This window comes from Haemorhous mexicanus, chromosome 3, assembly GCF_027477595.1.
Source record: "Haemorhous mexicanus isolate bHaeMex1 chromosome 3, bHaeMex1.pri, whole genome shotgun sequence".
In the NCBI taxonomy this organism is placed as follows: Eukaryota; Metazoa; Chordata; class Aves; order Passeriformes; family Fringillidae; genus Haemorhous; species Haemorhous mexicanus.
In genome coordinates this window covers 62,285,340-62,357,428 of record NC_082343.1, presented here as the reverse complement: position 1 = coordinate 62,357,428, position 72,089 = coordinate 62,285,340, and the positions used below count along the sequence as shown (strand labels likewise).

General features: G+C 38.9%; 1 protein-coding gene across 2 annotated transcripts; it reads right to left on the bottom strand.

The window, feature by feature from the left end:
• Positions 1-33,025: 33,025 nt before the first annotated feature.
• MED23 (mediator complex subunit 23) lies at positions 33,026-70,788 on the bottom strand. Of its 2 annotated transcripts, XM_059842084.1 has the most exons (30): positions 70,642-70,788; positions 67,896-67,927; positions 67,705-67,792; positions 66,794-66,918; positions 66,544-66,655; positions 65,683-65,781; positions 65,033-65,134; positions 64,016-64,085; positions 62,329-62,441; positions 61,080-61,175; positions 60,524-60,541; positions 53,871-54,071; positions 52,339-52,482; positions 50,882-51,027; positions 50,065-50,310; positions 49,743-49,885; positions 49,054-49,228; positions 47,222-47,385; positions 45,999-46,123; positions 45,279-45,484; positions 44,175-44,355; positions 42,434-42,604; positions 40,972-41,188; positions 39,921-40,157; positions 38,664-38,829; positions 37,620-37,692; positions 36,283-36,497; positions 35,638-35,758; positions 34,831-34,962; positions 33,026-34,137 (listed from the first exon to the last, which is right to left on the bottom strand). In XM_059842084.1, the coding sequence occupies exons 1-30, from the start codon at positions 70,699-70,701 to the stop codon at positions 33,964-33,966; spliced, it is 4,152 nt and encodes a 1,383-aa protein (XP_059698067.1). In that variant the 5' UTR covers positions 70,702-70,788; the 3' UTR covers positions 33,026-33,963. The 2 variants fall into 2 exon arrangements, with proteins under 2 accessions (XP_059698067.1, XP_059698068.1); XM_059842085.1 differs by lacking the exon at positions 60,524-60,541.
• Between the last annotated feature and the right edge of the window lie 1,301 nt (positions 70,789-72,089).

Sequence of the window (72,089 nt, the reverse complement as noted above, 5' to 3'; positions counted from 1 at the left end):
ATCCAAGAGCCTTCCTGTTGCCAAGGTTGAGGTTATTAATCCCTTCAGTGTGCACAGGACATGTGCATGCCAGCCCACCTGGTGATGGGACAGCTTGCTAGCCACCCTCAAATCCCTCAGCTATATCAGCTCTCCCTGTCTGGGGCAGGGAGGGAAATAGGAGATGAAAGCCAGAGACCTGTGGGTGAATGACCTTCAGGGACCATGTAGGTGGTCCTAGTGCAGCCCTCAACAAAGGCTCTGCCTGAGGGGGCACCCAGCTGGCAGAATATACGCACTGGGAAAATTGTTGTTTCCAATGACTGGTCTTCTGAGATGGTTTATGGTGTTTGATTTTTGAACATTTCCATGAAAAGACAAGGGAAGGGAAGAAAAACAAGGAAAAACATTTCAATGTCAAGGCTTTTTGATAACACAGATGACACGAGGCCTTGCTGAGTATTAAGCTCAGGATCAAGAAAATTATTGGTTGCTTGAGTTTTCCTGCTAGAAGGACCAGAACCTTGCAGTGCACAGGGAGCCCTCCCCCAGCTGCTGGCTTGGCAGGAGAGTGAACAACAACACAGCAGCATACATACACTTCTCAAAAGGTTTGTAATTTAAAAAAAAAAAAATTAAACAAAAGGGATTGTATATTTCATCCACATGACACCAACACATTCATATGTGTCATATTATATGACACATACTTGGAATATTTACATGACTGATGAGCATAATTATAAGCCAGGCTTTGACAGGAAAATATATTTTAAGGGTTAGATTTTTTGACATAAGAGTTCTTCTGTGCTAGAGATAATTAATGCTGCCTGCTTTCCCCTTGTTCACAGTAGAATTTTTTCCCATATACAGAGATTAGTCAGAGCTTATAAAAATCCTGTTCAGTTAAATCTAACTAGTAAAGAATGGTAGACCACACGTCAAATAGGAGGCGAAGAGAAAATCAAAATAAAAGCTGATTCTCTTAAATAATCACTTGAAAATCAATTCTGCATTTTGTTCTCAGTATGAAATAGTACATAATGAATATTGATTTAGATGACTACTTTTACTATTTTTGCTAGACTAGGAACTGTATTAAATGTTTACCTCTGAATAGGGATGAGCAAACCAGCTTGGTAAAAAATGTGTTTGCTGCTCTGAGCATTCTCTGAATCCCTACTCATTTAGAGGATGAACCCTGACTGCATCCAGCCTGAGAGTCTGAACTTCAGCATCCATGGGATCTTCTGGTTTAGTCCTCATATAAACTAGATCCACACCTCTTCTTGCATGGTGGCCTTTCCACTAGGAGTGTGCTGTGCTACAAGAAAGCCAGACCCACTGTCTGTCATCTTCAGGGAGTGATAAGTGTGTAAACATGTTTTTAGAGACTGAGATGGGATAGTTCCAGTTTCAGCTGCAGTAGTGATGGAGGCATCCCTCCTTCAGCATTATTTTTCTATATTGCAGTGTTGTGCAGTGCCTCAAAGACAGAAGAGTCCAAATGTCTCATCCCATCTTTACTTTTTCAATGCTATCACTCCCAAATTGTTGCAGTAGATTTTCTAGCTTGTTTCCTTCTGTGCAGACTGGAGGGGCCTGCTTTGGGTTGTTCTGCAAACCTCAAAGAGATTGTGACAGAAGATAGGTGTGTGTCAGGAGCATTTCTGCAGGTCCAGATGGGAGTAGGTACTGCTAGCAGAAACTCTGTGGCAGAGATCAGCAGCAAGATGGGAAATCCAGTGGGAAGGAAAAAAATATGTTATTTCTTAGTAATTTTAAATACAGTTGACTTTATGTATATTTAACTTTTATGAGTATGAGAACCAGTTTAATTTGCCAGCAACACCATTAAAACACGTAGTTAGTACTTATTAAACCATCCGTCTCTCTTTATGGTGTACATCATCATATGTCATGGAGCAGTACCCTTTACTCTGCCAAAGCAGTTCATATTAATCTATATTATACTGACAGGAAGATATTTAGAAGTATATTTGGGGTTTTTTAAAATCAGACTTTATTCTTCAGACTTTATAAACTTTACTTGAAATTTGAACATGAGGAATGCCTTCCTTATAACATGGTAAGGCCATTTTAAATTTTTAAATGAACAGCCAGCAGTATTTGCTCACAGCTGAAGTGTTTTGTTAGCATTTTATATATTTACAGCTAATTTCAATTTCTATGGCAGGATCTTCTTCCAGCTACATCCGATCCAATGTCTTCTTGAAGGAAAAACCAAGGTCTACTACTGAAGTTGGCATCAGCCCAGACTGATCTTTCTCCTTTCCCTGATGCACAACAGTTCCGACTTCATGGAATTCACTGGTGGATCTCATTATATCTATGCGTAGGAAAACCAAGTAAATGAAGCCAGGCCCAACCTGCAAACAAGCAAAGTAATTCAGGTTCACTCTTCTCCATGTAGGGCTCATCCCCAGCCCAAATGCAAGTCTCCAAGCTCTTCCTGCCCCAGAGGGGAGCAAATGAACACATCACCCACGTACACATTTCTCTGAGCATCTCCTGACTCTTCAAAGCAGACTGAAATAAAATCCTGCCTTAGGCCAGTAATAACCACAGTAATTTTTAATCTTTCAGGATTGCTTCTGCTTTTAAAGCAAACTGTAATGTAACAGGGAATTGTGCTACCACAGGACAATTGGGCTGGAAGGGACTGCAGGAGGTCTTTGGCCCGTGCTCTCTGAGCAACCTGCACCCCTGCATAACTGTCCTCATGGTGAAAACTGTTTCCAGCAAATATCCATTTTCTCTCAAGCTTCTTAAACCTCATCACTCAGATTGTCTCCAGCTTGAGCAGAAGATGCATGCTCCTGTATGCCTTCAGCATTTCTACCAAATCCAAATCAAAGACGTGACAGGAACACCTATTGTTATTTTTTCTGTCACACGAACCAAGGTGCAGCATGCCAGGTGGAGGCTGGATCATGCCCAGTTCTTTCTCCAGTACAGGTAAGGAATAAGGTTGGTCAGGCTGGGTGCCTCAGTACCTGTGCACTCTTTGGAGTCCACCAGAGTAGATGTAGGTCCTGAAAAACCAGAGAGCTGAGAAAAGTCTGTGTTGGTGTCTGAGTGGGAGAGATATTTCAGAACGATGCTGCACCCAAATGGAAAACCAGTAGGTCCAGTTTTGGAGAGATACCAAGTCCATTCACCAGGCACATACTGTTTCTTTCCTGGGGACTGACAGTAAAATGCTGGTAGACACAAGCCTCATATATTGTCAACTCATCCTTGTCAGGTGAGAAAATAAATGAAGTAAAGAGAATAAAATCTGACTTGGCCCAGGCACAGGGGTTACCAGTCTTGGCAAACATACAGCAAGCAGTGGTGGCATAAAAGACAGAAGAACCGTAGACCTAAATCACAGCTCTAGTGAGACACCTAATTCATCAGCAACGTCAGCCCTAACTCCAGGTGAAGGGAAGAGCACCATCTACTGAATAACAAAGGCAGTTATTGCTTTTCTAACTCTTTCATGGGATCATTGGAAAAGACCACTAAGACCACTGAGATCAGCCATTAACCCAGCACTGCCAGCCCACCACTAAACCCCATGTCCCCAAATGCTACATCCATTCTTCTTTTAAATACCACCAGGGATGGTGACTCAACCTTCCTGGGCAGCATTTTCCAATGCCGGACAATGCTTTCAAGACACCTTTCCTTATATCCAATCAAAGCCTCCCCCAGTGCAATTTGACACCTTTTCCTCTTGTCCCCTCACTTGTCACCTGGGAGAGGAGACTGGCCCACAACACATTACACCCTTCTTTCAGACAGTTGTAGAGAATGATAAGACCTCCCCTGAGGCTCCTTTTCTCCAAGCTAAACAACTCCAGCTCCCTCAGTGACTCCTCATCAGAGTTGTCCTCCAGATTTTTTACCAGCTCCATTGCCCTTGTCTGGACTTGCTCCAGCACCTGTCTTGTATTGAGGGGCGCAAAACTGGACACTTTCAGTAGAGGTTTCTCGTTCACAGACAAACCAGCAGGTACTGGAGTCTGTATGGGGAAATTACTTAATCTGTATTAAAAATTGGCTGGATTATATTAAGAAGAAGAAAGGATTACATCCCTCTCAAATCTTTGAGACATTCCTAGAACTCTGACACTCTCAGTAGCTATAGTGTCTGGATCCTGTCTTCCCTCTGCTGCCTTTCACCAAAATCACAGAATATTCTGTGTTGAAAGGGACCCAGAAGGATTATCAAGTCCTGCTCTTAAGTGAATGGCCCATACAGGGGTCCAACCTGGTGTTAGTAGCACCATGCTCTAACCAATTGAGCTAATCTCTAGCTAAGCTAACTCATTAAACTTTTAAAATATTTTAAAATAAGAAAAGGCCAAAAGGGGATTTAGTTAAAGATTAATCAATAATACTATTAATGTAATGGATTGTGAGTCAGCCAAGAAATCACTCATCCGGGTTGACCTTTCCTACTATTGTAGTAGTGTGCTCTTCCACCTATCATCAGTCCTTTGCTCTCCACTTCAATATTCTCTTAGAATAAAATAAGCCTCAAATTTATAATTCTAGACTTTTTTTTTGATCATGAGTTTAGGTTATTTCATAGTTTGGCTTTTTAAAGCACTTGCTAAATTTGCTTGTAATATGAAGCTACAGTAATCCACCATCCTCCCACACTGCAGTCTGTTCTAGCCTACACCACATAAAGACTCCTTTGCTGTCACAGGGTGGGAACTGTGCACTGAAGCACCTAAAATAGATTCAAGAGGAAAAGAAGAGCTAGAAAGAAAAATGGGAAGACACTCTGAGTGTTCTGTTCTGTATGCAGCACAAACTGCATGTTCACATCACCATGTCCTTTGAAAAAATTGCCCCTTTTCAAGGAAATTCAGGATAATCTCACCATTTTGATTCAATTTTTGAAAGACACAACCTTATTAAAGATTAACTTCTAAACTCTGGTCAGCTCAACAAGCACAGTATTACCAGCTCTGTAAAAAGAAATAGCAGGTCTTGAGCCTGCATGTATGAAGCCATTGTATTTAAAAAATCTGGCCTGTATGTGTCAATTGCACAGAGGAAAGGACCAATCTCCACAACACAACCATTGCTAAAGACAGCATAATCACATAAACCCCCTCACCTACATGCTTCCTTAGCTTCTGGTACTTCACTAAACATTTCAACAAAATTATTTTGTGACATCTGATTCACTCACACCATGATCCAAACAAAATCAATACATTACATGGTAACATCATTTTTCTTCTTTTACTTGGAAGCAATTTTTAAACGACACTAAAGACTTGCCAAAGAGATGGTTTTGTTAGACTTGCAAATATAAGACACACCAGGAATGAGCAGTAGGATTGTATCGGTGTTCTGTCTTTCAGAAACATAATTCATGCAATTTTGTAAGAAGTACAGAAACTCTCAGTTTAAGCTTTATAGGCAAATCAGGAACAAAGCCTGATCAGCCGGTCAGTTCAACAATGTACTGTAAATTAATTTCCCATTTCAAAAAGGCTGACACACAAAAAAAAATCATTCTGAAAAAAAATCATAATGAAAAATCATTAATTCAAAAAACTCATAATGTTATCAGTGATTATGTTTTGTTTTCAACAAAGTATTCCAATTTTAATTTGTCTAACAAGTACACAATATTTTATAAATGATACCAAAATGATGCCAAATGCTCATTTTGAAAGGGGGGAAAAAATGTGGAGAATCATTTCTATTCTTTCTGTTGAAATTAATGCAGTGCAAGATACTTTCGAGAAATGATTGACTTCTGACAGAGGAGCAACCTTCTTCAGAGGCATCTGGCTGCTCTTGCCTGTGATCTCCCTGCTCATGTCCTGCTGGGTAAGATGTGTTTCTCACGCACAGCAATTCCACTGTCAGTGCACTGACTGTTAGGGAAAGTGTTTGTGTGGGCTCAATGCAGTGATGCACAAAATCCTTACTTACAAACTTCTGCCAATGGCGCTGGTGGCACACTTTTCTCTATATTGGACTGACACAATCTCTGCAGCATGACACTCCAAGCATGCCCAGCAGGACCTCTGGACACAACAAACCCCTGCAGCTGTAGGTGCCTTTGGGCACTTGTGCCAGCTGGTGTTGCTGGCTCCCAACTGAGCTCATACCATTTTATTTTTGAAAGACTGAAATATCAGGTCAGGCTTCTGAATTCCTTGGAAGGAAGTTGAGGGATTCTTATGGACTATGATCTGCAGAAGGCCATGGTGCAGATGTAGACACCTCTTCTGACACCTTCTGTAAAACTGATGAACTGCATTAGACCAGTAGCGCTCCAAGTATCTAATGTGGCAGTTTGGTGGTTTTCAGTAATAACATGTGGAGGCAGGAGAATGTATAACCTATGCTTTGTAACCTATCATGCTGAAAGAGGATTGCATTCTATCTGTGGTAAAGCCTCTTAGTCCCTCTGAATTTAACCATTTCCTTAGCCACACTGAACTCTTGCTGGTGTTACTGGTGGTATTCGTGGCTAGAAATGACACCCAGCTCACAATGTGGGACTTGGCAAGTAGTTCAGTTCCATCTCAGAGAAGGTAATGGCCCATGGCCTTGATGGCTTCACTCAGAGGACAGGGACAAACACTTGTGGTATTCTGGTTTCCCCAGCTTGGGAAAGGAGAGTGATAAACTTTGTCCTGTTGAAGCTGACCTTTCTGTGTAGGTATCTGCACCAATTTTCTTCACTTGTGGAAAGCTAAACAGACCTCTTCCCAGAAAACTCATCTGCATGTGTATCTTCCAGATACCTGCAAGGTGCTCACATGCTCTCGATCCTCACAGGAAGCTTGAGGTGAGTAGAAGTCCTGATTCTGTGATTGGATAGAGGTAGCAACCCCAGCACAGGGAGAGCTGAAACATCCTGGTCTACAAAAGGAGAACAGAAAAAAACTCTACAAATGTAAGATAACTTCTAGAAAAACAGAGCAAAGTGCAATTTAATAAGTGAAAAATTGTACACAAGAAAGCAATTGCCCAAATACAGAGCAGGGGACAATGGTTAGCAGTTGCCCTGCAGAAAACAGTTGATTACAGCCTGAGAGCAAGTTAAAAAATAATCATCATCCTTAGGAAGAAAAAGGAATCTCATCCCAGAATGTAAAAAAGGGAGTATCTGTTACCTATAGTAATAAATAATTCCTTTGTTTTACTCAGTACTGGTGAGACCTGACTGTAGAACTAACCCAAGTTTTGGTATTTCAGGGAAGCAACTGATCAATGGAAGAAAGTCAGCCAAAGAGCAGCATTCAAGAATTACCAACAGTCTAGAAAGCACAAGCTACAAAGAAAGTTGGAAGCCACACAAATTGCTTGTCCTAGATAGTAAAAGAAGCAGAAATGATCTGACACAAGTCATGCTAAGAGAAACGCAGTAATTTGCTCACAACACTCCCTACAGAGAAGGCAAGTAGCAAACTGTCTCAAGGAGACAAAAGATCAACATCAGAACATCAAAAGAGAATGGTGAAGCTCTGAAATTTCTATGTTAATATTTCTCACTCATATCTATACTGTGTGCCCTTATTTACAGGCACAGAAGGTCTCTGTTGAAATTTCTTTTGCAAGATTACTTCCCATCCATTCCGCTGGCAGGTGCACTGAAAGATTGATCATGAAGCTAAAGCAAATGGTCATCTCTTTCTGAGGAGTTAGTGCTGCTCTTCACTATGTTACAGGGTGAAGCTTCATCACAGCAAAAAAAAAACCTTACAGGAAGATGTTTTTCTTACTGTGCACTGCCAGTGCAGATTTTGTTAAATGTGCATCCAAAGACCAGGCAGACACAGACACATATGGCACCTAACTGCTAATGTTGCCACTCTTCTTAAAGGTGATTGCCAAAAACAAGTCAGTGAAGGGAATAAATTGGTTACTGAGTAATGAAAATTAACACCTTTGGAGCCAAAGTCTGGAAAATGAGGGAATGCCTTCACTATTATACTTCTGTGGAAGAGACAGAAATTAATCCATGTGGGCAGAAGTGTATACTAGGTGAGAAAAGGCTTATTAAGAGCATCTATTACCCTCTGTTACCACTAAGAGGATGGTAATTGATAGGTACAACAGATACTTTGCTTTAGCATCTTCCCTTTGTCACATGGTCAGTTTAAAATAAAATAAAATAAAATAAAATAAAATAAAATAAAATAAAATAAAATAAAACCATATAGAAATACACATTTCAAAATGAGATTGCTTACAACTGAAGTTGGTAGTTCAGTTGCCCAGGAACTTGACATTAATCTGTTTTCTAGTGCAGTATTGAGATCTACCTTTTATTGTTCATGAAACAATTCATTATGGGTGAGCTGGATGCTACTATTCAGTGAGGAATACTTGCTCTAAAGCACTGATTCCTTCTTCTTCTTGTGCTCCATCAAGTGTAAAATTCAAGCTGCTTTTTCAGAACAAAAGTCTTAACCAAATGGAATGATTTGCTCCTTTAAATGTCCATTGACATGAGTGGAAGTCTTTTGCACCTTCCATAGTATGGCCCTCAGCAGGTCTTCGCTTTCCTTTCTGCCAGTCCGTCTAACTAAGGTGTCAAATCCCAGAATATGGATCCAAAAACCTATTGTAGAGCAGATTTTGAACAGCAGCTCTTTCATACAAACTGTTAACAGACAGGGGTGATTGAATAGCAATCTTCACCCAGCAGCAGAAGAGTCAAAGCTGCAACAGAATTTGTGACCTCTGAATAAGTCATCACCAAATGATTAAACAAACATTCCCCCTTTCCTTCTATATTGGGAGCATTACCTTCTGATGGAATAATGATCCTAATTGTGATAGCAGCTGTGACAGTTACAGAAAATGGAGGTCACAATGCATCATTGCTAATTCTACTCCAGTGTCTGTACTCTCAGTTGGAGGTTTCCCTTCATTTCAGAAGCTGAGCATCATCCAATGAATAATTACGGCTTTACTACTATTCCCTGCACAGCGAAATGATTTAAACTGAAATCCCTGTGATCATTGTTTCATTTCAGGCTTTTGAACAAAAGCCATCTGAAAGGGCTAGGCAAAAATCCTGGTTACCAAAGGTAACATCTGAATGAAGTAAAATGTCAATGTATATACAGAGGAGTTCGTTCAGATTGTCAGCTAACTACATTTTAAATAATGTCCTCAGAGCACTTACAGTCAAGCTGCTTTTTGAAAACTCCCTTTGCTATTCTATCAAATGAATTTTGCATCTTGGAAATGAGTCAGATTTCTGCTTATCTGGAAATAATGTAGCAGAGGTCAACATACTTGAATTAATGTATAACTTATTGCCTCTGACCTCTGAAGCCCTTTTCAGTTCCTTTTGGTGCACCCACCCAATCAGATTATTTTCAGTCACTGGGTTTTTGTCCAAGCATCAGCCTGGCTGGATCTGGGCTGTCCCTGCAGGTGTCTCTGTGGGCTTCTGGGAAGGCTCAGGCCACTTGATTTTTTCACAGCTGCACAGACTAGTGCAGAACATGTTCCTTTGGCTCATGCAGTCTGTTGTAAGAGATTTTCGACCCCACTCTTTACTGCCAAGATTTCTGCTGAGAAATACATGCTGCCTCTCTTCCATTCTCTGTGAGCATCACTATTTTTGGAAACACAGCGCTGGAGAAGAAGCTCAGATCTCCATGCTGTGTGCTGCAGCCCACATAAAATAGTGTTGTTGTTGGGGGAAGGAAATGTCTGTCTCCAGAGCACACCATTTTGAACTGTCATCTAATTGGATGCATTCTCAGCCATAGAGCACTGGACTTGAAAACACTGGGAAATCTTGAGGACAGTAGGATAATAAAATTAATTAGACACTTAGACATTAACTTGTACTTCAGCTAAATCCCTCTGGTCTTGACTCCTCTCTCTCTTACCACTACACTTGTTTGGCTGTCCGACAATACGTGAGATCTGATTATGGGATCATTGTTCACACCACCAGCAACACAGATTTACTTGTGTCACATCTGGGGACTTTTCTCTTAAGCAGGACAATAAATACCCCATGAACCCTCAGCAGATTGGAGCTCAAAAGTGCAACTCATGCTAATGTGACTCCACACATCTCTCTCCTTGCCTGTAAGATGTCTGTGAGTGGCATCCTTGCTGCAATGAGAATAGCCCAAAATCCTAACTCTACTTGAAGCAGGTGATGTCAGGAAATATTTTTTTGTACCTAGAAAATTACAGTCCAAGAGTCAGAAAATGTTTTGTAGAATGTAAGAAAGCTCATGGTGGCTGCAGTCAGAAACAGGGATAGGAGATATTTCAGCTGATGCCAAGGGATGAAAACATGGTTTGTTTGGGCAGGGACTATTGGCTGCACAGTGGGGAAGACAAGAACCCTTGCTCAAAGAATCATCACAGCTGTGTGCCACATATATCTATTTATCTGTCTATCTATCTATCTATCTATCTATCTATCTATCTATCTATCTATCTATCTGCTGCTGTTCTTGGATCTGCCTCTAGGTTTTGGCCTTTTGGCAAGATGGATCCCACTGGGAAAAGAAAGTAGCCAGCAGCTGAGGAGGAGGGAAAGGGATGGGAATGAGAAGTGTCTTTTCCATCATTTCTCCACTGCTGGTTTTGAGCTGTACAAATGAATTTATCATTAAGCTAGTGGTTCCCCACAGAAGTCCCATAGCAGAAATGTCTGTATTGCAGATTTCAGGGGTCTCTGGTTGAGCAACAGCTGTTTCACAGACATAAAGAGGAGAACAGGCTGAAATACCTGAAGCTAAATGCACTGACATTTCTGTGAAGTGTGGTCTTGGAGTTATTGGCCAGTCAACATAAAAAGGCTTTAAATGTCACTAAATCTATACAGAAAAGCAAAACAAGGTGTTTGTTGGGCATTTGCATTGACAGCAGAAGTCTGGGTTCCCTTATCACAAGACTGACTTGTATCTCTAATTTAAATCAGAAAAACACTGAATCATAAAATAACTTAATTTGAGAGTAATTTGTTCCTAATTTCCACTCAGAGAAAGGCTATCTTTAAAGCTAGAGTAGATATCTCAGGGCTGCATCCATCTGAGTTTCAGTACCTCTGAGGATGCACAGCCTCACTGGCATCTGTCCCAGGGACTGACCAAACTTGCTGTGAAACTTCTTTCCTCCTATGTTCAACAATGGTTTTTCTTGTTGCAGCTTGTGTTGGTTATCTCTGTCTTTTCAGAGTGCACATCTAAGAGGAGTATGGCTGTGGGGCTCCTAACACTACCCATAAGGTGGCTGGTGGAAGGGCACAGCTCCCTCCAAAACCATCTCTTCTCCTGGCTGAACAAGCCCATCTCTCTCAGCCTCCCCTCCTATGTCACGTGCTTGTGTATTCCTGACCCAAACCAAAAACATATATTCCTGTTCCAAACCAAGAACATGCATCAAGCTCGTGTGTGAGAGCATCTCTCTATGGTGTGAGCACAAGGACAATATCAAGAAGGTACTAAATATATGGACAAAGGCAGAACAGAAAGAGAAGAATGGCTTCAATATATTCATTCTTGTTAAAGACCCTGATCACTGCCACTGCTCCCCTGCAGCAGTAAGGAACACTTCAGTAAGGTCAAGCCTGCTTTTTAAAATGCTACTCATTACATTTTACACTATATGTTGGCAATTCCTATGTGAACTTCTATTTTTCCTCCACATTTTGGTTAAATAAATTATAATTTTAATTCTAATTTAATTCTGAAATACCTTTAGAAGCTTTACCAAGAGTAACACTCCATTTACCGAATGACAAACACAGCCATCTAAAAATGGTCCTTATTAAATTTACAGGTACTTTGAGCAGCTGCAGGACCTCAGTCTTAGGACAGTTTTGTCTCTGTGCAAAAAGGAAACTAATGGATTTGTTTCACATCAATACCTTACTAATGGCCATATCCACAGTCTGCTGAAACCAGAACCCTGAGGGTTGCTGGGTGTGGTGGTCTCTGTGGTGGATTGGGCCTCCAGCTACTGAAGTCTGAGTAATCTGTTGGAAGAGAGAACATCTGAGCCCTCTGAAAGCTGCTTTGATCAAGTCTTTTAATAATCAAACCATCAATATCACCACTTTTTGCTTTCTACTTGACATCTGCTCTTCTCATCACCATGACAACATAGCAATGTGACCTATTGTAGACCCTTCTCAAAATTTAGAGCAAAATATTTTGCTCTATCTCAGCTTGCCAATGCTGATCTAAACCTTTCTAAACAAAGGGAACAGCAAGGCTTCTGTTTGCTAAACTAAACTGCAAATACACAGGGTTTCCAGGGATCCTGGTAACCAGAAGTCTGCAACACTTTCAGAAAAAGAATGTTAATCAATATGAACTGCTCTCCTGTTCAGTGTAGAACATCAGAGAAGTGATGATGTTTCTTTTACTTTCACTCTTTAAAATCACTGCTTTTAGTATTTGAGATTGAGGGGTTTGGTATAAAAAATATTATGAAGCGACTACATTTTGGAAAATATCCATCATTTTAAAAGACAAGCTGGAAGTGACATGATTAATGGATTTTAAATATGATCCAAGTAAAATTATGCAAGATATAAAGACTGTTAAATAGATTACTTTCTTCCCTGAAGTCCTATGTGCTATGTTGTATAATTTAAGAAAAAGATTCTGTTTATTTATCTATATATTTATATAATAAACAGGATCAATTCCAAGCAAGGAGACTGATTTCATGGATGTAATAACTGCCTGCTAAAATGTATATGACCTTCAAAACCTTGATCACTGCAACCTTCCAAGCATCAGCCATTCCTGGGTTTTGACACTCCCTCTAAAAATCTCCTTGGATTCCTGCCTGAGGAATCGAAGCCACACAAATCCCCCTTCTCAGGAAGATCCCTTCCCTCCTTGCTCCTGCTGTGGCACCTGCTGGGATTTGTATAATCACTCTGTCACATTTGGTGAACAAGAGCAATTGCACAGCTGGAATCCTGTCCTATTTTTTGCCTTAATCACTTATTAGAAGTCTCACCTGAGAGGGGAAGAACAAGATTATTCTCTTTGGTGTTTACACCATGTTAGAGCCACATCTTCTATGCAAGTGTGGATAACAGTTGTGAGATACTCTGCAGTTTACCAGAGAGCCCCTCAAGCCTCCTGGTTTGAACTGCACCATTTTGCATGGAGAGAGGAATTGTAAATATCACTCATTAGCTATTTTACATCTCCCTTTCTGTACTATCTTGACCCAAATCTTAGATATTCAATCACCCCAGTGAATTCAATCAGGACTTTAATGGCCTAGAGAGAGACATGACTAAAAATTAGATATTGCAATGTCCTGTTGTCCAGGGATATTGTAGGTGCCAACTTCCACCTGGGTTCTTACCCAGAGCTGCTCTTTAAAGCATGATATTGCTTCTTTCTAAAAGGCCCCATGAGAGCCATGTGAACCTGGATGTTGGATCAGACATAAAAGCCTCAAAAACTTCAGGGAAGATTAGACCTAAAACATTCTTTCAACATCCTTGAATCATCAGCCTTTGCAATACCAAGTTATGGAAAACCTCAGAGGCAAGGGAAAAGTCTTAACATTTAATCTGGCACTTCACAGAATCACAGTAAAATTTAGGGTGGAAGTCACCTAGTCCAATCTCTTACACTAAGTTTAGCTAGTTGTCATGCAACTGCAACACCTGCGCTGAGAACAAGATCCTAAGGCAAACTTTTTTCTCTCATTTTTATTTTGTATTGTATTCTCAAATAATATTGTAATATTTCAGTGCTGAGATTTCAGCATGTCTGGATTCACATAGTATGGTAGTCAACATACAGAGACTTTTGGCTTCTTAAATCTGGACTAGTGCTGGCTCAAATCCCACTTCTGTTCAGGTGGACCTTTCTGCAGATGTCAACCCTGTGTGCACAGGAGTGGAACACCTTCTCACAGGTGGATGCAGGGTGAGAATGGCAGGCACAGCTTTTCTGTGCCTCAGTGGCTGCTGTGCTTTCCTGTGGGTAGAGTGAGGTATGTCAGCAACTAGATTAAAAGTCATGATTCCCTTAAATTAGCAGTTTTGAGAGAGACAGGGTACCTGGTACAAACAGAGGAGAAAAGTGGGTAGAAATGAGTAATGCCATAGTCTGGCTATCCACAGCCAGGAACTCTGCCTGATATTAGGAAGCAGTGCAGATCTGTAGGAGTCAAGTGCACTGCACTTCTTTAAGAGCCTATGAAGAAGAGAAGGCTCAAGGGAGGTGTTCTGGCTGTCTGCCACTGCCTGATCTGAGAGGACAGAAGACATGAGAAATTCCTGTTAGATACTAGTAAAACATTTTTTTGGCATGAGGATGGTCCAATACTAGAACAGGGCCCAGGGACAATGGAGAACCTCCATCCTTGGATGACCTGACTGGACACAACCCTTGGAAAAGTTATTCTGACTAGACCTCAAGCAGAAGGTCAGAGTAGAAGGGACATTGGGAGATGCCTTTCCACCTAAATTATTCTGTGACTTTTCTGAATCTTTGTTCCAAGACACACAGAGCATATCAGGGATAAACCTTCATTCTTTGGTCATTAATTGTTTTGATCCCTTTCCAAGTAACCTGGTCTAGTTGGTGTCTCTACCCATGGCTGGGGAATTGAAACTAGGTGATCTTCAAGGTCCTGTCCAACCCCAACCATTCCATGATTCTATGATTCCTTGATGTGTTGAACACACTCCACTTTCAGTTTCCACACATACAAGTGGACAATCTAGACAAGCTTATGCTTTATTTTAATAGGTTCAGTGGGATCAATCAGAAAAATTTTAATTTCTGAATGTCTGTGCATTACTCATGCAGATAATAGGGGAATGTTGATCCAGATTTTTTGAAGGTTAAAAAAATTATATTAGATTCCAAGAATGGATTTCCAAGATGAGACTTGGACCTCAATAACTCTAAAATATGAGTTTATTGTAGTTTTCAATGGCTTTTTGACTGAGGAATTTGTGGAGGTAATTTCCACACAGATATGCTAAATTTGTTGTTGGAACATTGGAACATTATGGATGAACTCCTGGTTATACTCCAATGCCCATTGCCATTTACATGCAGAGGCGTAGGATTTGCCTCTTTTGCATGTTACTTGTGGGTTCTTATTGGAGGCCTACAGAAAATAAATTATATTGAACATGACTTAACAGTCACACTTTTGAAGTCTGTCCATTGTTCATTTGGGCATGCTGCAAAAATCTGATACAGGAGTAGACATCAGTTCAGAGGAGGCTGATATTCACTTCTCCCACAGCCTGTACCATGAAGGAACCTTTGCCCCTGAAAGCTTGTGGTGCCTGGTGGTCTCTCTTCAAGCTTATGAGCTGTGCCTGAGCTGATGCAGACACACAAAGCTTCATGTTCTCATCTGTTCCCATTCTAAATTAATGAAGCCTTAATTATACCAGCAGAGGAACAGAAACTATTTTTGAACAAATTAAAATACTCCATCATGTGCTTTGTGCTTTTTTCTAAGCAATTGGGGTTTTCTTCCCTCCTCATTAATGCTTTTCACTGACGATGCTAATGACTCACTCAGCAACAATGCCATTGCTTTGAGTTAATCAGCGAGTTAGCAGCCACTGCCGGTGTCAAAAGGAAACCAACCTCCCCGTCTCCCATTGAGAACAATTCACACTGTGAATGTTAAGCAGTGGAAATATCCACAAAGAAAACGTGTGTTGTAAGGTAGCTTTTGCGAGATACTTTTCTCTTGCAATCATCAAGCCAAACTCATCCCGAACTATTAATATTTGTTCTCAGTAAGAATAAATTCTTCCGCATTTTCTTCTCATCTGTAGAGGGAAACATTTACACAAATAGAAAGGAGTCAACCCCTCTATAAAATGGAAAAAAAAAAGTTCTCAGTTGAATAATTTCTCTAAAAATTATTTAACGCATGCAAGGAAACAGGCAACAGTAGAAACTTTTGAAGAATTGTGCATTTACATATTGGTATTGTCAAATTTTGACAGCTGGAACTAGGGATAGAGAACTTCACAGAATGGCAGAATCACAGAATGACAGAATCACAGAATGACTAGGTTGGAGGAGACCTTTAAGATCATCTAGTCCAACCCATGCCCTAACCAACTAAACCATGGCGCTGAGTGCCACACCCAAATTTGGAGTCTTTGTGCTGGACTTCTCATATGTGTCTTCTTCCATTAAAATCCCCATCTCTGACCCAGGCTGAGGCAGCCAGACAGATTGCCCATGAGTAAGGACTATACTGGAGGGTACCGAATCTTTTGAGGATGTTTTTAATTCCAATCTTTGTTTCCTCCCAGAGCCAGTGGAAAGACTTCTATGAACCAGAGACAAGAGACAACTAAAGTTCATTAGTAAAGAAGGCAATTTACAACTGATCTCAAGGGTACTGAGTAAACAAATATATTTGTAATTATTGTTTGTAAGACAGCCCTATTTAGTACTCAGTTCTGTCTGAACTTCCACAGAACATCTTTTTCACTGCTAGCTTTTGTTCTTAATGAAACTTGCAAAACAAAAAAGTAAAGCAACCAAGGGGATTGTTGACAGAGCATTCACTTGAACAAGCAGTGCCTTTTGAATGGTCTTTAAAAATACATACATGCTTCTTGGGACAAAGCAAGTCTTATACATTATTGGGTACCGATAGAATGGTCAAAAGTATCTGTTTAGAAAGAAGAGCTATTTTGAGGATTGTGTGGGACACATCTGTTATCAATTCCTTTATCTTTATTGAGATGCAGTGTCTATGGGAGCATTTGGGCCAGAAAGCTTTATCTCCCTACATGTATCATGTTTCCACACTCACACTTTCAAAGCTACTTGCCTTCGTTGGACCTTATAAACAAATAGGTGGAATTCTGCCCCTCTGTAGCTTTGCATGAAATGATTGCATGTTCCAGCTCAAACAGGAGCTACACCCTCAGAGCATTTGTTGTTATCTCCCAAGGAGCCATAAAAGCCTGGTAGCTTTCCTCCACCATCAGACTGTGGTGCAGCTGGTCAGTCAGGCAACCTCTCTCTCTCTCTCTCTGTCACTCAAGGCACAAGCTGTGAGTATTAGAACAATAACATAAAAGGTTTCTTCCTGACTTTGGCTTCTGGTGATATGGCTGCTGATGAATACAAACTAGAAAATTCACTGCTAATTAACTCACTGAGTAGCTGCTTGTTACATAACTTGCTGTGTTTGTGATCAAAATATTTAAGGATAAAAATAAGGCTGTTTTTTTAATATAATTTTTTTAAGCTGGATTGGCAGCAGTGCTGCTGTTGTTCTACTTCTCCATGTCAAAAGCCAAACAAAGGCCCCCACTGAAAAAATGTTTAATCACAGAGGACATTGTTTGGTGAAATGATCTCACCAGGCAGGTTTAGGAGGGGTTGGTCCTGATGGGGTAAAGTGCACAGAAACCACTGCTAAAGAATGAGTCTTGTGCAAACAAATGTGTTCAGATAAACTCTTTAGTGTGCTCTCCAGCTGCATAGCTAGTAACCATCGATTAGTCCAAGGACACTTGACTTGTTTTCAATGGTCCATTAGTTAAAGGCTGGTGAGAGGAAAGGCTCGTGGGGAAGCACGGCAGAGTCAAAGCGCAGGGAGGTATTGAGATCCAGAGGGCCTGGAGACCCAAACCAGATTTTTTTAGAATTTTTCAGGAAGGACAAGGAATAAGGGTGGGTCAGGTGTATAAATGCAATGGTTTAGGTTCACACGTGAACTGTAGAGACTACTGTCCTCCCCACTCTTTGTAACAAACACCTTTAAATACACCAAAACAAATATTTCCCTCTCAGATGAAAACAACTAAAACAAGTCGACAATTCATTCAAATAAAACAAAATATGTTTTGCACAATTAAACTCCTTTCAATTTTGTTTTTAATTTTGCTTCCTTTCTATATCAAAAACCGTTGCTTTGAATGAATCATCAAACCATTGTAGTCCAACATCACTAACATTAAACACTTTGAAAATTTCATACCAATATTTTGTTTCCATGTCCCCCTTTTTTATGTTAAAGGATTTTGCAGGTCTGTGTTGTGAGTAGAGCAAGTACAAGCAGAACTGACCTATATATATTCATATACATATACACATATATTTATGTATTTATTTATTTTTATATATATAAATATTTATATATAAATATATACATGACTTTTCTGAGGTACTAGTATGCTATAGCACTGAGGGCTATATAAAATTGTATGTGTGTGATGTACAAATAGATTTAGAGGAATTAGACAAAAATTCATTAATCATTACTGTACAGGACCCTATAAACACCACTTCCAGCAGCAAATTCTTAAATTGCAGGTTATGTTTTTATAGATTTATTATTACATGCATAGAGGTATTAAATAGTGCACATTAAATATCCAATTATAGAATTATTTAAATACAGATATAAAATATTTTACCAGGATTTCAGTTCTACTAAGTTAATGATTTTTTCCCCATTCTGATAGAAGCCTACATTAAAAACCCTGACTTTGGCCCATCTGTTGGTAGAGGAAACAAAATCCTTACAGAAATAACTTTCATGATTCTGGCACTGACCTGCTCTATTACCACATGGTCCAGAAATTTCTCTTGCTCTCAAATAGCTTTTCCATAATCTGCCTTCCACAGCTTTTCTATTGACAAGGGAAGTGTTTACAGAAATGGGAAAAGTGCAGTGGTATGTAGCAGAAAAGGCTGCTGGTGAAGCCACATCGCATTTGTCAGAGCAAAAGGCGGATGCTCCTTGTTTGTATGAGGAAGATGTAAGGTGTGCTGGTTAAGCTCACACAGTTTGACCACTCTGAGCATGGCCCTGTGACCTCACAGTGCCATGGGCAGGACTGGGCAATGTGCTCTGTGGTCTCAGACCAGCCTGAAGTGCGGCAGGTCACAGGGATGTGACTAGACATGCCCACAGTGCTTGCTGCATTGCAGGTTTGCTCTCCCTGCTCTTCCACTTGTGACGCCATGCTTAGGCTGAAAGGGACAGCAGCATGGGCCACCAGCACCAGTCTTGGCTCTTTTTGGCCTCTCATGCCAGTTCTCCTGGAGCCATCTCACCATGCTTGTCTTATCTGGGGAGACTGGTGGGCATTGCCTGTCCCCGTGCCTGTGCCACTCAGAGACAAGGTCCTGCCCGCTAACAGCCCGTTCAGCCTGAGAAACCCTTCAGGCAGACCAGCCAGTGTTCAGGTGACAACAGACTATCCCAGAGAATCTCCAGTGCTCTGCTGGGTTTGCTCTACTCACCTTGCTCTCCTGACCCCCAGCCACCACAGGAAAGCTCTCTGTTGAGCAAGAAAACACAGCAGTACATCTTATCTTCCTTTCTGTTTTGTTTTAAACCACACTGACAAAGAACTACCTTCTGCTTTCCTTTTCATTTCCTTGCAATTCTAATTCCTAATCAAAGGACTCATGAATCCCCCACTGTGCTATCACAGTGTTTATGAGTTGGAAAAATTGTAATAGTCTTTCCCTAGCTGAGAAGTAATGAAGGAACATCTCGGATCTTTATTGCTAAAATAAACCCAAGAAAAGAAACTAATGAGTATAAAATCTTGCATGTCATATACTTCCTTACCTTAATGTGGGATTTGCATTTGTGTCACAATTTGTCTGCTGTTCAACACATGTGTCTGATTTTCTCCTTTCTGGAGGAAAACTGTGAGAACTGTGCTGTTTGAATAAACTCCAGGTTTTCATTTGCAACATTTTTGAGGTTTTAAAAAATTTACTGCGATGCACAAATTTATGATTCTGCATGTTACTGAATACTTGCAACATTTCTACTTTGCTAGAACCAATTCCACATGGGTTTGAAACAGTATGGCATCAAGATTTTTTTATGTCCAGAGGACTACTTGATATAAAGGCCAACACCCAAGACTGGATGAGTGATCTTTGGAATATATAAAATGAAAACATGACTAAATTGACATCTATAATTTGCTGGGTTTATATGACAAGGATATAACACCTTGAAAGAGTATGCTTTCTGAGATGGACCATGTACCCAGTTTCATTCTTCAAAAATATTCTTAGAGAGGCAAAATCCATTTCCCCTGGAAATCAGGCTTTTTATTGAAGTGGCAGCATTATCATTATGAAGAAAGTTATGCTATGCTGGCATAAATACCTGGATTTAGTTCCCCTTCTTCTGGAAGCTATAAAAGATCCTTCTAAATTTCAATTATTGACTTGGTTTCAAGACTCTCAGCTAAAACCGTGAACAGCAGATGACTATCTCATAGCAGCCTCAGTAAGACAAGCAAAGCTTTTGAGAGGTGCTGTGCAGACATCTCGAGGAAAGGGAAATGTCAGAATCTGCATATTTCTACATCTTTGAAGGTCTTGGGTTTTCAAGCACCTAATGCTACAGTATAGCTGTGCCTAAAAGCCCTGCTGAGGGGAATTAAAGCTCTGCTTTACAAGTTACTGAGAACAGATGCAATAAGAAAGAGAATTTCTGTCTCAGGGAACTATAGACTTCATAGGTGATGAGACACAATGGGCAAACACACTAAATATGTAGGGAATTTGGCCAATGTAAAATGATCATTTAGTATGAGCACGAGTTGCAGTTGAAAGATAGTTTAATATCTTACTTGTAAACTGAGGGGAATAGTAAAGCTGAGTATAATATTTCCATGTGACTACTGGGACTCCTAAAGCATCAGTCTGTTATCTGTCTTCCCTCACACACTCCTGAACCTCCACACAATATTCATATGACGCTGCTCAAAACTTTTTCCCCTCCACTTCCTGCTGATATGAGATCTGCAGTTTTGGAAGTTGCAACTTTGGCAAGGCTCTACAGTACTCTGCAAATGAACTCTTCTTCTGAATGTTCAGAAAAGTAATGGAAATGTCTTTGCTATGAAAGGGAGAGGAGGAAAGGAGGAGGAGGAGAGCTGGTAGATTAGAAAGTTTCTCTGCACTAGAGTTTCTGACAACAAATTCTCAATGATACCTGTTTATAAACAAATGGTAACAGTGAGATAACAGAGTCTGGGGAAATCAAGTCTCAGCTCTTCATGTGATCAGAAGTGATGCTCTTCAAGTCACTGTAGTCTTGCATATCTGCATGTGGGAAGACATGAGCTCTACTGGTGTAAGGGGTAGGAGGAAGGAAAGGGAGAAAAAGAAGGGAAAAGGGGAAGATAAGTGTCTTAATCCCACCTTTCGCTTGAAAGGGTAATTAAGTATTAGGCTTTTTTCCCCCCAGGGCTCAGCTAGGAAATACTTGCCTAGGAAAAATGCTCGTTTGAGAAACAGGGACAGTGCAACCTAAGGCATGATCCCTGCTACCTCTTCAGCTCAGGTGGAGAATCCTTCCCTGAATTGCTTCTTCACCATGAGAAAACAAGAAGGACTATTATTATCCATGAAAAGAATCCATGTTATTGTGTTGAAAGAATAGTAGATATCCATGTTGCCCTGTCATGACTTGCTTGGCAGCAGCCAGAGCCATCCCACTGTCCCCAGCCTGACACCAGGCAGAGACTACAGAGAGGTGTTAGTCACAGTCTGCTCATGCTCCCAGCTCATATCTGCCTGCTTGATCATCCTGTTCACTGGACTTCTAGCAGTAACACAGAAGTGCTGTTCACAGGAAAAGCAGCTCAATACAGAGCCGAGAAAATTATGTATCCAATTTTTCCTCATTTGTAGCTGTGCTGCTGCTTTACCCGTTTGTAAACAATGAGGTTAAAGAAGCTTAAAAGCACCTTGGCACTGCACATGGAAGGACAAGGACAGTGGAAGGACAAGGACAGCAATCTTGCTGCAAGGTGGAAGAGCCTAACATGGGGCATCATATATCATCCACTACATGAGCTATGGAGTTGCACCACTCTAACACACCAGCCTGGCTGAGCAAAACAAGCTCTGCTATAAACAAGCTCTCACTTGTGCTCTGGACAAATTCTTTCTGGAGGGGCTTGACTAAGTTAATACAGGGATAAATTTAATTGTTTGGTTATAGAGAGGTTGTCAACAGTCTTCCCATTAAATACTGTCATTAATTTTTTGTCTACTCTCTGTCACCTGGCTGCAGGATGAAAAGGTCAAAAGTGAGGGAGCCATCATGCATCTCCTCTGGCTGAGTGGGGTTTCTTGTTGTGGCCCGAGGCTGGAGAGGGTGAGACATGTCCTGAGGGTGATAAATAGGATTGTGGACAGTGATTTCAGTCAGAAATGTCACTCACTTTGATGAACAAGGGGTGTGTGAAAAATACATAGAAGAAATATGATCCTGTCCTTTGAACACTGATGTCTCTATCTGAAACTTCTTTTTCTACTCTTCTTCCTCAAAGGAAAACAAAACCCTCCTCCATCGTGATGGTCATTTTAGATTTTGACCTACCTGAATTGTGGTAGATTCAGTGTGGGGCGCTGTTGGAATTTTGATGCCTAATATTCCAACAGGGCACTTAAGCATGACTTCAGAAACCACAGACAACTGAAAATTTTCTCTAACAGGCAGAACCAGGGCAGCAGCTGACAGTGGCAGTGGTGACAGCACAGGAGCACAAGTTTGAGAACCTCTGCAGACCCTAAAGAGGACAGTATCAGGCTCAAGGGGAAGGATGCACTTAGCAGTTAGTTCATGTTTTTTCCTGTTATTTCCCTATGGCCACCTCAGGGCCTGAATTACTGCTATGTACATGAATATTTTACAGACTCCCTGGCCCAGCCGGGATGTAAGGAAGCATCATTTGCCAAGTTTTAATAGTGAATTCCAAAGTTTTGTTTAAGGTCATTTGGGAAGACTCTGTCAGAGAAGGAGAACAAACCTGCAACTTCTTCCCATACCTCAGCCATGAACCTTGGTTGTCAGCATTTTATACTTTAATTTCTCAAATACTCCCACTCTGTAGTGTTTCATTCTAATGCTTTTTTAATGCTGTCCTACTTTTCTGTCTTTTAGTTTGTCTAATTTCAGGGAAAAATATAGACAACTGATGCCAAGGAAACCTATAAATCATTTTATATAATTTGTAACACTACTGAAAAATCTGTTTGGGATTTATGTCACTGCGAATGAAATGTGCCATTTGCAAGCTGCCTTTTATAATTTATTAAGCATGCTGAAATGTTTGCTAAAACAAGCTTTGTTAGCATGTCATCTACTGGAGTAGAAGAAATATTTTGCTGACAGATCATAGAAATTGGATTTTTATTGTCCCCCATCGACTTCAAAGTGTTTTCTTTTCTCTGACAGGGCTGACACAGGATGCTACCTCAGGAGCATTGCATATGCTCTAGGGGACCATCTCTGTTTATAATTAATGCAAAAACCCAACCTGCATTTTCCTTGAGTTAGCTGAATACTGTACATTCCAACACCTTAATCTGGAAAAAATAAGCATATAGAAACACAGGTTAAATGTTTAAGGCTAATGTAATGCACACTTGGAAAATTTTAAATCAATCATTTATGCCACATAACCTGCTTTGGACCCTCACTCAATTGCAGGTAGCTGCCAAGCAACCCCAGCAGTCAAACCTGGTGACTGAGCTGTGTGTGCCAGTTTGAGAAGGGCAAATCCAGATCCCAGTGAAGTGATGACAGGATTTCCCTGGGCTTCACTGAAGCTGGACAGAGGACCCAAAGGAACAGACATCTGATCAATCTCTTCACTTCAACACTTTCTTTCATGAGCCCAAACATTGGGGAGGTGCCTAGAGTAAGGGCTGTCCTAGGGGCCATACTGGTATTTTGGGATACAAAATTAGAAAAGCTTCCTGTGCAGGACAACTTGAACACCCTGCATACAGTTTCCAATGTAAGGCCCAGACCAGGAATGTTCATAAATAAATGTGTTTCACAGCTTGCAGTGCTGCAGCTTCTGCTTTGCACACTGGCTGGAAGTGTGCTCAAGCCAACATCTTCTCCAGTGTTAATTCCACACACTGAGAGAAAAAGAGAGTATAATTACAGCACTCTGTTATTTTCATTTTGGTGAAGAGTGCTCATTTTGAAAAGAAGAAAGAGGTGGCCCAAACTGCCTCTGAGAGACGTTGGGAGCACTATCAATGTGCTCAATAAAACTCTTTGCAGGCTGGAGGTTGGACTGCTGCCACAGCTCATGTGATGGCACATCTCTCAGAAAGCTATGGAAAATAAGATTAAATAGTGACATTCCTTTCCAGGTGGCAAATGTTCCTACTCATATGTTCTGGTGACTGAGAGAGGAAAAAAACCCAAAGAAATGAATAATTTCTAATAAAGCTTCATGCATTTTTCCAGAGTTCTCAAGGGATTTTTATATTTTCTCTGAAAATAATAATGAGAAATTATAGCTAACGCATCTATTATTTTCTTGATTGTTATAACTTCTCTTGTCCTCTTCTAAAGACAGAAAGTGCCAATTCTTCACCAAAGGGTTACTACTATTTGCAATATGTATACTCAGCTCTTGGCTGATTCCCATGCTCACAGGGGTGAGCAGCTCAGAGCTGGGGGAGGTTGAATCCAGGGGAAGTTGTGGTTGCTGGCCACTGAGGTTCTGCAGAGGAAAGCTGTGATGACAGCGCTGAGAGTGGGAGCATGGAAAAGTGAAGGAAATGGGATAATGCCAGCATGGAGGCTGCGGAAAACCACGAGACTGCATTGCAGTGGCTCATGCATGATAGGGCCACCCTTCATGGGTTGGTCTGGAATCTCTCCAGTTGCTCACTGGGTGAGAGAGGAGAAAGCTCAGGGGTGCAGGATCCGAATGCAGGGGAGCCTGGGGAGGCAGGCATGGAAAGGTGCCTTGTGTCCCTGCTCTGCAGAGCTCTCCCCGGGTGTGCCTGCCAGTTGTGCCCCACATCTAGGGCAGAGCTTCTCGCAAACACTGAAGCACAGGAACTTTTCTCTGATATGTAGCAATGCTGTGGGGAGTCATGGAAGTCCTTTGGCCTTGATTTTGTGGATCTTTTCCTACAGAAAGTGCCAAGTGAAAAAATAAAGATAGGAAAATCCCCAAGGAAATCTCAAAGGGAATCTGAAAGGGTTGCTAGAGTGCAGGGGTGACAGACTTGTTATCTGTCAAGGGTTATCCATCTTATTAAAGCAAACGCCTAAATCTACTGTAAAATGGAGCTGATGAGGGGGAAAAAGAATAAAAGAAATGAGAGAAAAAGAAACTTGACCTAAATTATAAATAGCAGCATGAATCACAATCTGTGAATGCATTTTTCCTTCAAAGATACTCAAGAGGTGCTGCCCAGCATTGTATGTCATGGAAACACGTTTTTCTTAAAATCTGCTAAAGTGGCATTTCAGTCATATGACAGGCTGCAAAAAGACAATCCAAGAAAAGAGTAGAACAATTGCTGCCCAGCAAAAAAGCTCAAGGACAAGAAAGCAGTAACAGCTGCTGCTGGGTTTGTGCTTTTGTTTTTTCCTGTGGACGGGAAAAAACCCCACATTCCTTCTTAGAGCAGCTTCACCTCTGTTGCAGGTGTCAAAATGAGTGTCAAGTAGAAGCAGTGAGCTGGAGTAATTGGAGCTCCTCTTTCCAAGGGACAGGCAAACAGCATCTCTGGCTTGTCAGACCAGCCTAGAAACACTTTTGCTCAGAGTGTGTGAGGCTGCAAATGATTGAGTTGCCACTGGCTGTGACCTTTCTTCAAGGCTGTTCATTCCTTTTGCACAAAATCCCCCAGAGCTTCATGGAAAATACGGAAAACTCTCAGCCACATTTTTTATAGTGGGAGGAGAAGGAGTTTTGTAAATATTTCTTTCAGGATTGACATTTTTTGAACTTTCACAATTGTCTTTGCTTTGAACTTAACACAGGGGTTGATTGGGGAAATGGGGGCAGGGTGGGGAATGGGGAAAATGAGAAGTTTGTTTTGCCCAGTGTTCAGGACAGTTGGGCCCCTCCACAGTATCTCATCTCACTCCTCTCTTCTGGCTTGTTTCTCCAAACCTCAAACCTCAAAGAGGTCAGAAGCAGCTATTAAAATATATAAAACTGACTCTAAATATTAGAGAATGCATTTTTATTAAGAAAAAAGGGGAAGTTAAAATGAAATTTCTATGGTGCCTGTTCTCTCTCATCTGTAGTGTGGGAATTTTACTTATCCTAGTGAATAAAGAGAGTTTAACATTCTCCACTTGAAGAATGGAGATAGACAGCTGTGTGCCATAACATAATAAAATAAACTGATTTGAAGCTGCTTCTTCAGCTAGCTACAGCACATACAGTGCTTCTGACATATTAAATTTGAGGACCACAGGACTCCAGACAGCATCTGGGTGCTGTTCAGGCTTCCCTCAGTTGCTCCTTTAATTCTAGAAGTGGAAGGCTCAGAAAGGCTTTGTAGTGCACTGTCCAAATTCAGCTTGACCTGCAACATGTGAGCCCTCGCACACTCTTCCCTGCACCTACAACAAGGCTCCTCTGACGGACAAGCAGGGCATGGGCCAACAGCCAGGAGGCAGCAGGAGAGGTGAAATCCATCCTGTCCTGTACTTGGGAAGGCTATGATACTTCCAAGGCATCACAAGTTTCAATCTCAGATCATAGGTAGGAAAGAGACAATAAAGACTCTGTTTACAGCTTCCCCTAGAATTTCTCTGGAAAAAATCTGATTCACCAGGCAAGCTCTCATAAGGAAAACGGGCACAAAGCCATCAAAGAAGAGGAAGTGACATGACTGATGTGTGACCTGCACTTCCAAAGCATGGGCACATGCTGGCTGAGGGACCCATTACCAGCGTGGGCTTGGTCCTCTGCAATTCCACCAGCACCAGTCTTTGCTGTGGCTTAGTTAGATCAGCAATGCACTCAACACTTCCTTTCCAACCTCACAGGGCTTCCCTCTTGCTAAAGCTACTGAGTAGCCCAAACATTCCTTGTCCACACTCAGGATGTAGTCCTTCAGCAGCACCTCCATCCCATGTTGCACCTCCTGCAGCATGGAGGCTGGGAGATACCCTTGAGGCTGGGAGATGCTCATGATGCTGTTCTCCCTCCAGGCCCTGGTGCTCATCCAGCCTCTCCCACACCAGATCCCAGACAGGATTCACTCCCAAAAGAGAAAAGCAATCTCAATTTTCACAGGGTAGTTCTGCAGTTAGGGAGGAGTCACTGGGGGCACAAATGAATAGAATAGGTGGGAGGGGAAAAGCAGAAGATAGTGCTGCAGCTGAACTCTTTTTATCATGTGGTTTAACATGGTTTCACCTACAGAACAATGCTATTTCTGCAGTGGTAGAGAGGATACATTCTCTGACTTTCCTCTTTCTATCAGTAGTCAGGGCACTGCTGCTGCTGAAGAGACTCAGTGCCTGCTGAAGGCAGATGAGAATCTGCTCTGCTATCATGCATGGAGTCAATATACACTCTAATCATTTTATCTAACCTTTTAAAGAAAGACAGCAAAAAAAGAGAGGAATTACTCCTCTCAGGGCCCTTAAAGGCTGGTTCAGCTGGGGCTTGATAATATGAACACACAACAGAAAAGATACTACTGTGATAAGCTCCAGCCTTTCTTCTAAATTACATCTAAGCAGAAACAGAATCAAGGAAGGAAAGAACCTATGAGGATTTTTCTTAGAGAATTTAATCTCACAACTCTTCAGAAAACATTAACAGTTTTCCATTCCCATGTTCATCTCATCCTCACCTCTTAAGGCCTTTCATCATTTGCCAAACACCTCCATAAATTCATTCAAAAGTATCACACATAGATACTGCTTTTGCAGCACTCACAGGAAAATTTATATTCTAGTAGGAAAAGCCAACAAAGTTTTTCTTCCTGAAGTATATGATTTTTCTCTTTCTGCACACTGTCATTTATAGTTTGAAAGTTCCCCAGGGCAGGGACTGGCCCATTCAGGACCTTGTTTTGTGCTCTTGACTTTGACATATTTACTTAATAATTGCATGCCTTGGGTTATAGCTGCAGTGGGAATTGCCACTGAATTTCTCAACTCCTCTCAAATCATACAGATAATGCTATACTGTCATTTCACACAGAACATGCAAATTTTATTTTATACTTTCAGTATAAAATAAAACTTTCAGTAGAACTTTAATAATTTTAAATATACCTGCTGTTAATGTCATGACAGATACAGCCTTCAAATCAGTGTGGAACAGGCCACCTCAGTACAAATGTTATGCAGGACTGTCAGAGTGCTTTCTGCCTGCTCATTTTTCACTGTTTGTAGCCACCTGTCATCTGTTTATTATGACATGAGACATAACTCATTGACACTTGCATGTCCTCTCCTTGCTTGTTTTGCACTATTTAACATGACCTAGAGCTTACTAGATATTATGTCCCATCAGCAGGACCATAAAAACAGAAAGTATATTAAAGTTGTTTTGTACATGGGAGGAAGGAATTGCACCTGAGAGACAGTACCTGTGACAATGGCTCTTCTGGATGTGCAGGCTGATTTCACTGTAGGCTGAGCTGAGCAAAATCAATAATGGAATCCTACCTTAAATCTGGAACATCAAAGTTTCAATTTCTTTTTAGAACAACAATATGATCAGAGCCTCACACAACATGTAAATTATATACCTAGGAACTATTTAATAATAGCTTAATAATGGGGTTTGTTCCTTCACCTGCATGGCCTCCCTCACTCTCTCCTCCTTTATGCAGTATTTTGAAGCCTTTTGATTCAAAGGTGCCTGGGTTGCTTAAGAACTTCCCATGTAGCACTGATGTGGGGGCAATTAGATGGAGGGACTTTTCAGCTTTTTAATTAAAAATTAAACTGTAAAGCAGCCTGGGCCTGCTCAAGGCTGAAGCAGGGTTAGGAAAGAACTATAGATCCTCTGCCTTTGATGGCTGGGAGGAACCAACTGTGTTCCTCTCACCGGGACCCAGGATTCTCTCACATTTCAGGAGAAAAATATTAGAAGGTGCCGGCTTACCTTTGAAACAACTCACTCCTATTGAATTTGACATCTGATGCACACACCAAGTCATAGAGCAGTCTCTGTGTGAAATACTAACGAGGTGAAGGACCAGACCTGTACAGCAACACAGCTCATGAGACCTTATACAGAACAGATATATGGGGGAGGGAAAGGAAAAAAAAAAGTAAGAGAAACTAAGAAAAAAAAGATCAACCTCACTTCCTCTGACAAAGACCTTTCTTTAGATTGAAATGATTATAAGAATGATGATATCAATATAAGAAATTCTTCCTTTCAGGAAAGGGAATGAAATCTTGAAATCAGAGGACAGAGTTGAACAAACACTCCAGAAAGGAGACATGGTCTATCAAAAATGAAGTTGAAAAATCCCGAAAATTTAGAATGGAGTGACTACAACCAATTGTACTGAGATGAAATGTGGTGCAGGGAAAAGGACCAAAACTTGCCCAAATTATTCCCTTTGAAATTCCTAAAATCAGGAAAGAAAGGGAAACAAAGAGACAGAATAGAAACAAAAGAATTGAAATTTCAAATGGAAAAATAAACCAAAACCTGTAACGACATGAAAACAAGAAAAGCCAATGGGATGACCTGAAGTGCAGGAATGTGTCCCAAAGCTTGCCCAGTTGATCCTCATTGAAATCACAAGATCTCATTCCCTTTCCTGAAAGGAAATTCTTCCTTGTTTTGTATTTCAAATTGCAGGTAGCCAGTATGGAAGAGACATAATAGTATCAGACTTCCTCCATCCCATCTGACTCTCACAGAGTAGGACTTGAAAGTCTATCAAAATGTGACTGGCTGAAAAAAAAATTAGGTCAGGAAAAATTAGGTCAGGAAAAATTAGAATTCCCTTTTTAGCCATCAGAGGGAGATTTCTTCAAAAAATATAATCTGGTCTTCAACCGTTTCTGTACAATACCATATTCTGAACACTCAGATCTTCCTCAGATCTACCAACATTTTTATCTAAGATTTGTCAACATATAGGCCACATTACACTGCTGTCCTTGATGTTTGAAATATGTTTTATTTATCTTCCTCAAAAGCTTGCTGAAGGACCCCAGAGAGCTATAGGATTTGCAAAATCATCCAAACAAATTTAAAGATTTTTAGTCTTTCAGAATTGTCTCAGAAATTTTTTAATAAAAGCCAATCACTTGATTCATTCAATGGCTACCAGATTTCATGACCAAAAAAAAAAAAAAAAAGCAGAAGATAAGAAGGGAAAGTTTGATTTTTAGCATGAAGGCTTTTCAGGAAATAAATGGATACCTGTGGCTGGCAGGTTGTACCTGAAATCATGCAGCCTTTTCTGAAGGTGAACCAAACAGGGGTAATGTCTCTGCAGATCTAAAAGGTGGTGAATATTTTTGGCTTTCCCTGTGCCTTTGTTCCTTCAGCAAATACAAGCACAGTAGGGATTCTTTCTCTGGTTCAGGATCCAGAAAGCTAACATGGAGAGGTTCCCATCCAACCCCACTATTTATTCACTTGTGCACCTGCTGTTAGCCATAATCAGAGAGATACTACTGTGCTTTTCCATCCATTCTTATAATCATTGTAAGATTTATCATTATAATCATAGTATCATTCTTAATCATGATTTCTTTATTGATTATAAAAGTCAAACCCCAAACCTCAGACTTACGTTACTCCTCACTACTCTCAACTACTTTAAGTTCAGCAGACTGACAAATTTTGGCTGACATATTTTGAATTTTAAAACCCAGCCATATGACAGCCATAATCAATAACAAACATATGTCTGAAACAAAACCAGAATTTTGTCTTGCTGTGTTAGCACTTTAGAAATTGGTTATCTGGACTTTAAAGGGCAAGATGTTTAACTCAAATAGCAAACGTCAGTAAGAATTGATTTTTAGACCAGTACCGCTGCTAAAAATGGAAATGTAGATTATTGCAGAAGAGATACCTTATTCCAACTAGTGAGGGTTAACACCTTCAGAAATTTGGTGATTTTTGCAGAGAGAAAGTGTGCATGCTGGGGAGAACAGATGGTCTTCCTTTGCATTTTGCAACATACAGAACATGTAAACCCCTAATCCTACTAGGTAAGCAAGGGTCCCAGTTCACAGCACTGTTAGTAGGATGCACAGCCTTTATGCTCTGGGACAAAAGTTAAAATCTAGTCCAGTACTGATGAAACCCAGGTTTTTCATTGATTTGCCAATGCCAGTCCAGTTGAGGCAAATCCTACCCCCATAGTGCCAAACCAGTGTTCCAAGGTCAGCTTAACTGCACATGTGGCAAAGACAAGAGCACAATAAGGGAGCTTTAAAGAATTCCAACAGGTTTCAGGATTTGCTGCTGATGAGTTACTCAACTTCCTCAGTACACTCTCTGAAATCCCTGTGACTGAAATCAGGTGCTAGTTTAAATATTAAAAGAGATACTCTGGGTGCCGCATAAAGCACAAAAACTATTCCAATATGAAATAAGACAAATCAGGAAGATGCTCAGAAGAACAGTTAGAATGCAGAATAGCAGCAAAACACTCTTTCTACAGGCTTTTCGATTCACGTGCTGCAAAAAGTGCTTAAGGAAGAGAAGTCTCACCGTCAACAGAAGTCCGCAAACCCAGAACCAAAATGTTGCTTGAGTCTGCCCAGAAAGCCTTTGGGAAGGCCTGCACAGAACAGTTCACTGGATTTTTGGAGACCAACTATTTGACCAATTTCTTTGTCTTGTAATCAAAATGGAGCCCAATGGAACTGGAGTAATCTGACTCTGGAATGGAATACAAGATGAATCATAGAATACAACACCGAATCATAGAATTATTAAGGGGTGAAAAGACCTTTAAGATCTTCAAGTCCAACCTTTGACCAAGCACCTCTGTGCTCACCCCTAAACCACATCCCCAAGTGCCACATCCATGAGCTTATTAAAACACTTCAGTGATGGTGATCCCACTTCAGGAGTGTATTTCAGTGCATAAACAACCCTCCAGTGAAGGAATTTTTCCTAATATCAAATTTCAAACCTGAAACCTCTCCTGGCACAACTTGAGACCATTTCTTCCTGTCTTGTCACTTGTTACTTGGGAGAAGAGACCAATCCCCACCACACTAAAGCCTCCTTTCCAACAGTTGTAGAGCCATGAGGTCTCCCCCGAGCCTCCTCTTGTCCAAGTTAACAACCCCAGCTCCCTCAGCTGCTCTTTGCAAGACTCCGGACACTTCAACAGCTCCACTGCCCTTCTCTGGACATGCTCCAGCACCTCAATGTCTGTCTTGTAGTGAGGGGCCCAGAATCAAACACAGGACTTGAGCTGTGGCCTTCCCAGTGCTGAGTACTGCTGACACTGTAGCATCCCCCAGTATCCTGTTGAGGCCTGGGCAGGATACAATACACTATTCCTGATCCAGGCCAGGATGCCCTTGGACTCCTTGGCCACCTGGGCACAGCTGGCTCATGTTCAGCTACTGCACCAGCACCCCTAGGTCCTCTTCTGCAGAGCAGCTTTCCAGCCACTCTACCCCAGCATGTAGCAGCCATTGTTGTGACCCAAGTGCAGGATGTGGCACTTGGCCTTCCTGAACCTCATACAGTTGGCTTTGGACAATGGATCAAGCCTGTCCAGACCCCTCTGCAGAGCCTTCCTGCCCTCCAGAAGGTCAACATTCCCCCCTAACTTGGGAATGTGACCTGACTCAGGGTGGCCTCCATCTCTTTGTCCTGATTACTGGTACAGACACCAAGCAGGACCAGCCCCAACAACAAGCCCTGGAGAACACCACTTGTGACAAGCAAGGATCAGCATAAATGTGGTTTTCTGTCAGACTGCAAGTTCATTAAAGAGCACTTACAGTTACTCAAATTACACTTGGCAGAATTTAGGATCCAAGTATAAGAACAGCAAAAAAGCAGACTAAAGAACTTCCACTCACCGAGTCACCAACTTCTTTCCATAACTGTTACATTTTTAGAGAGAGATAAATCAGGTCATACCTGAGTTTATTAACCTGGACTCTCTTTGTAACATGTTAAAACTGTCATTAATGCAAAGCTGATAGAGAACTTGGGACATGGAAGTATCTTCACTATGGTCAATCCTTATTTTTAAGGTAATGAGTATGGAAAAGAAATAAATTTAACAATACTAATATGGACTTTTAAACTGAGAGGTTTTTTTTAATTACAAATTTGCTGAAAAAGATGAGTATTTACAAAACATTGAGCCTTTCAATTCTGTTATCAAAACCTGATGAGCCCAGTACAGAGAAACACTAAAGCAGAATATTATACAAATCCAAAATATAGTAAGATCAGTAAAATTGATGTAATTGATTTAATAAAAACTACACCATTTCCCAAACAGGAAAGATCAAATATGAACCAGCACAGCTTGAAGTGAATATGCAGACTTCCAACAGATTCATTGGAGACAGCCTCCAGGGTGTAATCCAACAGTCTAGTAACTGACACTACATCAAACCCATTGAGGTATGTTTAATGAAATCTATACACACAAAATTTACAAATATTTTCAAATGTTCATTCTTTGTCTTTGAAAAGATGTCATAATTAACTCAATAAAACCGATGTAATCTCTCTATCTAGGAGTGTTTCTGTATAAGGGCTTAAACAGTCTTCCCAAAAGACAAAAAGGATTTAAATTCTTCTGTTGGATGAAAAAATAGAAATTTTTAATAACGCAGAACCCAAAATTTAAAAGGCTGTTTTACACACAATGAGTGTCTTTTCATATCACAGGCAGAAAAAAGGAAAAATCCAGATGACTCAAGCCAGGATAGGGAGCAGAACATGGTCAACTCTTCATAATTCCATGTATTTGCTTGCAGAGGATCTTTACTCAGTGCTTTCAGAGAAAGGCAACTTATCTCTTATCTAGTGTCTAGCATAAATAGCTAAGAAGACTGGCATGCACAGAGCTAGGCAGCTTCATGATGCAAAAGAAATCAAAGCAGAAGTCTGTGTGTGGTTCTCAGTCCTTTTATAAAGCATCCCAGAATTCCAATGAGATGCTGCTTTCCTTCAGTCAGTAAGAGGAAGCCCTCATACTGAGGTCAGCCCAGCACTTCATTTCACTGGCTTACTGGCAAGGCCACGTTGACAGGCACTTGGCTGGGCTGTTGTGCTGGGGACCCATTGCTGAGAGGCTGCTGTGAAACAGCAGCTGGCTCCATTTTGCTGATGTGTGTTATGAAGCGCAGCCGAAGTTTCAAAGCTGGTCTTAAATTACAAATTATCTTCTCAACCTGTTTTAAAAAAAGAAAAAAATGCATTCAGTAAAAACCAAGAGTATTTTTACATGCCACTACTGTATACAAACATCACACTAGCACAACAGAAAATGGGAAAAGTTACAGTAAATAGAGGTATTTACATAAATATTTAATTAAAAATGCTAACTTTTGGACCTCTTCTGATAACCAATCTTAAAAAACCCCTTCCTCTTGTAAGAGTTGTGCACCAAAGCTTTGTAAAACAAGTCACACAACTGACACTTTTAAAAGTGCATACTGTTATAGCCTAGAGATAAATTGAATGAATGATTTTTCACTGAACATGAAGTCTTCCTCTTGTCACATGTCAAGTTACACTACTGAATCAGAAATTAAGTAAAACTTTAAAGAAATAGATTTAAATTAATAAAAGGTATGAAAAATCCAATAGCTCTATTTTTAGCAATAGCTCTAAAAATAGTATTTAAAGCAACCTGAAGCTGTATCTTAAATTTCAGACGACATAAATTAATCTTGCAATCTGAGATATCTAATCTACTCCATCTGAAGCTTTTCCTGTACCAACTTCCTACTTTGTATATAGAGACTAATCAATTGTTATGCAATTTGTTCTACTGCTACCTATGACAAATAGTTCACAAAGAAGATTAAATTATTATATGGGAAGAAAGGTAACTAAAGTATCAATATCTACTGTTTACTTACTTGGTCTTTCACACTGTCACCTGTAAACATGTATTTCATATGATACAAGAAATCACAAATGGGGTCCATGTAGTTCAGGTGGGAGCTGTACCGATCTGCATTCAGGAGCATTTCATAAAATGCCACTCCAATCTGTTTACATGGACACAAAGAGCAACCCAAATGAAAACAGGTTTTAAAATGCTTTAGATTAGCAATACAATAAATTTGTACTGCTTTTTAAGTAGCTGTGATTCCTAACAATTTACTTTCTTACACAAATGAATGGACATCTGTGTCCAAGGTCTAAGCCATCCCATAATGCTTCTCTAGATGATTCTGAAGTTAAGCTCTTCTTTCTAGCAGGGTCTGTGGTATTTGACATTTTTCAGCTCATCTCCTTACTGGGGAGCTCCATGTCTTTTTTACTCCCCTAACCTTATCCACACTGATGTGAATATAAGAAACAGTTCATGTTCCTCCATCCTCACAATTCACCTCTTGCATACCCCCAGGCAGTAAGTCTGATGTATATTTTGCAAGTAGTTTGAGAGACAAAGAAAGCATCTATTGCTTTATATTTCTGGGGGTTTACTTCCTTTCTTGCTTAAAAAGAAATGTACTAGGTGTTTTATCCAACAAGATTGCAGTTAACAGGGAAAGGTGAATACCAAATCAGCAACTCAAATCCTTGCAATTACTGTTTAATCTGTATAGAATTTAATTCTGAATATCTATTACAGATTTCTATCCCATTCTGATTCACAAGTTAATTGCAAAGGTAAAATAATGCATACAGTATAAAGCAAACCATGAGCCAGACTTTACCTCTATCATGCACCGTGTCCTCTCCTGCTGGAACCGTTGCAGGAAAGGGCCAACAAGGTGGTAAACGTAGAGCAACTGAAACTCTGTTTTCACAATGGGTATCAAAGCTTCTGTGAGGAACCTGCAGAATGTTAAGACATGTACTACATCAGCTGTTTGGTTATTTGGGGTTCTTTATTCCTTTCACCTGTACCAAATTCTAGCCAAAACATCACAGTCGCTCTCACAGATTCAGACCTTTATTTCAGGAAAATACCAGTGTGCCTCTGGAAATATGAGTTATTTGAAATAGGGCAGCTCTAGAATTAAGAATAATGTATACTGCTACAGTTACAGATGCTTTAGGAACATTCTACAGTCCATGCTTTAAGAAAAATTTAAATTAATAAAAGCATAAAAGCTAATCTAGATTTAAAAAGGCTTATTAAAGGCAGTCACACCACATGACAACCCTAAAGCCTACAGACAACCAGAGTTATGTCAATGGAAGAGGGAGCTGGAAAAAACCTTGTGATTCTTCTGGCAAGTCTTAGAGCTCCCCTGTACATATTTATTTGCTGGTATAAGTGCTATAGGTGGAGCTTTGTTATCCACATTATGTGTGGAATTTAAAAGACAAATCACATTATCAAATATTGCACCTACTTAGGAATGAGAGAAAGCTGTCCAATGCTGGAATGATGCCAGACTGCATGTGCCAAAGCCAAAGTGTAGCTACAACTCATCTCGGAGTAAGACTGGTGACACGCTGTGAAGTCAAACAGCTGGAATGGGTAACCAACCCACTCTGTCTCTGACGTCAAGCTGGGACTGTTGATGACATTCACAATGCAATCATGGAGAACAATCCAGTATGGCTCCTGGGGAAAAAAACAAAACAGAACAAACCCAAAAATTCAGAATTGTTTATAAAAAGAACATCACCTAAGACAATGCTTCCTCAGCTCTTTCTGCTATTATGGCATTTCTAAAAAGTGTATATACAAATATATATATGTATATATGAAACTGTTATAAATGACATATGGTATACAAATGGTAGCTCATAACTATGTCTGATGAAGATGTAAATTAAAGACACACGATACAGAAAGCATCCATGTTAGTGGGTATGGCATGCTCAAGGGTGTGGCATTATCAAGACATATCTCATGAATTAATTATTTAATCACCTGATACAAAGGTCTCTAAAAGATGCAAAGTCAAGGCATAAAGGCTTAGTGAAAGAGGTCTGAGAATTATCTACTTTTCCGAGTGAAGGCACAAACAGACCAAAAAATCAAGATGAAAACAGGAAATAAAAAAAGGTACAAAAGACATAAAATATTGATGAAGTTACAAGGAGATGAAACAGGAAGAGTAAGTAGCATTATAAAAATAATAAGGATTAAATACATGTTGGCTTCCCTCCAAGAAGAGAAACCATTTTATTGAGGAAGAGAGGTCACAAGCTGTGACACACAGAAGAAACACATATGGCAAGAACAAAATTACTCAGGCAGTCTTTGTCAAGTACCAAGAATCATGATATTCAGAAGATCAATGCTTCTACTGATACACAAACTGCAGTACTGCAGACATTTCCTTTTGCAATGAGATCTCATTTACATGGTTTAAGAACTACTGGATGTGAAAGCACAAGCAATAATCAAAAAATAACTTTGCATTAGAATCTTTATAGATCTTCCTATTACATAGCTCCAGTTCTCAATACTACACATTGGCATTTAACTATGTATTTGAACAGGAGTGATTTACATCTTTTCATCCTAGCCTCAAAACATGATAGAAAAACAAAACACCTGGTCAATTTTTCTATGCTGGAGGAGTAGACTTTTTTCTAACATGCACACAGCCTTGTAAAGGCTTGCAGTGGAATCTACACATGTTGGCTGTAAGCTTTTACAATGTACTCTGGAAAGATGATAAATGTTTCATGGAAGAGTAATTTTTTTATTTTAAAATACAACATATTGACTCACTGGTAAGGCTGTGATAATCAGTCCAATCGCATTCATCCAAGCCGTGATGTTCTCTCTTGGCACCAGGGGCTGACTAGAGACAAAGAAAAGAAAACTAAAGCTCAAAAGTACACAACTGCAATTTGTGCTTCTTGTGAATCTACAGACAAGGTGTACTTACACCAAGAATGTTTGTCAGGTTGAGAGAACTACAAAAACACACACAGGTATTTACAGAGCCAAAAGATGGTATAAATGCTATTGGGATGTTGTGTGCAAAACTTTATGCAGGTGTGGTTTGCATTAGCAGCAGGTTTCCTTCAAAAGCTTCAAACTTCTTTCCTTCAGCTTTAGTGCCTAAGGGTTGTTTGTCCCTTTATTGACTCCTTACCTTCATATGCCCCAAAGAGAGCTAACAATAATGTATTACTAAGCCAAATGAGGCTATACCCAAGCAATTCCAGTTTGTCATTGCTCAGTGACATCAACTGAATGGCTACAAGAATAATGGGTCCTGTCTCTCACTGCAGCTTTTTCAGTGGTTGCTCAAGAAGCAGCGATGGGTCAAATTTAATGCATTGTGACAAAAGGTCAGCCTTGGCACATCACTCTTTCAAAGTATGTCTGATCTACATCAGCATCAGGAAGATTCAGAGTCCTGCCAATGATTCCTCTCTCTTTCTTTGCACTCAAAGATGCTGTGTATCAACTGTTCTCCTTTCAGCACAGCTAAAAGAATAACAGACTTTCTCCAGGCTTTCCTGTTAAACCCAATGGATAAGAGCTTTGCCTGCATGATGTCTTCCCTCTAACTTTTATGGGCATCATGCCATGTCAACTGCTCCTGAGGAACACAATCCACTACACCACAGGAATCTAACACATGATTTTTCTGCTTGATCCCTGTCACTTGTTTGTCATCCAAAAATACTTTATATATAAAATGTTACCTATATACACTTACTTTTTTTTTTTTTTTTAAGAAATGTAGTATTAGAGACTACCTTAGCAATCTCTAATTTTGTGTGATACATTGCAGAAAACCATTTCAGAAAGCCAACATACCTCTTCAGCACAACATTCAGCAGAGCATTGCCCACCTCCTTCCCTGGAACAGCCAGAGCCATGAGCTCAACACAGGTAACGTGCAGAGCATGGGCAGCTGGGTTAGGAAACTCATTGAATCTCCAGTCACAGTTTGGAAATGGACCAGGTGATTTACCTGCCATAGGTGGCAATGGTTAAGGAAAAAAAAGCTGCCCCAACACAGACAAGCATAAGCAGCACAGTCATTAAAAATAGATGCATATACCACATAGTAAACCGAACTGAAAATTATTGAAAACAAGTTGAACAATCACATTTCATTAAAAAGAAAGACATACAGAAGTATGACTATAAGATGCTGATCATTGAAGGACTGCATGAATACATAGCTATAAATACACTACACACACAAAGCCATGCAAAGGATAAACTTGCCTAATTAAGAGGTGGAAGAAACAACAACCCTCTCATTCACTGTGTGCTTCCAAGAGGAGAAAATATAAATAATAGGAATTTTCTATGCTCATATTCAGAAACCATTAATTTGCCTCTCTGTTAGATCTTCTAGCAGACTTCTAGGGTGACAGTTTATGCAAAAGGAGCATCTGCTTAGTCTCTGAAAATATTCCACTTTCCCAAACAAGACTTATTTATTTGAAATACACACAGAAAGGTTCTCCAGAGTTAACATTTGCATAAAAGCAGGGGTTTATATAATTTTAGTTTTCTTTGCAGATACCAAATAGACTTGTTTCAAGTTACAAAATTAAGAAAGGGAAGTTCAGCAGAAGGAATGAAAGAATTTGTAACACCCTGAAGATTGGTCAACTCTTATAAAGCTGCTCCAGAAAGAAGCCAAAGTCCCAGAAGATTCCTATTCTCTAATTTGCCAGCTATTTCCACATCTTAAATATGGCACTGCTCTCAATACTTTATTCTCAGTAATACTAATAAATGTCATAGAAAACAGCAATAGTAATCTCATTTTCAAAAAATTCTTTAAAACTCACACTTTGCAAAAAGTAGGGTTTTTTTTGACAATCAAAATTCAATTCAGAAAGCATAAACATCAGTAATTGCATTTCTAAGTGATGCTTAAACAGCGAAATATTTATACAGCTGTACCGTACTTCACTTTCACCATATCTTTTTAAGATGCCTACTAGGGCAGCACATCCCTGTTTGGAATATTAAAGAAATGGAAATTCTTATTGTGATGAAATGAAGCTGTAAGACATTGTCACAGCTTACTTAAAGCAAACTTTAGAAGGATATTGTCTACTAGTCTTCCAATAAGCTTGCAATAGTAAGCATCATCAGGAACCCATGGATTCTCTTCTCGGGGATTCATGGCACATTTGAGGTAAGTATCACTCAGACACCAGCCTGGTGGACGATTATCTTTGAGAGAGCCAATTATGGCATGAACAAGTTTTCTCTTGAGGTTTGTGCGCTCTCTCAAATGCCCCTCATAATAGTGAAGAGTGTTGTACAGGTAGGTCACTGGTCGGTCTGCCAAGGAGAAAGGGAAAACAATAAAAGCCAGAAATAACTGCATCACTATCTGTGGCAAGCAAAACTAAAATCAAGAGCTCTGCGAGACTAAGCTGCATTTATTTAAAAACAGCACATATGGAATTGATTCACGTTTTTTATTACAACATACTCTACAAAACTGATTTTCCTTTGTCTTGTACATACTTCAGTGCTTGTGCAGAACAAAAAACGTTGAACAAAGAGGGTCAGTATTACTAACAGTTCACAACTAAATGGTAATATTAATATATTTGTGAGAAAACTGACTAAATCATCTCTTCATATACAAGGTATTAGGTAAGAAGAATTCAGGTAAGAAGTCATAGTAAAGAAAGACTGCTGTCAATTGTCTGAGCATAAAATAGCAATGACACCTATTAAAGAATTAATACAAAAATGCATTTCTAAAAGTATTCAAGTATCAGGTCAACTTATTAGAATCTTAAGTAAGGATAGAGAGAGGAACTGCTTTTCAATTGTTTCAGTGTTGGTAAGAGAGTTTGTTAGGACACAGGTCAAAGTATTTACTACTAGAAGGAAATGGAAAGGAAAGGCGTCAAGGAAGCATGAATTAGCAAGAGATACCTGAATAAAAACAAGTTCACTGTTAGTAAGCTGAAATTCATTAAATAGGAAATGCACTTCTCTGTGTAAATGTACACAAAGTTTAGAGAACAGGAAAGGAATAAGACACTGCTGTGCTAATACAGGAACGTTATGAATGAAAGAGGTAAAGAGGACATAATGATCACAATAGGAATATATCCGACTGTATTCATGGATAACTTACCGTGGAATTTGTATAAACCTCCCAGATGATCCAATAACGTTTCTAGTGATTTGGACACTGGAAGCAATTCCAGAAATCTATGAATTACAATGTCAAACACTGGCAGAAAGCGCAGGCATACATTTCCAAAATAAATTGGCAAGTACTGGGGCTGGATCTGAACTGGGGGATTCACTTGCTCTGCCAAGCCTTCAAAATACAGCTTTTCAGGATATTTCTATAAGGAAAGAAACCCACCAAAATGAAAATCTCTTTCTTCATAAGTAATGGATTAAACATTCAGCATCTACATTGCTTCAAAAAGACACTTCAGAACCCTTTTTATCACCTATGAATTCAGTGAAGCTTACTGTAAGCTTACTGAGGAAAATTGAACTCTGACTTAAATAGATTATTAAAATAGTAGATAACATCTTCAAAAAAAGAAAAAAAAGAAACAGAACAAAGGGTCACCACCACTCAAAATGGGCATAAGAGAATATTAAGAATCCCAAAGCAAAGCTGAAAGCAGCCAGTGCTGAAGTGTCCTTTGTCATGAACTTGAAGAGAAAACCTAGGGAAAATAAGCACTACTGGAACTTTCTGCATCATACGCTGAATAAGAAGACTAGAAATAGGATTAATGTAATAATTTCCTTGGAAAGAACTGTAATGTACTCAAATGTCAGATGGGTACTGCAAAGGGCTGAACTTCTGTTTTACCTGTGACTGAAATTTCTATATGCCTGAAATTTCTATATGCCAGGTTGGTGTAGTAACTGTGCAGCCATGTCGGAGCACTTCCCAGGCTCATTTGCTTCCCTGCTACCCTTACATTTTTAGTCAGGCACTGTCAAAACATTGTACAGAAAAGACAGAGGGCTAATACAGACCAAAGAGCTCCTGGATCAAACTAGATGGCATGTATTGAGCTACATGACAGCTGGTTTTTATCTGTTTTATCTCACTGTTTATTTTTTGACAGAACAGCTCATTGGCACATCTTTTTCTAGTCAGTAGGAACCAGTATATTTACAGGAGCATCAAAATCTCAGCAACTCTCTTCCCGAACACATCAGGCTATCATGTTCTACTCACACAGAAAATGGAAGAAGTTTTAATAATTAGAAGAAAATGTAGGTTTAACCACTGGTATAGTCATAAAACATCAGAAAAAATACCTTCATCCTGTGCAAAAAACTCTGTTTTAAGTGAATTTCAATATAAACAAGATTTTAAAATTATTTAATTTAGATGAGCAAGAATGAACATCCACCCAATTCTTAAGCTACCCCTACTTTTTAATATTACTGCATTATATTTCCAAAGTCATTACATATGTGATTTATTATTTTCATACTATCCCAAACAAATTATGGCTTATTAGGCAAGTCCAAAAATTGATAACCCTGTCCTGTAAATCATGGCTGATATCAATTCCACAGAAATTATTACAATAAAAGAATATTATTAGCTGTGATACCTTGTGGTAACTCATATGCTTTGTATGCCAGTCATTCTGCAGCCAGTGTTCCGGAGAATTCTCCTTCACAAAATCACTCACTCTGTTTCTGAAATCATTAGGCTTCAGTAAGAGTAATTGGATTATGAAGTAACAAACTTGAGCTTCATTTCCTTCATGACTACGCATAGCCTTAAGTGAAACAGATTAGATAACATGAAATTACAGTTGACACTGCTGTCTGCTCTATAGCCCCAAAACATGACAGCCAAATTTGCTACATCTGCACACAAATTCACACTGAATATATAGTCTTGCAACTCTGTTTTTCAAGTGAAGCTATAAAAAAGAGGCAGGTTCAATCCCTATCTCATTTTCTGTTCCATGGGCAGGAAGTCTTACAAACTTCCCAGTGATAGCACTTTCTGAAGGAAGTCTAGCTCATTCTTATCTGTCAGTTGTCTTATTGAAAATAACCAATTAAGCGACAATCAAGTTAAGATTGCTTTTAACATCTGGCCACTCTGACATGATTGGACTTCAGTCTGAAAACCAAATTAGAATTTAAACAACTAGCTTTACATTAAGATGAGATTTAAAATTAAAGGACAATTACTTAATGCAAATGTAGTTCTCTCTAGGTCCTTGCTTTTCATGTTATCCTGTAAAATAAAGCAGTACTCACCTCCAGGTAAGTACTGCTTTATTTTACAGGATAACATGAAAAGCAAGAGAATGCCATTTCTGTCTTACTATGATGAAAGAGGCTGATTTCTAAGGAAAGAAAGCATACTCAAATGGGTACAAGATTTTCCATATGTTTGTGAATGATTTAATAGCATGCCATATCCTATCTACCTTTTAAGGCTGCAGGAACTGCACAACCATACAATCATTTAGGGTAGGAAAGACCTTTAAGATCATTGAGTCCAACCATTAATTAAGCAGTGCCACTAAACCATACCCTGAAGTGCTGCACCTACACATCTTTTAAGTATTTTCAAGGATGGTGACTCAACCACATCCCTGGGCAGCCTATCCCAACACCTGACAATTCTTTCAGTGGAGGGATTTTTAACAATATCCAATCCAGCAGAGCTTCCTCTTGTCCTATTGCCTGCCACTACTTATGGGAAAAGAGGCCAACCCCCGTGTGGTTACACCCTCCTTTCAGGCAGCTGTCGTGAGCAATAAGGTCTCCCCTGAGCCTCCTTTCATTCAGGTTATACATCCCCAGCTCCCTCAGCTGCTCCTCACAGGACTTGTGCTCCAGACCTTTGACCAGCTCTGCTGCCCTTCCTCTGGACATGCTCAACGTCTTCCTTGTGGTTAGGGGCCCAGAACTGCCCAGCCTGTAGCACTGCATGGAGCTGTGACTCAAGTGCACGACCCAGCACCTGGCCTTGCTGAACTTCAGATGACTGGCCTCAGCCCATTGATGCAGCCTGTCCACATCCCTCTGCAGAGCCTAAATAACTGCATGGCTCTGAGGTCAGAGACTCAAACTACCAATCACAACTTTTAATAATATCAGTTCAATGGTTGCCATTGAATAACCAAGAAATGCTTCCCTGAAGACTCAGAGAACTGTAAGAGTTGGAATTTTATGCTGCTTAAAGAAGTAATCTACTATTTTCTTGATTATTAACTTAGCAAATAGTCGCTATTTAAGACCAATTCATTTTTAAAAGATTGCTCTTAAAAAATGAGTCAGAAAGCAGACTGCATGAACTGTCATCTTATCTTCTGAAGCGATACTTACCAAACAGAGTATCAACCTATCCAGTGTTACAATATTGTATTTCCACACCATGTCATTGAGAATCTCAATACATTTATTGAGCTGCTGTCCTCCTGCAGATGTAGAGAATTCATATACCAAAAAATCTGCAAATGTCCTGACATGTGCCACCAGTGCTCTGGCCCCAATTCTTTCTAACACTCTAGTAGGGAAGAAAAAAAAAGGCAATAAGAAATTGTTACAGTTCCTTACACATTCCTAACTGGTCTATTTGATATGAATAAGCAGTTTTTAACACAATTGTCTTAAACAAAAAATAAAGACAAAATTCTCTCCCTTTTATTAAATTACTGAAGTAAATGCCAAAGCAAAGCAAAAAACACCAACTTTAGAGCAGGAGAACTCTTAAGTCAAAATACTACTTAGGAGAAATGCTTCAAGTTCACCAATTTAATCTGTAGTACTCTGCTCAGAACCCATGCTTTACTTATATAATTGTACTTATACACCTCTGAGGACAATCTTTTGCAACTCAACTTTATTTTCCCATGCTATGCACTTTAATATAGCCATAGCATTATAAACTATTTCCTCACTGCACACTAGAGTAACACATGCTATCAGAAACACTGTTTCAGCAGACCTAGGAAGGACTGAAAAGAAATAAATCTCTTTCACAGCTGGAACTGATGCTATTTCTATCAGGAACAAATCTAAAAAATCAGATGATTACTACTTCTGTAATTAATTTTCATCTTAATATGATTTTTTTTTAACAAAATATTTGTCCTTTATTCATGTATAAACGTTAAGTAAATGAATACTTTTTATTTTCTATTTACTCTTTCAGATTGCTTGAAACACTGCTATTACAAGTAAACTGCTTAACTCAAACACCTTACATCCTTGTTTGTTACCAGGAAAAGTATGTTACCAGGAACAAAACCAATCCTAAACACTGCACAATTATTATGGCACACTGGCTACTACCTAGCTCCACTCTTTTTTTCCATGCTATGCGTGATCCAAATTAATTAAAAGAACAAGCTGTTAATCATGAATTATGTCCTCAGAGCTGAGAACACAGCTGTAATAACTTTGAAATAGCACTTTTTTTAAGCTCACCTGTAACCAATTTGATTAATGTGATCAGTGTCTAACAACATCTTCCACAGGAGACAAAGGAAAAGCGGGGATGAACCTTGAGCAGAGAAGTGTGTGATTATCTCATTCTCACTGGTCATCGACTTCCACTTCCGGTATTCTTCTTCCACATTCTTCTTCAGATTAAAACGGCTTTCCTGAGGTACGTTGTTCTGCTTGAAGAACACCTGAAAAAAGTAGGCTTTGCTGTGACTGAGAGCCTACAGTAAAACATTTGAACATGGAAATTTTGCCCGATTTAGCACTGTATGGGTTCCTACTTGCTTGTATACAGCCTGCTAGGGAGGGTTGTTATTTCACTGTCATATCTCAGTGACTGTTTTGTCACTAACAAAGTTACATGACAAACTGCCACAAGAAAAAATGGCTTTTCCAACTTTTTATTTTAGTTTTTAATTTTTAAACCATTTGATCTACCTTGCACCAGAAGTATCAGCTGATCAAATCTCACCTTAGAATACTCTAGGGGAACACAGCTAACACATTTCTAAAGAAATGCAATGTTATAATAGCAATATTACAATAGCAATGTTATAATCATGCTGCATTCTTTAGCGGCTTGAGATTAATGCAGTCTAGACAGGGGAAGAATCACACCAACCCACAAAAGGCAAAGGATCTTGTTAAGAGAATAAATGCACTGTATTTGCAATTGTAGAGTCTTCAGGTTTAAACTATTACCTGCAGTGGAGCCGGAAAACAGCTTAGTGTATGTGATGCCCAGTTATGTGGAGTGAAACTCATGATAGTCTGCAGTATATCCTTGCACCAAGTTCCCTGAATTGAATCAGAGCCTGTGAAAAAGTCTAGAAAAGGGATTGATGGTATTAGAATTGCTCCTTTTGTCATCAAGGCTTTTCTAGTCCAACACAGTTTCCTTTTTTTGTCCAACTTCTCCCAGCCCCTTTCTTTAACTTTATTTGCTCTATAGAAGATGTTGAGTATTACCTTTCTTATGCTATTAACAATAAGAAAATTATTTATAAACTTTGAGCTAGAAATAAAGCAATGATGATTTTAACATTTTGTATTTAATTTCCTGTAATTTCACTAAAACAAGCTTCTGCTGATTAACTGATTAGACTTTTAGAAAAAAATCCTGAGGAAGATAATGATGGTAAAATTGCTAGGTGTCATTTTATACTGCTTCAAAAAGGCTGCTCAGAAGTACCTGCCCCAATTAAGCTGAAGAAATGAAAGCCTCATTCCCCCAAGCCTTGGGCTGATTTCATCGAAGGTTGAGAAATGGTTAAAAAAATAAAAAAAGAAACCAACACATAGAAGTTCTTTTCCTTTCAAATCACCTCCACCTCCAGTCTTTGTGAATCAGTTGTTCTAACTCTCCAGTGTGTCTGCAGACTAGAACCATAAAAAAGGAGAGAGAAAACATCTCCCTCAAATCTTACAAAAAACCTGATCCATGTCACTGCACACTGTTAAAACTTCAAAAGACACAATGAAAGCTTCTTTTTTTCTCTTCCCAAAAATAGAAACTCAACATTCAGACTACTTTTTCTTAAATGCAAGCCATAGAGGGGGTGGCTCCTGAATGATCAGCACAGTTGGTATGAGTATTTCATGCTATTTAAATAGCATGTATCAGTAATCAATCCAAGTGTTAAGATTTAAAATAATGAAACTCAAAATAAGACACTAAAAAACCTCTAAACTCTAGTCACAGTGTACCCCTGAATAAACTTTAAAGGAATGTCTTATTATGTGTTCAATAACAGCTTTTTGCCTAAAAACAAGTAGTTGGAAATTAAAATTACACTTTTTTTTTCAAAACCAGAAGTGCATGGGATATGTTTTATGACTAGGTCATTACCACGACACTCTTTTGAAAAAAAGTACTTCAGAGAAATGGTTTGACTACAGCTTTTAGTGGGATGTACTGCTATTACCTGTCACATGTGTTGCCCTTGCCAGAGTTAAGATCAAAGCCCTGTTGAGTTCTTCTGATTCTGCTGAAAGAACTGTTTTGGGATCATTGAGGAACCGTGTGAACTGTGGCTGGACTTCCGAGCTGCCCAAAGCCGTGATTAGCCTTAGAGCAGTACTCTCAACACTGAAAGAAGGAAACAGTCCAGTTAGCAAGCAATACTTATGCTGATGCTTCCAGGATTCCAAAAATACCTATTTTTTTTCCTCCACTTGTTTTAAAAATTATGTTCTAAACCTTTTGAAAAAGTTCACTTTTTCTACCGTTTAATAAATTTATCAACTATTTCAGTATCTTATTTTCAAATAAAGCACTCAAAAGTAGATTTAGCAAAAAATCCAAGTTCAGAGACCCTATTAAAGAGCCTCAAATATCTCCAATTTAGTGCCCCCTTAAAGAAGAAAACATTAAAAAATATATGCAAAACCAAAATAAAAAGGCATGAATAATACATAGGAAGCTTCAAAGCTAACTACCATCTTCAAGTAGACAGCACTAAATTGTCCTTATTAAAGAAATTAGGAAGCTGAGGAAGTATAACTTTTGATTAAAAGCACTTTAATTTCCAGTGCTTTAGTTTGAAGCACTTTTCACACCAGGTAGTTTGAAGTCATTGGAAGGATTTTTACAACATTTGAAATGCCAAAGCCATAGTTTAGTTTATTCTAGTTGCAATGCAGTGCTCATTAAAATTGACTAACATCTGTATTTTACAGACAAAGTGACAAAACAAGATTGAGGTCAATAATGACATCAAGGCCTGGAATTTAAACTCGTCTTAATGTTTTCTTTATGCATGGTAAAGGATAAGCAACTAGGCAATTTCAATTTGGACTATGAAATTGAGAAGCCTGATCCAGTGGAAGGTGTCCCTCCCCACAGCAAAAGAGCTGGAACTAGATGAACTTTAAGGTCCCTTCCAACCCAAACCATTCTATGAATCTATGAATTTACTGTATAATTAGACTTTCTCTATATGAACTGGTAATAATGAAGTTACTCTGTCTCATATACTCCCACAAGATTTATTACACTCTAAGAGTCAATGGATACTATTTTCCCCAACTTTTTGACAACAAGCCCCAGATTCTACATAGAAACTGAATCTCATGCTCTTCAACTTTGTAAACAATGAGGTAAACTCAAAGATTCTGCCTGGAATTACCTGCATAACCTCTCTAGACCTTCTCTAACCAGCTTTGTCACCTTTCTTGTATTCAAATTAGCCACTGTTTTAGGCTATCATGACACACACCATAGGAGGGACTCCACTCAGCTTCATGTACAGTCACGTGACATAGCTTTGCAGAAACTCTTTTTCAGATGCAGAGTGAACCAGATTAATCCTTTGACCTGAATGAAAATCCAACTTACATAAAAATTAACTGGAACCAACTTAACTCTTGTAATGGAATTAATCTTCCTCTACAGAAGGAAGCATGCACAGTCTCACAAGCAGACAAGCCAAGCACTGATTACAAGTAGCAGGCACTGCCCTTTATCTACCATGCAAGAAGCACTTCTTGGATATGACAGTTCTGTCTAAGAACTGTCCTGTGTGCTGACTCATGACACTGCTGCCATGTGTGTGCAATTCACTGCCTCATGCATCTCTGCAGAGCACTACTCCTAACATCCAACTCTACTGCTGAAATATGCCCTGCTGAGACACCCCAGAACAAGTCAGTCACAGAAGTAAGACTGGGAAGCGCCATTTAAACAGCTCTCATGAAGCTTTCTACAAGAAGAAGGAGGAATCTGAGTTTATGGATAAATATGGCAAACGTCACTCACCAGAGATGAAGCTGGTTCTGATTAGTTTGTGGCACAGCAGCCAAGGAATGAAGATGGCTGAGGAGTTGGACTCTGTAATGAGGCTGGATGTGATGCATCCGATAGCTAAACATTTCCAGCAGAGTATGCAAAATTCCCCATGCATGAGATTTGAACACTGTTGGGAGGAGCTGACCTTATGGAAAACAAGTTTGCAAGGTAAGTTTTACACCTGACCACACCTTGAAATACAACTACAGAGTACACTGGTTTTATTAGGCTGTAAGTCACAGACATTTGGTTTGAAAAGTGTATTACCTCCAAAGAGCATGTGTGCAAGTGCTGTCTGAAGATGTTGTAAATGTATACAGCTTAATAATATTTTGAATGAAAGCATACAGCAGACATGCAAATTATTTTAACAAATGCATTTAGTATCCTGTGTGTCTCAAAGGAACTTTGCTTATGCTTTTCCACAACACAGCACAACTGGAAAGGTCCCAGCCATCAAGTAATGGCATAAAGGGAGAGCAGCACAACTAGTCTGCAATTTACTGCAGCACTAGGACAACTTCCACAGTTTATTTTATATTAAACTAATTTATACATGCTGCATCATTATATTTTCAGTTTTACTATGATCTCCGGTTGCCATTAAATGAAAATACTACTTAACAGAAAGAAAGGGGGAAAAAGATTTTCTTTCTTACTGATGAAGCCTTTGATGCCCAAGGATTCTATTTCCATATAAACCAACAGGCGACTATAGGTTTCCACAAGAGCAGGAGCCAAGGCCACACTAGATTTTGCATGAGCCAGTTTAATTACCCTTGTAGCTATGCTGTGAATCAGACTGAGGAAAGAGAGAAAGTGTTTCTGAATCAAAAACACAGACCTGAAATTTAACACATTTTTAAAGTAAATTAATAGATCTATATATGACATGTCCAGCCACAGGAAGCCTTTCTGATGATAATTAGCTACATACAGATTTATGTGTTAAAAAGAAAAAGCTAGCTGCATATACTGTACCTCATTTTGGCATGAACTGTGAGTGAGTCCAAGAGGTTCATTGGCAATGGGGTGATAGACCCTGATGCCATGCAATTAGTCCCTGGAAGAGGTGTCCTCATGTTGCCGTTTCCATAAATAGTCTCTACTAGCACACCCATTGGCAAAGTGAAACACTCTGAATTGGTTGAGTAAGCATTGCACAACAAGGCAATTTTGTAGTCATTCATCTGTAAGCTCTTATTCCTTAAGCTCTGTTGCAAAAACCTGTGTGCCATAAAGATTAAACATTAAGCAGAAAGAAGAATACATGCATTCCAGGAATACAGCTACAACAAGCTCAGTTATAAAACCCATAATAAAATATTAGAAAAAAATCAAAATAGTTATTAATTGCACTACATCAAAACAACTGCTTCTTATGCCACAGTTTCACTGTGTAATGATTTTTCTACATTGGAGAAACAAATCAGGAAAAAAACACAATTAAAAATCACCTTTCCAGATAAAAACTTAACCAATGTACTGCTTATCCACACTTTCCAAACCACAGAGTAACAAAACAAAATTGTCCATTTACTTTCAGATTCTCTATCACTAATAAAGACTGATTATTCTGAGATAAAATACATAATTTCTGCTAGCTGGATAACAACATTTCACTTTTTATGAAATATTTTGAGTTTTAGCTCTGTCTTTTTTAATGACTTTGAAGTCACTCTACTGATAACCTTTATACAGCATCCCATCACACAATACATTCTGAATACAGACTTGGAACTGCCAATTTCATTATGCCTACATATAAATCAAAACATAACAAAACCCCCACACTCACTCATGGTGAAGCTTAAGAGAATGAGGAATAGGAATCTGCAACTTGGAGTTGTCACTATGGGCCTTCCGGTTCAGATGAATCCAAATGCAGGTCATTGCAAAAGCATGAGTTGACTGGGGTTTGTTAATGTCAGGTACAGGAATATACTAAAGAAAGAACACATGAATATGACATACCACATTGATTAATGTGCAGAAAACCAACTTAGACAGCCAGTATTCACAAGATTGGGTTTTCAGTAATTTTAACAAATTATCTAAGACCTTGGCAAAAGGAAATTCATGCTTAAGAGTATACAGTTTCCAGACATACATAGTTACAAAGCATATGCTTTTTCTCTCAGCCTCACACTTACACATTATTCAGAAACTAGTTATGGTATGCGCTTCAATAGTAGGTATTCAGCAGTTCAACAGTATTTTCTGAAAAATCTGAATTGTTCAGCGTCACAGTTAATCCTTAAACATTAATACACTTCTCATGAAAAGGTACAGATACAAGCCAAAATTAAAAAGTTTTGGATCCAAACTTAGCCACAGTACTGCTATTGGAAAAGGAACTCTGGCTCTCCCCTTTTGCCAACATCCACATTGCTTTCCTTTTGATAGTTACTGCTGCTCAAACACACCTACAGTGCAAGTGAGACAGCACCAATACATCATCAACAGGATAGCAAGGCAGATTCTTTTAAGAGCAACATTGGCCAGAGATAACATTTTAAGTGCTTGTGAAACCGAATCTTAAAAATGCTTCCTAGGATTCAGTTTCACAAGCACTTAAAAAGCACTAGTCAAAGACTTTGAATTAGTGTAACTTGGACCCATCACTACAGCTAAAGTAAGCAGTCCTATTCCTCTTCCTGTATCTGATGCTGACAAAAGCAATTGAAATCTTCTGACACAAACTGAATGAAGAATTTCTGTGGGTCAAAACTAATGTAGCAGGGGGGAAAATTGTTACATATGAGTTTGATACATCACACACCTGTAGTTTTGCATTCACCCAAAGTAAAAAGCACTATGATTAGAGTAAGCAATCAGGATTTCACACTGACAGTGTTGCCAGAATTAAAGTTTAAGAACTTTGTCTAAGTGCCCCTTCCTCAGGAACTTTAATTCTAGAGGATGTACAAAGCATGGATATAATTTGATTTGCTCCTGCAGAAGGAATTGAAAGTACTATTCTGTTTCAGCCCAGATGTAACAATAGAATTACACATTATTCCTTTAGAGACTCCTCTTCAAAACGTTAGTCAAACCAAAGCCAAGGAAGAGAGGAGTTAACACAAGTCTTTCTTGCCCCTAAAAACAAACGTGGTTACATGAATTCTCCAATTATGAAACATCTCCTCCCAGCTATGCAGCATGCTGTTCTAACAGTGACTCAAGCATAGCAGTATTGACATATGAAGGTCCCAACCTGAATTTGAAAAAAACCTTTTAATATCAGAGACTTACTTCCTTCTCAGGATACAGGAGGTCAAACAGCTTCATAACTGGGAGGAAGTCAGCCAGTGCATTCTTCTGGATGCTGCCAGAGATGAACTGGAGTAGCACCCACATCAGGTGGTCTCTCCCCTTAATGAGACCACGGCCTGCCAACTGTCAAGAACACTCAGTAACAGACAAATACTGCATGCAGAAGAAAAATCACTGCAAAGATTCTCATGTAACTAGAAGGGCAGACTAAAACAGTTTCAGCAGAGAATTTTATAGCAGGACTTAGGCAGAAACATACATCATTTTCAGAAAGAAGGGAAATAGGTACACTAGTTGTAAGACATGAACGGACTCTGTGAGGACCACAACAATTAATGTTAAGACTTAAAATGCATTTAACTCCTGAGCACTGCTGCTTTGAAAAACTAGCAACACTTAAATCTTGGTCTTAAATTGTCACCTTGTAGCCCTGTAGTTAAGTACAGTATTGCCACTGCTAGCATCAGGCCACGGGTTTTATAAACTCCTACAAAGGAAGTCCCTGAGCCAGAACAACTTTGGTTTGCTTCATCTGGACTCACCTGGGATTTTTTGTTAATTAACTTCTTTATCTGTAACAGAAACTCTCTAATAACTAACATGCTACTCTTATCTTGCTTGCTGTGGTTTTACACTCAATTTTAAAATTGTGTTGTTTAATGCCTATTGTTTCAATGGTTCATTAACAGTAATTACAGGAATACAGCCCTGGTAAAATTAGTTTCAGGGAAAACAAAGACAGAAGAGAACTACAATCCATCAGAAGTGGAACACAACATGCATAGTAAATTTTTATGCAACATAGAACTGTAGACAAATGAAGACGGAGCAATGTGTTGCGCATGTTGGAAACTGCATCTAAATAGCCACAAGCTGATCCTACAGCAAGGAGAAAACATCCCTACCCTACCATCAACAGCATACAGCTCTCTCAGCAAAGAGCTCTGGAGGACTGGCATCACCACCCTTAGAACTATAACCTTGGTGCACCAGAGAAAAGGGCAAATACTAGCATTAGTTCAGATGGAATTATTACTAGGAAGTAACAATAACTTGGGACTGTGATTGCCAGTATCACCATAACTGGACAAATTACCTTTGGTTGCTTGAGTAGATTGATTAGACAAACAGCAAGTTCCTACATGGCATGTTTTTTTAGTCCACAAACAGAACAGGGCATTCACTCTGTTCAAAACTTGTTTGTAAACTCGATGCATGCAACAGCACAGTACTTAGATCTTCTGAATTATGCCAGTTTATCTCTTTATTCTAGTTATTAGCACACTTTGAATCCAAATAAAATGCAACACAGTGTAACCGAATACACTAAAAACCTAGCTCACAGCACCATAACTTGAGAATTTGACTTCTAGAGAGTACAGTGATTAAAAATCTAATTAATTCTTACACATAAGGTACTTCTTGCAGGGATGAGTGACACTTTTGAAAAAAAATACTGGTTTTGCTTTTTAAATCCCTCTTACCATGTGGGAGCGATACAAACAATTTACCTTTTGATGGAGTGAGAGGACCATATGAGGAAAACTTGCAAACTGAAAGAGCACAAAGAAAATGAGCTGGCTGGAGAGATGCTGCCACAGAAGCTGACTGGTTCCACCATCATCAAACTTCTCTTCAGTCTCAGACCGTTCCATGGCATACACCACAAGATCCACCAGCTGGTCCTCCAGCACAGGGCAACGTTGCTTGTGCTGTAAGGCAGAGATCAGATACAGTATTCCAAAAGCCTTGCCATTAAATCCAGAACTTGCACAGTTGCAGTTACAATACAGTATTTTGACAGAAGGCTGGGAAGCATGAGATGAAGTCTGAACTTAAGTTAAGGATAAGCCAGTATATTAAAGCTGCATTATGTTACAGGTCACAATGATTTTTTACATATTTTATAATATACTCCTTAATTCCCCTACTCAGTTCCAAAACACAGCCCATCAACACACAGATCACATCTGGGTTTGTTTTTTTTTTTTGCTGTTTCATAGAATATTCAGGCAAAATGTTATTTCTCTGATTCCACACTCACAGAAAACAAAGTCCATTCTTTAAACACACATGTCGGGGTTCTTTTATTTGGTTTGGGGGTTTTTTTTGCTGTTTTTTTTTTTTCATTCCTTCTTTTCTCCATTAAGTCAATTTCAAAAGTAGGGATCACCATAAAGAAAATGTATCAATTATACCATCAAATTCAGAGAAAGCATCCCAATACATGATGAAGGTATTTTATGACTATTCTCTTTTCCACTCTCATATTGGGTTCACCTACTGCCTGCAAATAGCAGCAGAATTAACATCTGGTTAATACCTCTATAAGTAGATGCTGTTCTATTGACATAGCACCACAGGTTACAACATCAAAAAGGCTTGAGAAATAATCACTGCTGTGTTCTACATATTGTAAATAGAATAGAAATTACACATCAGAGTGAAGAGCCCCTTGGATGTTAGACTGCCACAGTCTTCACACTAAGCTATGCAAACCCAGAAATAATTTAAAATACACACCATCTCTGATGATTTTTAATAATGATCAAATAAGGAATGCATTATATATTCAGATACATACTGTTAGTACAGATGTATATAAAGTTGGTCCACTACCAGTAATTTGGAACTCAGATTATAAATCTGCAGTTCAACACTACCAAGCATAATGTCACGTTACAAGATCTTCAGTGCAACAACTTTTTGTTATTATCCTGCATTTGTATTGTTACACTCATTTAATGTACTATAACTAAGCAAAAAAATCCCATGGAGAATTTAACTTATCTCAGAAAGTGTTAGCACTTCGGAAATAATCTAACCTGTTTGTTTCAATGCAATCTGTACTCAGGAATGGTCACATGTATTAATTTTTTAATTTGGCCTGATGCCTGTAACATAATGCAGCCTTAAAGAAAAAATTATTACTTTATGATACAAAAGAAAAGGAACTGAGCTGCTCAAACACTAATCATGAAAATGCATTATCCCTTTCTAGAGGCAAAAAGGTATATGTAAAAAAGTTTTAAAAGATCACCCCAATACTCATAAAACATTTCAGGGATGCCTTAAATGAATTCTTTGACTTACTAGCCAGGCAGCCTAACAAAAGGCTAATATAAAGATATAATAAAAGTAAAGAGAGATGCTGAAAGGAGATGCTTGTTCTACCTTCATTGATGGTACTCTTTAGCTATGAAAAAAAAAGAGATTCTCTTCAATTAAAAATAGAATGCAAGAATTGGAAAAGTTGACAAAATACAGTGAACAGCATCCCCTGTTGCATGCTCTTTGCCAGCTCAAAACTGCAGAAAGCTACAATTCCAGCTGTGCTTTCTTGAAGCATGCTCAACACAAACCTCTAGCTAAGACAGAAAGCACCGATGATACCTTTTCTCCCAGTACGCAATGTCATTATCACAGACCAACCACGGTACAGGTTACAGAGAGCAGTATTGGCACCATCCGTTCAGAACACTTGGGGTCTTTTGTGGCTCGTTTTTCTCCCCCTCCCAAAGCAACTAATTATGAAGCAGAGCAGGGTGCAACAGACAACACTACAGACTAGTTTATAATCCAGCATGCAGAACTATGTACAGGGCTTGAAATTTAATAGTTTGCTAAGCACTGGGTTAATGTCCAAAAACCTAATCACATTAGGTTACATTAATTTGGAATAAAGCTATTCAAAGAATACAACAGGAAAAATATTACTGTTAAAAAGAGAGCCAGAATTTCCAGTAGGAATTTTTGCTATTCTGAATAATTCTAAGACTGGGAAAAGTTTAAGAGCCAGGAAATTAAAAAAATGAATTCAAGCTTTTATTCTAAAAAACACACTTTCATTGTGTTAAAAACAATTTTCCACGAGAAAAATAGCAGTATGTCACATTCTATCCTCATTAATTTAATTTTCTGGCAATTTTTCTTCTCTGTATTTTGAGTGAATATACATTTTTGCAAAGATTTTATATCTATAGTTTCGGAACACTTGAAAATAAAATACTGTGTTGCACAGGAATTTGCAGGATTGGGCCCTTGTTTTATTAATTGCTCATAAGTGAAAGAAAAGCTCAGTATAAACTGAGATGAATAAAATTAGAGGTGAGAGCTGATTACCCTCATAAATAAGTAGGAATTCATGTTTTGGCACACTTTAACTGAAACAAACACAAACAACAAAAAACCTCCAAATGCTGTTCTGGATTATGTATGAAAAAATGTAACATTCAAGATCACTGTGCTTTTCCCGTAAAGTAAACATGACTCTCATTTTCTCAATTTGGTTGTACAAACACATTCTCCACTTTCTTATGAGAATAACATTTAAAGATCTGAAAATAAATAATTTCATTGAAAATATTATTAAACCATGAAGAAATAGCAGGGGGAAAAACTGCTTCCATGACAACTTGACACTAAAATTTCTTGAGGCCAGCCCTCTAATGGACTAAGTGCTATTTCCTTAAGTGAATCAGAGCTTCAGTTGGATGGTGGCTTGTTGTTCCAATGTGGGTTTGAATTTTTAATTCCTTTTTGTTTTGGGATGTTAAGACAGGGTGGGTATCAAAGGGTGGGGCAGAGGCATGGCTAGCAATAAAAGTATTTCCTTAAAGAAAAATATTTTAATGAGTCAGTAAGGCTGGCTGATGGCTATGATAACTTTTCAGTATTTTAAACAAATAACATTTAGTAGATATCTACACTTAAGAAATGGATTCAGAAGACCAAATCACAGAGGCCAAGATCCCTATAAGAGTAAATGGTGTCTCCAAAAGTCCAATTCAAAATGCCTAAAGTAGTTAAAACATGACAGAACTACTCCCATATTTCCATTTTCAAAAACTGTACACTATGAGGACACAAAACCTTAAAAGATTATTGTTTATATTATACCTGATTCTATAATGTCTCAACTTTGGCAGCCATTCTCAAGTTTCCCTCATTAAAAAAAGGACTTTTATACTTATGCAAGGAACATATACTTGAGTGTTCTCAATGCACACCCTTAAAACCAGAAACCTACAGAAAATAATCACACCCCTTAAACTAAGTACTTTGCCACATTATCACCAGTAAAATTGGACAGTAAGATCCCAGCATCAACCAGAATTTTAAAGATAAAAGTGAAAGCCAATTTTTAAATATTGCATTATGTCATTCCTTTCACTTAACAGCTCTGCTTACAACAGCTTCCCCATGCTAAGTAGCCTGCTTTGTAGCTAGCAGAGAATGCAACTACACATTCACCTGCAGAGTAAGGAATACATAAGATCACTGCTGGTTTAAAAAGTGATCAGCCAAATACACTATTTAAAGAGCAAATAATTAATTCAATAGCTGCTAATTAAACATTTTTACATAACAGAAACAAGACATCTGAAAATTACCTCCTCTCTCAAATATTCCCCAAAGTAACAGTTTTTGATTGATTAGAGGACTGCAATAAGATCCTAATTGCAAGTATGCAAGCAAAAATGGCATTTTATTCTTCATGCAAGTCTGTACATACAGAGAAGGTAAAGATATAAACCAAAACCTCCAAAGAGAGTTCATGTCCTTAAGACATTACTTTAGTTCCATTTTAAGAAACAACCATAAGATCCCTAAACCAAACCTTAATGTGGTATCAGTGCACCATGACACTCTGAACTGTTAATAATTTTCCAAAAAAACCAAATTGTTATATGGTTCAAAAAAATATTTTAAAAATAACTAAGAATTGAAATTGACACCTCAGCTAGCAGGACAATATAAGTTGACATACAATTGTTGAGTCATTTAGGTTGCAAAAAGACCTTTAAGATTTCAACAGCAAACCATGATAATATATAGGATAAAATACAATTTAAATGTCTACTTCCTATAGATCAATTCAAACAGATATACAAGAGTATGTACTGTCCCACACAGAAGTACACAGTAGCAAAAACTCAGAGTCCCCAGACACCAACAAAGGAAACATTTTTAAGTCTATACTATTACATTTGGACTTAAAACCATATACTTCATAAGGTTATTGGAAAACCTCATCCCACAAGAAAACTTAGAAACCTGAAAGGAACACATGAATCTATAAACATACAATATTTTACCTTCATTTTTCTCCCTGTAAGGTTAACAGGACAGCTGCATTTGTGTATTTTTTACACAACTCAGAGATGGCTTGAGTGAATGATTTTCTAACACAGATCTGCTTAGTTAAGACTGAACCACAAAATTTCGTTGTTCATCTTCAAGAACTAGGACAAATCTGGCTGAACCATACCTAGATTGTGATGCCAAAAGATTCAAATGAAGGCTCCAATCCTGCAACTGGATCTGTGTAAATAGTTGACAGGGCATACAAGCAACTCCACAGAAATAATTAATGATCATAAATAAATAATGATCATTGCGCTGAGGTGTTTCTGTATTTAATCTGAAACAAACTTGGCACTATTTGCATTTCTAAGTGTCTTCTATTATAGTTCAATTTCTGCAAGTTATTTCTCTAATAATAAAATACAACAATATCAGCCATTTTACTGAAAACATTGATATAGTTACACAATTTCTGAAAAGCATGCTACTATTTTTGTCAGGTGGCTACAATAACAAATTGAAATGTAACACAAAGGTAATTTGTACCTAAAAACAAGGAAAATTTTAATGTTTTCCACAGTTTTATGCAGAGTATAATAACATTTAAATGGAACATATTTCCTGTTCTATACCACTGTACCACCCACCTGTATATCTGTATTTTCAACTCACATATTTTCAACTCACATATTTTCAACATCTTTATGCTGGTGTAACTGTAGTAGCACAGCTATAGTTCATGTTCTGTCAGCATTTCCTTTATAAGCTACATTCTTCACGTTTGTTCCTTGGCCATAAAAGTTCATGCCAGGATGAAACTTTGTGTAGGAATTCCTATACTAGCAAACAAATTTCAAAAATATAATTTAATACATTTTATTTCTTCAATTGCTTTTAGAGGATGGTGAAGTAGGAGTTAAAACCCAGCATTTTTAACATAAATGGTATTTTTTTACATGAAAGGACAGACCATCCATAGTTAAAAGAATAAAATGGGTTCAACATAAGTTTGTCTGTATCTTGTATTATTTACCAGCCACAAGATGGATAGAGGATTAATTTTGTTTATCAACTCAATGCAAACACAGAAAGACACACAAATACTACTCATTTAAACAGTAAACCTAGCAGCTCAATTCCAAGGTTTAACATTTCAGCTGCTTTAAGTCTCAGGTACAAAAGATCATCATATACAACACAGAGTACCGTTAACCAAGATGTAGGAATCTGTGCATTCAAAACCATTGTCCCAGTTCAGAAAATGCATTGGTGTATTCCATTACATTGGGAAATGTACACAAGGTTTCAGGATCATGTAAATTTTATAGTCAAGTTACAAACCTGAAAAAAGTTTCTTAAATGGAAACACTGACACAACCTTCACTATAGTATTGCAAACAGCAACGCTATTTTATAAATCTTAAACACTGCTTTTTTAAAGTAGGTGTGGCAATTATTAGTGTAATGAGGGATAAACTACAACACCCATAATTTAAAATTTCAAGCAAAAGTCCACTTTGTTGACTTGCCCAGGTGTTTATTCATTTAAACAAGTAGTCAAAATTTTAAGGAACTACTTTTTGTGAGATATTCTGCACTACTCTCACCTAGATTGGAGAATATTATAATTGCCTGTTGGGAAGATCTTTACAGAAGCTTCCTAATGATAAGAAAATTTCACTAGTTAAATTTTTTTTTTTTTAATTATGTATTTACAGCCCTATATTTTTACAATTAAGTCCAGTGGATGGACTTTTTCCACCAGATAAAGGAAAGAAATTTTGAACTAAAAAATCTCTCCTCAACTGAAAATTCCAGCAAAGTTGAAGTTACGACTGGTAAGGGAAATGGTAGCAGTCCATTCCAAGAAAAAATTTTAGTATCAAAGGACCACTGACTGTCAGCTTTATGCTATATCCCTTGTATCTCTAGAGAATTGTAGTGAGAATTTGCCCTTGACTAATGGTCCTGCCAATTTCAAGCCCTGACTGTACATGTATTCTCTACCTGGAATCAGTGGCTACAAAGCGGCCAGCGTATCGTTAGTCACAATACAACAGTAAGGTTGTGAACATACCTGAGCAATGTTCAAGGTCTAGAGCATTGGAGGATGGGCAGGACAAGACAGGACAGAACAAAAATAAAGGAAGAAAAAAAGAAAAGACAAAACAGTGACTATGAGGCCAGCCTCAAGGATCCCCAAGTCAGACTAAGCCCCCCCATTCTAAAGTTTCAAAAGAAAAAATGTAACAAAACAAACCCAGCTTCCAACTATTCTAGTACTATAACATTCCAATATAACAGAGTACAACAATGCTTTAAAAACCAACGAACAACAACCAGTCTCCTACTGTCTGTCAAAGGTGTACTTGAGGCTGGCCTTATAGGAAAAAAAAGCAATGCAAAAAAAAATCATATTTTAAATATCTACTTTTCAATTTAACATTCGTAAAGCAATATACAAATGATAGGAATAACAGTGTCCAATTAACCTAATATGATCTCATAAAAAAAAAAAAATCACTCTCTGTACCTAAACTGTTTTGCTTAGTTAGCTATAGCAAAGAAAAGAGAAAAAGAATAGTGCAGATTCTATGCAGAATTAAATCACATGTTATAGCACAGTACAGTACCTGCTTATTCAGACCTAGCATATTGCAGACCATATCCCTTGAATACGGTTGCTCCAGCACATATCTCAACAAAGCAGTCTGCGGCTCAAACAGATCCTTGAAAAAGAAACAAGCAATCACATACAAACATATACTGCCTCAAGATTATGTTTAATACTGAGCTTACGTTTAACCGAATAAATAATGTAAGAATGAATGTTTAATTTATGCAGGTGTGTATTATCTGGGAAATCATCTTGCTCTCTGGTAACTAAAAGAAATGGGAAGATAATCATTAAGTTCTTAAGAAGTGGCAGATTTTATGAGTTCCGAGTCGAAGAACATTCTTCATCCAATAGAAGGATGGTACATTTCTTGGAACAGCCTTGAACTCAAAGGAAACAAGGTAAGACAACTGAAGAAATGCACCAAAATGCATAAAAATCAGGACTGATGTGAAGAAATCAGATATGAAAAAACTGCTCATTGGATCTTCCCACAGCCTGAATCACTTTATATAAAAATGTTATCTGAAGTTGGGTTCAAAACAGAAGGAGCTGATTGCTCATACAACATTAAGCTGAAATGTGGCACTCCTTGTCAAATGAATGTTGAGGATACTAAACGCTTAAAGGGGCTCAATAAGAGTCTGAAATGAGTATTTGGGAGATGAAGGTTTACTAAATACAGAGAAACCACACCTGTGTCAGGGAACACACAAAATTATAATGGCTGTAGATTGTGAGCACTATACCTGTCACTAGACATACCATATTTCCATTCTTAGACACCTAAGGTATGGGGAATGGGATGCAGGACAACATGGATTTTTGTCCTGATCTTTTAAATTCTTTCAGTACACCACTACTTCACATTTAAGTTTAAATAAGCAAACTTTAAGTTTGAATTGTAAATTATCTTTCCAGTGGAACAATGAAGAGCACAGAAAAGCAGACATTTCCCATTCTTCTCCATCTAGCCAATTCTCCAATCAATTCTCTGCTCTCACTTGCTCTCTCACATCCCCATACCCACATGGCACATTAAATTATGTCTCATGTTCTTCAACAATCTGGACAGCAGTTATGCCAAACACTACTTTCCAAGTCCTCCGTATATAGCTTGAAATCACTTAAATATAAAACATCTGCACCTTCAAAGTTAGCCTAACTGGAACAGATATTCACAGTTGAAATTTTTCCCTGCTTTAATGACATAGAAATTTTGTTTTACTGAATATAACAGGTTTAACAAGTTTAATAAGGCATACCTTATCATATGGTAAGAGACCTTTCAAAGGAAAACGAAGGGTTGTAGGATCCAGCTTCCATGAGTTACACATGGCACCAGAGTTATTTACCACAGGAAGGAGACTGCAGCGACCTATATGCAATGAAACATAAATTCTCAACCAGTGAAAATGGCCCATTGCCTAATTGTTTTGATGAAAAAACTGGCCTTGGCCACTTTTATGCTCTCCTTAAATTTCCACTGTTTAAAGGTTCTACCACAAGGATTGCTTCAAATGATTTTATTTTTTTAACCAACTTTCAACTAATAAAATATCTACACAGTAAAGTCCCCATTTATTCACATTGGGTACCCCAAAAAATAAAAGTATTTGCAAATATCAATCTATGAGTACCCTTAGATATTACCAGAATATTGTTCCCCTGCCATTGCTTGGGATTTGATTTTGGCAGACTGACCCTTTCCACAAAGAAAATAGCCTTATAAACCTAAGTATCATCTAGTCTTTCAATTTCCCTTCACTGACCCTTGTGGGCAAGACTGCATTCAGTAAAGCGATCGAAGACAGTGTGTGTATTCCAATTAAAGTCAATGAAGATCCAGTCAATTCAGTCAGCATAGCCCAGTGAGACCAGAACACATGAAGTGTGTTTGGTAGGCTAAATTTACACTTGTTAGTCAGTGTAGATTAGACAACTAGCCTTTACTTTAGTTGCTTAAACATAAGCATCTGAACTGAGCCCCAAGCAAACCTGTATACCAGCATGTAAATTTAGGTGCCTCAATTTTGACCTCTCTCCAGCTCAAATTCCATTACTTCTATTATCCAAACTGGCCATATTATTATCAGATAAAACAAGAAGTAAATAAATATTTATTTCTTCCCTTCAATTTTATCTATACAGGTTATTTACACATACAACACTTGGAAAAACAAAATGTGATCCCTGTCAGCTACATAAATAAAAGCTATGCCACACTTTCAATACTTCTGATGTTTCTGAAACAAAATGCTTTGGAAGCATTACAGATGAATTTACACTTTTAATCTCTGCACTAAAGAAGCTCCATGACAATAAACCTTGCCCAGAACTAATGTAGCTCTTATTAAACTACTCAAAGCAAACAGAAGACATTTTTATCTTTTGAAGAAAAATGCAGCAGGAATCACATTAAAAAAGCCAAATTCTGATCGTCAGATTTCTAACAATAAATGAAGATGAGCATTTCTTTCACAGAAATGTAGAACGTGTACCATCTGAACTAGGAAACATTCACCCAAGAAGCCAGCAACAACAGAGAAGAGGCTGAGCAGCTACAAAAGCTCCAATGGAAACTGAAGTCAAAACACTCCAAGACTAACACCCCAGTGGATATGTATTAACTTGGGCACAGAAAACCTACAATTTCCTTACTCTACTAGTGACCTGTAGTTACAAACCATATGACCATGTAATAACTAGCAAACTTCCACTACCAGCAGGTAGCAAAGAATTATTTTAATCTCATCAGTGAATTTTCTCTGTCAAAAGAAAAACTGAAAGGAACCAAATCTGAGAACAAACTGAAAAGGGCAGAGGTACTAGATGAAACATAAGATCTGAATTATTTTGCTTAGCTGATAGAAGTCCCAAGAGGTTCTAAGAAAAAAATAGTCCAAAATAAATTAATTTATTTTAAAGTCATTCATTAAGTCATTGTCTTACCACAAATAGAATTTATTCTTGCTGTAGGTCTGAAGGTATCCACAAAATCTGATACTAAATTACCTAGTAACTGGGTGAGAAGAGGAGAAAAAAATTAGGGTTTAAGTTCCAGACATTGATAAGGAATATTTAAGACTTAAAAATATATACACGTATGGATTTTAATAAAATATGCAGAAATCTGCTAAAATAACTAGCTTCCTATTTCAAAAAGTTGGAAGGATCATGTGGAACATAAAACCACAAAATGAAAACTCTGGCATTAGAAAGGAGGTGCAGGAAGCACTCTTCCCCTTCTGCACTCAAGCAGGAGTTTATATAAGAAGTGTCTCCTATGAAAACTATGTTATTTGAATGCATAACACTTAGAAACAAGGAAACTTAAACTATAATTTCTCTTCATAACAAATCTCTACCACTGAATAACAATTCCACATAGAAAAATGACCCAAATTAGTACAATCTACTTTAAATCTTCTCTCAAAAGACAGTAACAATTTTCCCAGTAATACAGGGGAGTTGGGATTTTATCCTTTTCCAAAGACCTAGTTATTTTAGCAGAATGCAAAATTAAAAACTGGATCAATATTACATTATTTTTCTGAAACGATGACAATTTTCACTTCACCAGAGCCCCAAATATCTCTACATAACTCAGTCTAAACATAGAAAACACTGGTCAACTATTTAAAGCGATTTTTCTTATCCTGAAGCTATAGAGAAAGCACACAGTGGCAGGTATGCATGACCTGCATTTCCAAACGTATTCAACAACACCAACTCAGTACTTCAAAAGTTTTGAACATCAGACCATAGGTCAAAATTATGTCATAAGTTTCATGCAAGAACACAGGGAGCTGCTGCTGCAGTCACATCAAGCCTGTATCTTCAAGTATGTGACTAAACACAGAGCTTACTGTAGAGCAGATTTTAAATTTTCACATGAACTTTGTTTTAAAATATAGGTGCCGTGGGCAACAAAATTCCAGGGTACATTATTTTATATCATATCATTACCCAGTGGGGAAGTTTTCCTTCAGGATACAGTTTTCTGATTTCTGTAACTGCAAAGTAGGCAGGCAGCAAACAAGCATTTCTTTCCAAGATGTAGGCTACCACCTATAAATAAAAAATACACCAGTGTAAAAGATGCTGGATAGGGTAAATGAATGTGTAATCTGTCTAACAGTCTGAGACAGCACACTAAAACAGATACAAGAATTAAAATACTTTTTCTTAAGTTGTACTCTGATAGCAATACTTAAATAATTCTCAAACCTGTTTTTAATTGTACAAGCGTAAGTTAGACTGTTTGAGCCTTAAGATCATGCCTCTATGTCTGCCCATGAAGTACAGAAAAAAAATAACTATTTTTATTCACTAAGGAAAAACTATTAATCATTATTATATCCTATACATCTTATCTTAAACAAGTCAAGTATTGGGCCTGACTCTCTTATTAGGGATTTTAACACTTACAACCTCCCACAAAAGCACTTTGTTTACGGCATAAACTGCAATTGCAGTATAGAATTTGAACACAAAGAGTAAGACTTTCCTGTTGAACTATACCAACAATCAGAGCTATCCCAACCATCAGAAACCCACTAATACCAAGAGAATGAGGCCTATCTTCCTCTACAGCAGCATAAAATCTATACAGTTACCTCTCTTGCTGCTAAAAGCTGCTGTACAACAGCTGAGCTCACAGTGTTTGGAATTGTTAGGATTTTCTCTAGGATGACTTTCAGCAGATCACGCACACCCTGAAAGAAAGCACATGAAATTAATGTTCCTAGATATTCTTTATTTCTGACAGAAAGATTACACAATCAATATGGTCAGCCAATATTTTGACAGAAAAATTAGTTCTTGCTGCTAAGTGTCAGAAGACAAGCTGCTACTGAGAATACCGATAACATTAAAATTTAACACTAACTACATTAAATTCCTTATGGAATGTCTCAGTCTTAGGATGCTCCAGAAGAGAAATCAACTGTTGGTATTTTGATGTGCATACAGAGACATCCAACCTACAAAGCCTTCTGCAGCCTGACCAGAGCACAACGTTGTATTTTGTTTTCTGCTCTAACATCATCAACAATGCAGTGAGGTGATTCTCTGCAAGACATGCATGGTCTCCTACTCCTTCTGTTGGAGCTGTACCATGCCAAGGACTCAGCTTTCAAGAGCTTTTCTGCTGTGTAGCAACAGAGGTAAAGCAGATGACAGAATTCCAGCCTTAATGCTTGATAATTTTTATTTTCCAGTGTTTACCACTTCTGCAACTGCACTGGGGTTATTTAGCTTGTAACTGAAAATGGAGGAAAGGGACTGTAACAGAAAAGTGTATGAAGAGTTACACTGTAAACACAAAATTATCTCTTAGGGTAAAGTTCAAAAAGCATTAAAAGTGCTCACTGAATTTTCTTTTGTAATAAAAGCAGACTTCAAAAAACTGGATGTCTCTTAGATAAAATCACAAAAACAAAGGTAGCAAATAACATGTCTTTGCAAAGAGAAGATACCTTGTAGTCTACACCTCCAATAATCTTCCGAACCAATTTGAATGTTAATGCCCACAGCTGAGTCCTTTCCCACTCAAGTGTATCAGAGTTTATCAGAGATTCACACACCATCCTAGAAGAAGAAGACAATGCAAGAACAAATGGCAGATAATAAGCACGTTTCCCAGCAGTAACTGTACAATGTCATTGCAAAAACACCTCCAATATAACATCTTCCATGTAGCTAATCAATTACTCCAACATGGCTCACCTGGGTGGCAAAAGTCCAGTTTCTACTGCCATGGCTAGGCAGTCATAAAGAAAAGAAATTCTTTTAGGACTATGTTGGTTATGTATGAATCTTACGATCCACTGGACACACTGTTCGTGGGACTCCTGAAAAAACAACAGAGGGGAGAAAGAATGTATTTACAGGTAGTGAAACTAATTATAAAATTCATATAGTACCCTACTATGAAAAAATGAACCTAACACAAAAACAGGACTACAAATCAGTAAAAGTGATCCAGTTGCCCAACCTATAGTTTTTCCTACAAGTCTTTTGATCTTATTTTGATGATGCTCACTTGTCCAGCAGAAGTAGAGGTCAGCTGTCCAGTAGAGGAAGCATCTCCTAGCTTAACTACTGATTTCTATAGTCAACTTTGGTTTTCACAAGTTAGCACAGACTAAAGTAAAATAGAACTGTTATACATTATTTTTTCCCTTTCACAGTTATAATCAAATTCAGTGAAAATAAAGATGAATAGGCCTCCAACTACAGAACAGTGTCTGGAGGTATCTAGCTTTTGAAAGGTGATTTCCTAACTTTTTAACAGTCTTATTTTTTTCTCTTTTACCTACTTATTCACATCTACCAAAAATTCTGTAACAAACTACCTTTTATTGTATAGTTCTTTACTGTTACACTTCTATTTGCTTATTTTTATTTGCACTGTACACCAACCTCTGCTGAACAACTATTTAACCTTACAAATCTCAAAATTACCTTTTTTTTCTTGCAAAGTCTTCCTATATTCCTTACTATGCCATGTCTGAAACCAAATTCTGAATGACTGGACAGAGACCTTACAGCTTAAGTGTTTGTCTACTAGAAAAGGTATCTTTATATTAAAAAAGCATATAAAGTACAAAGATGTAAGCAACAAATCAAATGTGAACCTGGGAAAGACTGCTCCAGAACTGTCTAAAAGCTCCCAGGCAGCTGATCAGTTTGGTTCTCTCATCTTCAGGAGTATCCATAAACATCCTAATGCAAACAAGAACATTAGTTACTAGCAGTACCCAGTGAAACAAGTAGAAAAATACATTTACATATAAAACCTTGCAAAATAAAGCAGCATTACACTTACCCAGGAAAAGCTTCTTCAATTACTTCTGTTTTCTGTAAGAGAAAAACCCCAAGTGAGCTACTGTTAGAAGGTTTGTATGATTATCATGGCCCCAGGATGAAGCACAAAAGACAAAGTCACATTGTTATGGGATTGTACCAGAGAATGATAGGTGTCTTCTGCTAAATCACATTATTCCAAAGATGAGATTGCTTTGTTTTCATACAGACATATAAAAGTTGTGGATCCAGATATCCAGATTAAGCCTTGTTTCTTTGTTTTGGGTTGGTTTGGGTTTTTTGGGGTTTTTTTGTCTTCTAAACACCTAGAGATTAATTTACTTCTCAAAGCTGGAGAAGTTGTTTGATTGTATTATTACAGCTTTCTTCTCATCATTTGAAAAATTAGTATTTTTGAATTCTGTTAAGTTTTTGCCTCTCTTATGTCCCATGACACTCAGTTACACAAATCAACTAAATACAATTACTTTCTTATCCAAATTTAGATCCCTTGCTTTATGAATTTTATAGAATAATGTAATGGTCTTGTACTAGGTAAAAAACCTAGAAATGAATATTCAGTTTATCTCCTGTAAGACCTTGATTTATCTCCTCCTCCCCACCCCTTTTTCGACTTCATTTTGCTCAAAGGCTTCTACATCAGTATTCTAAAACTTCAGCAAATAGGTTCTGGAAAATATTATCCTAAAGACTTTCCTACCTTTTCTAAGAGTTTTGTATTATACTCAGGTGTGATCTATCACTGACCATTATGTATTTTCATTGTCACATTACCAACATAAAGGCATGTAACAAAATCAACTTGTTGGTGGTTCCTTTTCCATCATTTGGCCCAGAATTGTCTGTTACTGCTACTCAAGAAGCAAAGCAGAAGCTGACACTCATCTGATCTGCACAGAAAGTGAGGTAAGGTTTGCTGCTGTCCACCAAGTCCATACCAACAGCAGGGAGAGCGGTAAGGTGCTATTTTATCAGTTATGGCTCCAAAAATACAGAGAAATTTTCTCACTAACTGTTTTGTTGATGTTCCTTATGAATTTTAGGCAAATAACAGCACATAAAAACAGGTAGTGTGACAACACAGGCAAATGACAATGTTGTAGTGTGACAACACAGGCAAATGACAATGTTAAAAATGCAAAACCAATCTGAACAGCAATGCCAAAATGAGAAATCAGTCATGTGTAGACAACTAATATGCTACAAGCAACTAAACACTACTACACAAAGGAGAGTACAACATGCATTTTATAATGCCAACTTAGGCTGAAATTCATCACATGAAAATAATTTTCAATTGCTCTGAGACCTACAGATTCTTTCCACTTCAGACATTTCAATCAGCTTTTTTGTCTGAAATGTCAGTCAGGCTCCCATTCAGGATCAGCTCCTGTCACCCCAGCGTTTCCAACTGTGAATGTCTTGTATCTACCAAGAAGCTCACTCATTTGTGCTCCACACAAGTGTAATTAATGATGCACTGACTTGGCTTCACAAAGGGAAAGTCCTGTTTAACTAATTTAGTATCTTTCTATCACAAGGTCACCCACCTAGAGAGGACAAAGAGAAGGCAGTGGAAATACTTCTTCTGGATAATGCTTTTAATACTACCCCTCACAGCATCTTTCTGGACAAGCTTTTGAACTATGGGATAAGCAAGTTCACAGTGTGCTGGGTGAAGAAGTAACTGGAGGGCAGAGCTCAAATGGGTGCAGTTAGGGAGGCTGCATCTGGCTGGTGATGGGTCACCAGTGGTGTTCCTTTGGGCTCAGTTCTAGAGTTCAATATATTTATATAACGGAGCGGGAGGAAATGCACCATTAGCAAATCTCCTGATGTTACTAAACTGACAGGTGCTGTTGACTCTCTTGAGGGATGAGAGGTCTTGCAAAAGAATGTGGATAGACTGGAGCACTGAGGAATCAGTGGCATGAAATTCAGCAAATGCCAGATTCTGTACCTGGGACAGAGTAATGCTGGGTACAAGTATCAACTGGGAGAGGAGTGGCTGCAGACCAGCCCTGCAGAAATGGATCTGGGAGTGCTGGTCAGCAGCAGCTCAGTGTGAGCCCAGGCAGCCCGGAGGGCAAACCCCTTCCCGGGATGCACCTAACCCTGTGTTCAACCATTCAGACAAAAGAGGTGATTATCCTGCTGCACTCAGCTTTGGTGCAGCCACACCTCGAGTACTGTGAGCAATTCTAGGGCCTCGAATGCATCCATGGGTAGGCAGCAAAGCTAGGTAAAGTGTTGGAAGGAACGTCGGAGGGAAAATGGAGGAGGCCTTTGGGCTAACTGTGCTTCGTTTTGCAGCATCGTGCGTGTGTATTCCCACAATCTGATCATGCCATTATGCTGGCTCGCCTGCTCGGGATATCCGTCTTCTCCTAGTCCCCTTCAAAATTCCTTAAACTGTTTATTTTACAGCAAACTCAGCGCTCTGTAATTCGGTATTGGCCAAGCACACTGTTTCAGGCCCAGTCCTACTCTGCCCAGTTTTCCTATGAAGCCCAGCGGGGGCAGACGGCAGCCCTGAAGGGTCCTTCCCTCACGGCTCCCCCGCCGCCGGGAACAGCGCCAAACACGGCCAGGAACGGCGGCGGGGCTCTACCGCCATGAAAACCAAAAGCATCTCTCGCACCTGCTTTTCATCTCCTTCAGGACGGCCCCACCCCAGAGGGAGCACTGCGGGCCCCAGGGACCCGGCAGCGGCCCCGGCAGCGGCGGCGCTGCGGGGACGGACTCACCACCACCTCCTCGAAGATGCTCTGCAGCTGCGTCTCCATGGGCACCATGGGGATCGCCATGGGGCCGGCCGGGCCCCGCCGGGCCCTTTGTCAGGCGCAGGCGGCGGCGCCCACCCCTGCTCGTCCCGCCCCGCCGGAAGCTCCGTGCCGGATCCCGCTCCCCGGGCAGCGGCTGCTCGGCCCGGCCGTTCCGGGCTGCGCCGCCCGCCCCAGCCCGCCCGCAACGGGGGGAAGGCAACAGCGTCTTGAAACTTGGGAGTCACTTCGTTTTGTTTTTCTTTTTGCAAAAATATTTGCTTAGGCTTCTTTGGTTTTTGAATAATTTATTCTTTGAAGAATCTTTTTTTAGAATATTTTGGCGAAATGCTGGTTCTGGTTCTTCCGGCAAGGGCCGCTTACGTTATCATGAGATCCCTCTCTGCCGGGCTGATCTCCAGCCGCTACTCTCCCTATTTATGGTTGCCCCCACTTTGGTGTAATTACTGTGGAGTTATTCATTCCAGTAGTAAGTCACAGAACAATCTGAAAATGCGTTTATCTAAAGACACCCAGGAGCACAGAATCACGGCACTTGCAGAATGGGTCGGTTTGGAAGGAATCACTGTAGATCATCTGCTCCGAGCTCCCTGATCAAGCAGGGTCATCCCAGAGCACATGGCACAGGATTGTATCCAGACAGTTCTTGAGTATCTCCAGTGAGGGAGACTCCACAATCTTTCTGGAAAATCTGTTCTGGTGCTTGGTTACCCTCACAGTAAAGAAGTTCTTCTTCGTGTTCAGCTGGAACTTCCCGAGGATCAGTTTGTGCCTGTTGCCTCTTGTCCTATTGCTTGACACCACTGAGAAGAGCCTGGCTCCATCTTCTTGGCACTCTCCCTTCATATACTGATAGGCATTGATGAGGTCCCCTCTCAGTCATCTCTTCTTGAAGCTGAAAAGGCTCCCTCAGCTTTTCCTCATAAGAGATGTGCTCCAATCCTGCAGTCATCCTCTTAGGCCTCCACTGGACCCTCTCCAGGAGCTCCATGTCTCTCTTGCCAGAACTGGACACAGTAAAATGCAATAGTATTACATTTAAAAATGGATACAATTGTATTACTTTAGAAGCACAGAATTAAGGTGGGAAAAGACTTCTAAGAACATCTAATCCAACTGCCAAGCCCATCAGCAAACCATGTCCCCAAGATCTACATCTACACATTTTTTGAACACTTCCAGGGATGGTGATTCCACACTTCCCTGAGCAGTCTGTTTCAATGCCTATATACCCTTTCAGTGACAAATTTTTTTCCCAATATCCAATCTAAACCTCCCCTGGTGCTACATGAGGCCATTTCCTTTTGTCCTATAACTTGCTGCCTGCGAGATGTGGCTGATCTCCACCTGTCCACAGCCTCCTATCTGGCAAAAAGCATTAAATATATATATATATATATGCAGAGGTTTTT

What these genes read in the sequence shown, in the direction of transcription:
- MED23 (XM_059842084.1), bottom strand. Translation starts at nt 70,701, where the DNA reads ATGGCGATCCCCATGGTGCCCATGGAGACGCAGCTGCAGAGCATCTTC. An exon ending in GCATCTTCGAGGAGGTGGTG is followed by an intron (nt 67,928 to 70,641) that starts GTGAGTCCGTCC and finishes TTTCTCTTACAG; the next exon opens with AAAACAGAAGTAATTGAAGA. An exon ending in ACAGTTCATGCCAAAATGAG is followed by an intron (nt 49,886 to 50,064) that starts GTACAGTATATG and finishes CTCTTTCCTCAG; the next exon opens with TCTGATTCACAGCATAGCTA.